The sequence below is a fragment of the Salvia hispanica genome, chromosome 2 (assembly GCF_023119035.1).
Source record: "Salvia hispanica cultivar TCC Black 2014 chromosome 2, UniMelb_Shisp_WGS_1.0, whole genome shotgun sequence".
NCBI lineage: Eukaryota > Viridiplantae > Streptophyta > Magnoliopsida > Lamiales > Lamiaceae > Salvia > Salvia hispanica.
This window is the reverse complement of record NC_062966.1, coordinates 29,118,759-29,186,622: the sequence shown is the minus strand read 5'-3', so window position 1 is coordinate 29,186,622 and position 67,864 is coordinate 29,118,759. Positions and strand designations below refer to the sequence as shown.

General features: G+C 37.6%; 12 protein-coding genes and 1 pseudogene across 19 annotated transcripts; 6 read left to right on the top strand and 7 right to left on the bottom strand.

Moving 5' to 3' along the window:
• Positions 1-9,438: 9,438 nt before the first annotated feature.
• LOC125203989 lies at positions 9,439-12,099 on the bottom strand. Of its 2 annotated transcripts, none has more exons than XM_048102529.1 (2): positions 11,871-12,099; positions 9,439-11,614 (listed from the first exon to the last, which is right to left on the bottom strand). In XM_048102529.1, the coding sequence occupies exon 2, from the start codon at positions 11,462-11,464 to the stop codon at positions 9,569-9,571; it is 1,896 nt and encodes a 631-aa protein (XP_047958486.1). In that variant the 5' UTR covers positions 11,465-11,614; positions 11,871-12,099; the 3' UTR covers positions 9,439-9,568. The 2 variants fall into 2 exon arrangements, with proteins under 2 accessions (XP_047958486.1, XP_047958485.1); XM_048102528.1 differs by having other exon boundaries at positions 9,439-11,567.
• A 7,193-nt stretch (positions 12,100-19,292) lies between these two features.
• Positions 19,293-23,607, top strand: LOC125204352 (receptor protein-tyrosine kinase CEPR2-like). 3 transcript variants are annotated; one of them, XM_048102983.1, is made up of 4 exons: positions 19,293-19,430; positions 19,566-19,665; positions 20,271-22,968; positions 23,053-23,607. In XM_048102983.1, exons 3-4 carry the CDS (start codon positions 20,406-20,408, stop codon positions 23,436-23,438), a joined length of 2,949 nt encoding a protein of 982 aa, XP_047958940.1. In that variant the 5' UTR covers positions 19,293-19,430; positions 19,566-19,665; positions 20,271-20,405; the 3' UTR covers positions 23,439-23,607. The 3 variants fall into 3 exon arrangements, with proteins under 3 accessions (XP_047958940.1, XP_047958939.1, XP_047958941.1); XM_048102984.1 differs by having other exon boundaries at positions 19,362-19,665; positions 20,271-20,495; positions 20,594-22,968; XM_048102982.1 differs by having other exon boundaries at positions 19,360-19,665.
• Positions 23,608-23,719: 112 nt separating this feature from the next.
• LOC125206743 lies at positions 23,720-25,962 on the bottom strand (annotated as a pseudogene).
• A 1,405-nt stretch (positions 25,963-27,367) lies between these two features.
• Positions 27,368-27,823, top strand: LOC125207217 (protein phosphatase 1 regulatory subunit INH3-like). Its single transcript, XM_048106464.1, has one exon. The coding sequence runs from the start codon at positions 27,418-27,420 to the stop codon at positions 27,703-27,705; it is 288 nt and encodes a 95-aa protein (XP_047962421.1). The 5' UTR covers positions 27,368-27,417; the 3' UTR covers positions 27,706-27,823.
• A 1,768-nt stretch (positions 27,824-29,591) lies between these two features.
• Positions 29,592-32,695, top strand: LOC125207215 (eugenol synthase 1-like). Of its 3 annotated transcripts, none has more exons than XM_048106461.1 (5): positions 29,592-29,852; positions 30,075-30,209; positions 31,477-31,711; positions 32,032-32,235; positions 32,319-32,495. In XM_048106461.1, exons 1-5 carry the CDS (start codon positions 29,673-29,675, stop codon positions 32,348-32,350), a joined length of 786 nt encoding a protein of 261 aa, XP_047962418.1. In that variant the 5' UTR covers positions 29,592-29,672; the 3' UTR covers positions 32,351-32,495. The 3 variants fall into 3 exon arrangements, with proteins under 3 accessions (XP_047962418.1, XP_047962416.1, XP_047962417.1); XM_048106459.1 differs by having other exon boundaries at positions 29,600-29,852; positions 32,326-32,695; XM_048106460.1 differs by having other exon boundaries at positions 29,605-29,852; positions 32,335-32,695.
• LOC125207214 (putative F-box protein At5g52610) lies at positions 32,651-41,400 on the bottom strand. The gene is made up of 3 exons (XM_048106458.1): positions 41,285-41,400; positions 34,662-34,804; positions 32,651-34,067 (listed from the first exon to the last, which is right to left on the bottom strand). The coding sequence occupies exon 3, from the start codon at positions 34,058-34,060 to the stop codon at positions 32,795-32,797; it is 1,266 nt and encodes a 421-aa protein (XP_047962415.1). The 5' UTR covers positions 34,061-34,067; positions 34,662-34,804; positions 41,285-41,400; the 3' UTR covers positions 32,651-32,794.
• Positions 39,540-40,799, bottom strand: LOC125206742 (F-box protein At5g49610-like). The gene has a single exon (XM_048105977.1). It carries the CDS (start codon positions 40,797-40,799, stop codon positions 39,540-39,542), a length of 1,260 nt encoding a protein of 419 aa, XP_047961934.1.
• A 316-nt stretch (positions 41,401-41,716) lies between the features above and the next one.
• On the bottom strand, positions 41,717-46,007 carry LOC125207212 (tRNA nucleotidyltransferase cca2). Its single transcript, XM_048106457.1, has 15 exons — positions 45,690-46,007; positions 45,313-45,443; positions 44,899-45,016; positions 44,767-44,819; positions 44,609-44,658; positions 44,250-44,348; positions 44,059-44,168; positions 43,847-43,974; positions 43,481-43,547; positions 43,250-43,333; positions 43,099-43,161; positions 42,874-43,018; positions 42,552-42,719; positions 42,362-42,459; positions 41,717-42,048 (listed from the first exon to the last, which is right to left on the bottom strand). The coding sequence occupies exons 1-15, from the start codon at positions 46,005-46,007 to the stop codon at positions 41,944-41,946; spliced, it is 1,737 nt and encodes a 578-aa protein (XP_047962414.1). The 3' UTR covers positions 41,717-41,943.
• Positions 46,008-46,108: 101 nt separating this feature from the next.
• Positions 46,109-47,812, top strand: LOC125207216. Its single transcript, XM_048106463.1, has 3 exons — positions 46,109-46,244; positions 46,722-46,831; positions 47,434-47,812. Exons 2-3 carry the CDS (start codon positions 46,738-46,740, stop codon positions 47,643-47,645), a joined length of 306 nt encoding a protein of 101 aa, XP_047962420.1. The 5' UTR covers positions 46,109-46,244; positions 46,722-46,737; the 3' UTR covers positions 47,646-47,812.
• A 435-nt stretch (positions 47,813-48,247) lies between these two features.
• On the top strand, positions 48,248-51,549 carry LOC125206043 (protein disulfide isomerase-like 5-2). Its single transcript, XM_048105319.1, has 5 exons — positions 48,248-48,524; positions 49,397-49,500; positions 49,638-50,008; positions 50,438-50,739; positions 50,978-51,549. The coding sequence occupies exons 1-5, from the start codon at positions 48,297-48,299 to the stop codon at positions 51,290-51,292; spliced, it is 1,320 nt and encodes a 439-aa protein (XP_047961276.1). The 5' UTR covers positions 48,248-48,296; the 3' UTR covers positions 51,293-51,549.
• Positions 51,550-51,861: 312 nt separating this feature from the next.
• On the bottom strand, positions 51,862-54,689 carry LOC125206042 (receptor homology region, transmembrane domain- and RING domain-containing protein 2-like). 2 transcript variants are annotated; one of them, XM_048105317.1, is made up of 4 exons: positions 54,310-54,689; positions 53,496-53,726; positions 52,782-53,186; positions 51,862-52,695 (listed from the first exon to the last, which is right to left on the bottom strand). In XM_048105317.1, the coding sequence occupies exons 1-4, from the start codon at positions 54,440-54,442 to the stop codon at positions 52,091-52,093; spliced, it is 1,374 nt and encodes a 457-aa protein (XP_047961274.1). In that variant the 5' UTR covers positions 54,443-54,689; the 3' UTR covers positions 51,862-52,090. The 2 variants fall into 2 exon arrangements, with proteins under 2 accessions (XP_047961274.1, XP_047961275.1); XM_048105318.1 differs by having other exon boundaries at positions 54,422-54,689.
• A 1,878-nt stretch (positions 54,690-56,567) lies between these two features.
• On the bottom strand, positions 56,568-61,971 carry LOC125206041. The gene is made up of 13 exons (XM_048105315.1): positions 61,560-61,971; positions 60,827-60,904; positions 59,961-60,118; positions 59,430-59,505; positions 59,226-59,290; positions 58,575-58,830; positions 58,278-58,376; positions 58,083-58,189; positions 57,945-57,998; positions 57,766-57,849; positions 57,333-57,496; positions 56,969-57,117; positions 56,568-56,820 (listed from the first exon to the last, which is right to left on the bottom strand). The coding sequence occupies exons 1-12, from the start codon at positions 61,852-61,854 to the stop codon at positions 56,970-56,972; spliced, it is 1,584 nt and encodes a 527-aa protein (XP_047961272.1). The 5' UTR covers positions 61,855-61,971; the 3' UTR covers positions 56,568-56,820; position 56,969.
• A 1,017-nt stretch (positions 61,972-62,988) lies between these two features.
• LOC125203793 (probable carboxylesterase 2) lies at positions 62,989-65,183 on the top strand. 2 transcript variants are annotated; one of them, XM_048102244.1, is made up of 2 exons: positions 62,989-63,547; positions 64,641-65,183. In XM_048102244.1, exons 1-2 carry the CDS (start codon positions 63,028-63,030, stop codon positions 65,063-65,065), a joined length of 945 nt encoding a protein of 314 aa, XP_047958201.1. In that variant the 5' UTR covers positions 62,989-63,027; the 3' UTR covers positions 65,066-65,183. The 2 variants fall into 2 exon arrangements, with proteins under 2 accessions (XP_047958201.1, XP_047958200.1); XM_048102243.1 differs by having other exon boundaries at positions 62,990-63,553.
• The last annotated feature ends 2,681 nt before the right edge of the window (positions 65,184-67,864 follow it).

The window sequence follows — 67,864 nt, the reverse complement described above, 5'->3', positions numbered from 1 at the left end:
AGATGATTTCATTTTTCCCGCCGATTTTATTGTGCTTGACATGAAAGTAGACAAGAATGTCCCTCTAATCTTAGGAAGAGATTTTCTCGCTACTTGCAAAGCTTTGATTGATGTAGGTCGTGGCGAGATCACAATTAGCGACAGCCATAGCCAATCCACCTATAAGATCGAAAGCGAGATGCTCAAGTTTGAGGAAGCAAAGCAGACAAAGATGGAACGGCAGTGTAGGGCAATCATGGTCACGGATTTGAACAAACCTCAAGACCCCTTTGAAGTGGAGGATCCTACTACCTCCACTATCTACATTGTCAACGAGGTAAGACGTTCTCCCAAAAAGGACGATACTGACCCCTCGACCTCTATCCCGCAGAAAAAGAAGCAAAAGAGGAAGAAGGCAACCATGGAGGACCCCGAGATTTATGTTATCAAAATAAATAAGGGGAAATACAAGTGGTGGAAGAAGCTAGGGACCAAGTTGCTCCCTATGCCCATTTTCAACACTAGGGTCGCTGATCCGCCCAATTAGTGGGCCACTTCAAGTCGAGCTAACGACTAAAAACAAAACCGCTTGTTGGGAGGCAACCCAATTTTTCGTTGATTTAGTTATTTTCTTTTTTTCTTTTCGTTTCATTTTCGGAAAAAAAAAATTAATCCAACGCGTGGCTGTCGCCGCATTTCACACGGCGGTCGCCACACGTATTTTCACATGTGCAGGATAGGACGGGCTTAGGATAGGCTTAGGGCGGGCCGGATGAACCGCTGAATGGGCCGTGGCGGCCCGCCAGAAATCGCTGTTTTAAAACGCCCGTGCGGCGGCCCGCCGCGCGCAGTCCAGAAGACGGGAATGCAGTTAAAAGGTAAGTTTTCCATTCTTTTTCTCATTCCTTCTCAAAATTCCTTCCTTGCACACAACCCCCACCTTTATAAATCACCAATTTCACACACCCACACCATAATTCTCTCAATTCTCTTCAAGTTTAGAGTTCTTCATTCAATTCTCAATCAACACAAGGTATGCATCCTAACTAAATTTCTGAGTTTTGTTCTACTTCTTCCATGGATTTAAGCATGTTTTGGATGAATTGTTCGGTGAAAACTCTTATTTTATGATGGGGGATGATTGTGTATGCTTATTTGTGGATTTCCATGGTGATATTGTGTTTTGGTGATAGTTGTGAAGCTTTGTGAATAGTGATTCCTTCTTGTTTCTACTTGTTTTTAAGTTGCAATCATGTTCATAGCATTGTGAGGCTATTATTACTTCCATGAATTACAATACTTTAGTATCCTATAGAGATTGTTGATATATATTGAATTATTGTTGATACGTCTCTGCATGGGGGATGAATTCACGTTGGGGGATGGTTTAGTGTTTCCTAGTTGGGAAGTTTATGTTTTACATGTTTCCTTGTTACCATCTAGGAAAATTTCTACACCTAAGCTTGCTTCTACATGTTGATCCGTTGAAATTGATTATAAGAGTGCAAGTTTGGGAGAACCTTTGATTTTCCCATTATTGGTATACTTTCTAATTGTTGTACTTCTCGTTTGTAGAAATATGAGATCAAAGGGAAAGTCCGAGAATGCGAAGAACTATGGTGTTAGCCTTGCTTCGGATGAGCAAAAGGCTATGTGGAAGAAATTGTCGGCACGAGAGACGGCACCTTCGCGGTACCCCCACGATTTCCCTCTTCAAACTTTGGGAATCGCGGAGGACTTTTGGGCATTATGTGATGTAGGTGACGGGAACGGCCTCCGGTACATGTTTGAGAGGAAGTGGCCGTCGTTTAGGAAGTATACTCTCGAGTTCCTAAGCTTGTTGAAGGTCACAAAGGATCGCCGGCAAAACATCCCGCTTAGCATTGATTTCCGCCTAGGCAACCGATGGCACTAGCTCACCATGGAGGAACTTTGTGGAATCTTCCATTGCTTCGACCCCGACCCCGAGACCGATAATGATTACGACTTTGATGAGGATTGGGGTGCGATGACGAATGAGCACGAGAATGCCGCGGGCTACGCCAAGTCTTCCTCAATCCGCAACCCGGTTTTGCAGTACCTCCACCGAGCCCCATGACCCAACTCATGTTTGCTAGGGTCGACGGGGGAAGTGTCTCCCAAACGGAGTTAAATGTAATTTGGTGCCTCCTCAACAAGAAGGGATTTGACTATGGAACCCTTTTTACTATCTATGTGGATCGGATCACGAAGAAGGATGGCGGCGTCATATGTTGTGGTGGTTTGATCACGGCAATCGCCGAGCATTTGGAGGTGTCTTTCGCGGGTTTGACGGAAGATGGCGGGGAGCGCTTCATCACTTATGAGGTGCTATTTTCAGTGGGGCTCTTGAAGACCGATTATTAGGGGCAAGGATTTTTCTTACAAGTGGCGGGAGATCACTTCCCCGTTCCCATCCCGCAGTTGACTAAGGTCGACGTTTGGGCGAACCAAGTAAATTGGAAGCTCAACACCCCGGCGCACCGGAGAGCCATTGAGGCTAACCCCTTCAATGGGAAATTTAGGAAGAGGAACATCCTGGCTCGCATCCCCATCTTTGAGGCCGATGAGGACTCCGCCTTCGATGCTATCGATCACTACACCGAAGAAGGGGAGCACTCGCACGCCCAAGAGAGTCAAGTGTCGCCGCCACCGCCGCCCCAACGCCGCCAAGAAGAAGAAGAAGAGGAGGAAGTCGAGGGACATCGCCGCCGGACTAGAGCAAACCGCCGCCGCGGAAGGCCAAACCCCGATGAGGAGTTTCAAGCAAATACCTCCGCCCGACTAGGAGATATCTACTCCTACATGCAAAACGTGTCCAACACTTGGGACACCCGATTGGCGAAGCAACAAAGAGAGAACGCCTACAACCGCCAAGGATGGACGGCTCAAGGCGATTGGCGCACGGCGGAGCAACAATTTTGGGAGCAACAAAGGCTAGAAGACGTGCATCGCCGTCAACAAATTGAAGAGCTCCAAAGGATGGCCGCCGAGGCTCGACAAGAGCGCCAAACAATGAGTGGCGATATCGCCTATCTTATTGGCGCATTCGACGACCTCAATGCCCGTTTCCCTCCTCCTCCTCAAGATTGAAGAAGTCAAGCTCAATGACTATAAATGAGCATTTGTGTCATTTTTTTGGATGATTTTAAGACAATTTGTTACCTTGTTTTTGAAGATTTTTGTTTTAAGTTAAGTATTTTTGGTTTTAGTTTAATTTTTCTGCGTTGAAAATTTTTCGCAGGTTCTGACCTCTACGCGGCGACCGCCGCATGTGCTGCGGCGGTCCGCCACCTGCTCGCTGGAACATTCTGTTGTTGCGCGGCGACCGCCGGACATGCTGCGGCGGGCCGCCGCCTGGGAGTATTTTTCCAGCGCGATTTTTCCAAAAGTTTTTTTCAACTTTCGCCCGGTCAAGCCTCGACACAAGAATTTTCAAGGTACGATTTTTTTTTGCTCAGTAGTTCACTCACGTCCCTACCAGACTCTGCAAACTTATTTTACACTTTGTTGTAAATAAGTTTGGGGGGATGAAGTGGTGGACCGTGAGTTAGGATTTTTTTTCTTTTTGCTTTAAGTTTTTGTTTCAATAACCCCGTAGGTGAATTTTGTGTTCTAAAAAATGTTTTCTTGAATCCATGTCATGAACTTAACATGAAGAACTTAGAAACACGCATGCTTAGAGACACACTTTAGATTGAGTTGTCGATGATATTGTTAGGTTTGGTATACTGAAAAGCATGTTTCGAGCAAGTTTCGCGCGAATTGAATCTTGCTTGTATACGTAAAACTCTACAATCCACTTTTAACCCGATTCAATATTATTCGAGCAGTCTCGCACGAATAGAATCATTATTATTATTACATTGTGTTTGCTTGTGCATTTATAAGATGTTTTACAAACATTTAAATGCATAAGAAGTAAACAAAGTCTAAGTCTTTTGCTTAGTAGACCGGTTGTGGGCGTCGTCCACTTTAAGGTAACACGGTCAGATCTATGCAATGCTTTGCAAAAGAAAAAGAAGAATTTCACAACCTAGATAGGCTTTGGCTAACTATCGTGAAAGGTTGCAATGTCAGTCCGCATATTTCTAAGCCTTACTGAAATAAGATGACATTGGAATGGTATAGCACTGAATGGATCTAACAGCAAGACGTGTCTTTATGCTATCTACCGAAAGACTAGGTCTTGATAAAATACTATTTCTTAATCTACATATGTTAGCATTGAGCATACGGTATTGATTATGCACTACTTTGACTTATCAAATGGTGCGGGTTTTTCGCAACCCAATAATCCCGATATATTGGGTAGTGGTGATTAATATCTAGTAGTGCTAGGATTGCTATTATGTTGAAACGTGCGCGAGGTGAGTCTCGTTTGATAATGTCCTCAAGAGGAGCTCGAACAAGGTTTTATTATTCGAAAAACTGGCCAGTTGGAGTTTGATTACTCTATGAATAGTAAATAAATGTTTCTTGCTAAGTCCACTCTTGGAATTAATAAGATATTAATTAATTAAGTCTATAGCAGACATTAATTAATTAATGGACATTTATATCTTAAGCGCGGGAAATAAATAATAAACAAAGTGGAAACCCGGATTACTTGTAATTTCGGATTTGGATGGGGAGAGTTCAATATTACTTCTGTAGTGGCTGCTCGTAATATTCCAATATAAGCTTGTATTAAATTGTGGGCTCAATTTAATTAGTAAAAAGCTAATTGGGGGAGCCCATATCCAAAACCTTCCATAGATCCCTGTCTGGGCCCAAAAGGAACATAATATTAATAGGAGAATAAAGGAGGCAGAAATCATTCATTATTATTATTCATAATTTTCGTCCCCCTCTACCTAGAGGAGTTCGAATTTCTCTCCTAATTGGAGAAGGATTTCTTCTGTCTTCTTTATTCGAGTCCTAGTATTTTGATAAGATCAGCCCACCACTGATATCGAGATACAGTTCGGGAACCAGAGAGAAGATCTGTGGTCTAGTATTGAAGACCATCGTGGAGAAGGCGCGAGCAATCGACGATTCTTTGGAGAATCAAATCGGTAACTCTAAACCGTAGAATTCATGTTTAAGATTTATTTTCTTTGAGCATGAATTATTTGCGTTCTAGCATGCAATTATCTGTTTAATATGTGAATTGATGAATCGCATAATCGGTCAAATAGATCCTTATCTCGATTTATTTGTTTTGTACAAGTCTTCCGCTGTGCAAGGGGCTCCAAACCCCAGCAGATATTACATTCCATCTATGTTTAAGTGTGGCTTAACGTTTTGATTTGATGGTTTGGTAAAAATGTGCATAATTAGTGAATTGCTTGTTCGCCTTGAATCATGCTTATACCTTGTGAGGATTTGAGCCAAAAATTTATTCTTGTGTGATTTATCTGCATGCATGTATATGTTTCTAGAACTTGCTCCTAGTCTTGCCTAAGTTTACATAGTGTTTAAGTCGATTTAGGAGGATGATTGGTCATCTTTTCTTAGCCTACTTTTATCTAAAAACCATGACCCTCTAAAAATTTTTATATTCAAAATTTTTCCCTTTGGAGCCAAGTTTGAGCCTTTAAGCCTATTCTTTGGAAGCCAAAATAATGGGGACAATTCCTTGGGTTAGTTAGTTTTTGCTATCTTATTTTGTAAAGGAATTGGAGAGATAAGGGGGAAATATAAAAGTAGTGTGCTTAATATAAAGAAAGTACAAGTTGTGAAATTGAGAAAAATTCCAAATATGTGCTTGATTTTAGAAAAAAAAAAAGAAAGGATGTGTAAGAAAGAAAAAAAAAAGAGGAAAAAAAAAAGAAAGAAAAAAATGTGTGAAAGGTTGTGAAAAGAAAAGAAAACCAAAGGATTGGAAAGTGAGTTGAAGGAGATAAATTAAGTGTTAAAAGTGTCTTGGGTTTAGAAAAGTGGAGTTACATTTACTCTACATGGGATATTTTTATTTTTAGTCACTTTTTAGCCAAATATTACTCACCTAGTCACCTACCAAAGAGCCTACATTATAACCAAAGATAAAGACCTTTCGGACTTTTGAAGCTTAATCACATTTAGTAGAGGAGGGAGTAGACTTTGAGCAAGCCTATGGTAAACTTTGCATGATGTATGATTTGAGTGCTTATGTACACATTATCCTTATACACTTTGGGAGTGAGAGAACACTTCCCATCTTTGGAAGTTTGCCACGTGCGAGGACTTGAATTCAAGGTGTTCCACGAGTTAGTAATGAAAGTGCACTAATAAGCCTTGCTTGATTTGATTGCGTTAATACATGTTTAAACTGTTCTTCCATCTTTTGAGGCAATTATGACATCTAGTCCTTGTGCATTCGTGCGTCTATTCTTGTATCTTTATTGTTTTGTTCGAGGACAAACAAAAACGTAAGTTTGGGGGAGTTGATACGCTCGGATTTTGCACTGTTTTAAGGCCATTATTTGGTCCGTTTTTGATGTCAAAGTCACTCTACACATCCATTATTTGCATATTTTGTCTATTTTGGTATTTTGACGTGTTTTGTGAGAAATGTGCATAAATGAGCCGAAAAAGGGAGCCAAAACGCCAAGTTTGGGAATCTGGAGTCAGACGGCGACCGGCGACCACCGTGGATGTGTGCGGCGACCGCCGGCGCCCGGCGGGCAGATCGATGCAGCGGTCAACCTCGGAAAAATGTGCTTGGAAGAGAAGTCTCGTCCGGCGACTGCCGGGAGATGTGCGGCGGTCCGTCGCCGAGGGAACAGACTCTCTGGACTCCAGCGCGGCGACCGCCGGCCAAGGTGCGGCGGCCCGCCGGAAAAAAGCGGCGAATCCGAGATGCCCTAGATTTGTGCCCAGTTTTACCATATTTTGGAGATTTTTCCTTCTACAACAAGGCATGGCTTTTCCCTATAAATAAGGCCTCAAGCTTCATCAAAGAGAGAGAACTTCTACTTGCAAAATACTTCATAGAGATCAAGACCTAGAGTACATCATTAGTGCAAGGAGTTGGAGAAGGATTTCAAGAACATCAAGAACGACAAGGATTCAACCCACGGGTTTTATTTGCTTTAGTTTTATGTTCAAATTGTCTTCCCTTCAATCTATGTTTTTAGCTTATTCAACTATGTGTAACTAAACTCATAGGATTCTAGGGATGTGTTAGTAACGACTTTGGTTATACAAGTTCCGTTTTCTATTTAATATCCGTTTTGTTTTTACTTTGTTTCTTCCCTAAGTAGTTTTGATGCTGCATGATTGAGTGACACAATCGTTTATGATGTAATATAACTTGCTTCATAACTGTGACAGAGTTTTAGCGAGTTAGATTCACTTAGTAGATAGTACAGTTAACTTCCTTTAAAACGGCACTGTTAATTGAGAGTGAGGACTTTTCAAGGGTTTTAGGAGCTTTTTGGAGTTACGTGTTAGGATTGACAACCCTAATCTTGTAATCAACGTTTGTTTCGCATGAGCATAATCTAGGTGACTCGTTCTATCAAAGTAATAACTGTGCTAGGGTATTGTAGTTGGAATTTTGTATAACCATAACTGTGAACACACATCCCTGGGATTCCCTTATCTCTATTGTCTTTCTTTTGATTTATTTGCTTTTAGTTGATCTATGCTTTCTATTGTTTTTAGTTTTTCAAAAGTTTTCAAAACCCAATTGTTTTTCCAGATAGTATTTGAGTCTTAGTAGAGGATAGACACTTTGTGTTCGTCTTCCCCGTGTTCGATATCCGGTACTAACCTTTAGCTATACTATATATACTCTGTATACTTGCAGGTTTATTTAGTGCTAATAAAAAGTGCATCAACCGCTCCATCTCGCGGTTCATGTAGGCCTCCATAGCCTCGTTCATCTCCGTTCGTACTCCTCAGCATCCCCACCACTACCACCACTACCACCACCCGCGTTACTCATCCCTCGATGTTGCTCTTGTACAGAAATTTAGAGAGAGAGAAAAATCGTTAAAACAAGTGGTGCAAATGAAAATGAAACTAAAATTGCGTATATATAGGTTTTCAAAAAATAAAAAAAAACGAAAATTGGCGCTGGCCGATTGGCACGCCACAATGGCGGCCAGCGCATCGGCCAGCGCCCTCTAATCGGCTAGCCCACGCCGTTTTTTACGCCGATTCTCGGCTGGCCGGTTGCAATGGTTCGGCTAGCCGACCGGCTAGGTACGCGAATCGGCTACCCGGTCGGTTAGCCGCTATTGTGGATGCTCTTATAGTCATTTTTAACTCGGCATGAGTTTTAAGAAATTGTTCGACTTTGTGAAGAAAAATGAGTCAGTGGAATGTAAACTCCACTTTTATAGTATATTGATATTGATTTTATATTTAATATGAGTGTAATGAGTTAGGTGAATGGTCGCGGACATACCAAAATAGCAAAATGAGATACAATATATTATTTCATGGATGGAGGGAGTGAAAAATATACTTCTTCCGTCCCAATTAAGTTGAATCAAAACTTTTAAGCAGAGAAATTAAGAAATTGTGTTGAAAAGCAGTAGAGATGAATAAAGTAAGAAAAATAAAGAGAGTACAAAAGAAATTAAATGTTTTATTTTTTGTTAAAAAGAAAATAACTCAACTTTGTTGGAAAATTCCGGAGAGAGGAGTACCGCTCAACTTGATTATGAGGGATGAAGTACTATTATTTCGCTCAACTTGAATAAGATGGATGAAGTACTATATTATTTCATATTGATATGATTTTTTTTGGTTAGAAAAAGCCGGCATAGTTCAAGAAAAATACTAACAAATCTATCCGTCCTTAGAGCATCTCTAATAGGAGAGGTAAATAGAGAGGTAAACTAATATAACTATTATATTTACCTTTTTTTCATAAAAAATCATTCTCCAAGGGGAGAGGTATTTGAGAAGGTATTATACCTTTTCCCATTTTAGAGAGATATCTTTACCTCCCCATTCATGGAGAGGTAAAATCTTATAACTATTCTTTTCATGAAAAACCCTTTTCCAATGGGAAAGATATTTGAGAAGGTATTACACTTTATATTTTTTTAATGTATTTTGTACTATTATTTTATTTTTTAAAAATAATTTACCTTTCTATATATTTTTTCCCTTTGGAATATGTTACTATTTTTTAGAATGGTATATTTCACTTTTTAAGAAGGTAAATGCATAATATACCTTTTTTATATACCTTCTCCAATTGGAGATGCTCTTAGAATATAGAAACGTGTGAAATAGCATAAATTTTAATACGCAATCGTTAAATTGTTGAATTTATATGAAACCTTAGTTATAATCTTCTCGACTATGGCCAATTATTTATCCGTTTCAGTTTCATCGTTTGCAATTGGATTAATTTATTTTGTTGTTTATTTTTCGTTTTTTAATACCTTCAAATTGCTCGAATCTAAGCTCAGAAATTTAACCTCTAGTACTGACCTCTTGCCCCTCAAACATAGAAAAAAACGAAAGAAAAAACATGTACATTTGTAAAAAGTACATTAATCACAATTATAATTTATAAATCCCAACACAAAATATGCATACAAGAAAAATTAAACAGAGACTAAAAAGAATTTACTGAGACAATGCATCACATCGGCAGCGTGCATTTCTTCTGAGAGTGCCCTAGCATATGGCACCGGCCGCACTGTACGACCCTCTTCGGCCGTTTTAAGCTCTCGAGCCGCAGAACCTTCTTCTTCGGCCTCCCGGGAGGCCTCCTCGTCTTTGGAGGCCGAATGGTGACATCAACTTGCGCTCCTCCGCCATCCGTTCCCTCACCCGGCTCCCTCCATAGACTCTTGTCCGGGATCGGGTGAATCATCTGCGAGTAGGTCTCTCGGTAGCTGTGGACCGTGAGGCACGTCTCGGCGAACAAATGCACGTTCTGGCCGCAAGAGATGAGGGCTGCGGCCGCGTGCGCGCATGGCAAGCCGTACAGCTGCCAGCGGCGGCACGAGCATATCCGGAGCCTTATGTCCACGATGTTTGTCCGCTCGGAGGAAACGATCTCGAACTCGACCTCGTTCGCGCGGAGCACTTTGTAGCAGCTGGCGTCGGAGATGGCTTCCGAGATCCGCTTCTCGGCGGAGGGCACTAGGATCGAGGCGAGCTGCATCCCCACGTGGAGACGCTGATGGAACCACGACGCCATTTGATGGCGAATGTGCTCCATCGTCTCCACGATGGGGAGCTCGTGGCACTCCAGCGCCCAATTGTAGAGGAGCTCGGTGAAGTTCAGCGTGAAATGGCCATAGCGTACGCCTTCGAAGTACGTCACGGCCCACAGCTGAGGGTTGAAATAGTTTAGCCAGGGCACGACGTCTTCCGAGATTTGCGCCATCTCGGAGATTTTGGATTCAAATTCCGTCGTTGTGAGCGCGTAGGCAGCACTCCAGAACATGTTCACCATCTTCGAGTTCTTGAACGTGTCGCGGAAGTTCTCGCTGACGAATCGCATGCAGAAGCCGTGGAACGCGTTGGGGAAATGCGTCTCAAAGGCCTCCACCAGACCCGGTGTTCTCTCGGAGAGTATAGTGAGCCTCGGCATGCTGTCCGTGTTCACCCCAAGAAGCTTACGCAGCTCAGACACAAACCACATCCAGTTCTCGTCACTTTCCACGTCCACGACAGCGATTGCCAACGGAAAGAGTTGATCATCGGCATCAACAGCAGCAGCACAGAGCAATGTACCTATGTACTTCCCTTTGAGATGGACTCTGTCCAGCTCCAGCAATGGGCGGCAAGCATGGACAAATCCGTAAATCGCAGCACGATAAGCAACAAACAATCGTTGGAATGAGTTTTCCTGTCCGGTAGCAACAACAGAAGCAATGCTTCCGGGGTTAGTCTTCCTTATCTGTTCACAATACGCAGGAAGAAGCTTGAAACCTTCCTCGTAAGTCCCGTGCAAAGCAGCCATACTACGCTCCTTCCCACGCCACGCCTGCATATACGAGACAGCAATCCCGTGCTGGTCGCGGATGTCTTGCAAGATCTCCTTCGGCTTATACTTCGGATTATCCCTTATCCGTGCCTCTACAGACCGCGCCACCCAACCCACGGAAGCCTGCTGGTGGTGGAGATTCTGAACCCCTTCACACGTGTGCTCCGAATGGAGCGTCCTAATGGTAAACGTGGGGAGTCCCGGCAGTTTCGCAACATGGACTCGCCACGGACAGCCATCCCTCGAGCACTTAGCTATAAACCTACTCCTATCAGATTTCACTATCCGAATCTCAAAATGCAACGCGATGGCTGTATCTTTCAACGTTCTCCTACAAGTATCGACATCAGCGAACTCCTGCCCTACCACCAATGCCTGATTCGCCAACGACACACTTGCATTCGTGCTAGAAACCGGTGTATAGACATCAACGGGTAAAGCAACATCAGCATTCGCGTTCGACACTACAGATAAGGGCAAAGCAGCATCTGCATTCTCGTTCGGCTCTACGAACAAGCTCTGTTCTGACATTTGCATCATTCATTTAGACAACAACACACATTTTAAAAGCCCTCATTTCCCCTCTTCAAGATCACCATCAAATGCCAAAATTCGAAAACGGATAACCGGTAAAACCCAAATCCTACAAGAAAAATCCACCTTAAATCACTTGAATCTCCAAACAGCTATCTACACATACAAATTCATAAACACAAAGCCCAATAGTCATCAAGATCCATCTTTTGACAAAATGCACTACCTCAGATGAAAATCAAACAAGTTCCCAAATTAGATTACTACTCAATTGGAACACTATTCCACATCTTTTTCTTCTCATACATAAAATTAGAAGCAGAATTTTTCGGAAGGAGAAAGCAATACAGATAATGTCATAATTCTACTGAAAATCCAATCAAAGCTAAATTGAAAAAGTTGAGATAATTACTTCAATGAGTGATTTCAGCTGGAGAGCGCCCCCAATTCGTGTCGGTTTCGATAACTGGAGAGTATGTGTATGTATGTATGAATAAAGATGGAGAAGTATAAAACAACACAATTTTGAACAGAAAACAAATCTCAATTCAAATTGGATTGATGACAGAGATGATGGGGTAAAATCTGGAGGTAGAAAATTGTGAATTTTGATGAGGTTAAAGCAATTTTGCCCTAATTGAACTGGACTTCTATTTTTTATGTTTAACTATATAAATACTAGTAGTAATATAAATGAATACTAGTACTATCAAAATCTGATTAAAAAACGTTTTGATTAATTATTGGCCTATCAAATGAACTGGAGTAATTGTTAATGAATAAGATACAAAAAAAATCGAGTCATTTAGGGTTGAAAATAAATATAGAAAATATAGTACTCATAGAAAATAAAGAGGATTTGTAATGGGCTGAAAATTTGGGCTTTTCAGGTGTGACAAAATATCCGTGTGTTAATAGACTTAAATTTAGTCTGTTTTTTGTCAACAAATATGTGTACAATTATTTTCTCTATTTTATTTGGTTCACTCTTCGATCTTCATTCTACTTTAATCTCTCGTCACTTAACTTTTTAAATATCAATTTTAAATTTCATGCTCAAAAGAAATACTCCCTCCGTTCCATTAAAAGTGACCCACTTTCCTTTTTAGTTTGTCCCAACCAAGATGACTCATTACTTAAAATGGAAACCCTTTTATCTCTACTTTATATCTTCTCTCTTACTTTACTCTATCCATTTAACACACAAAATAAAGTTGCATAAAATCCCGTGCCGCCCAAGAAAGGGGTCATCTTCCTTGGAACGGAGGGAGTATTACGGTTACAACAGGACGAACAAAGTACTATATCCGCACAGGTGGTGGCTGCGAAGGTTTAGTTTAATATCATTATCATTTCGGTCCATACTGCCATTATTTACTTATTTTGTTTTATATAGTATTCCCTCCGTTCCATTCAAGATATCCACGTTTTTGAGTGACACGAATTTTAAGAGGAGTTGTTAGGCGGAGTCAATAAAAAGAAAAAGATAATTGAATATTTTAACAAAAAGAGATAAGAGATGAATTTATTTTCAAATATAGAAAGTGACTATGTTAACTGGGATAAACTAAAAAGGAAAGGTGGAAGACAACTTGAGTGGGATGGAAGAAGTATTTAATAAGGATATAGTAATACAAATATTATTATTTTAACAAATTATACTAGTAAAGTTAAATTCATTACTTTTCTTTATTACTTCTAATAAATGAATAAAATATAAATCAGATTAAATATGTTGGTAATATTTATATATATGATAACTAAATAAAGTATTAAAATAAAGCAAATCACGCTAATGTGAACTAAGTGAGAGATGCTAAATAGACGGTGATCCAAAAGATATACTAGAATAGCATAAATTTCTGAAGTATTAATCATTACAATACTCTTCCGTTCCATATTAGTACTTGAATTAGTATTTCTTTTATGCACTCATTTAACAAAATTAATAGTAATAAATAGTTAAAATAAAGAGAGAATAATATAGACGAGAAATTTCTCATTTAGATTTTCTCTAAGTTTATCCTCCCTCTCCACTTTAATTATTTATATAAATTTTTCCAAACTAAGTGTAACAAAAAGAAGACTAATATAAGTACATAACATTAGTTTAAATACTTACAAAATCTAGTCCAACATATCCATTATGACACTATCTAAAAATATTGTAGTTATATTTAAAAACATTGCACTCGAAGTATAAAGACAAATATGTCCTTTTGGCAGCATTAATATTTTCCCTATCATTATCATCTGCAAAATGGGCTTCATTATCATCAAGTCAGCATACTTTGAACAGAAAAAGGTAAAATAAAATGAAACGGCACTTAAATCATAAATATTTTCGTGGCTCAAAATTACTGGAATTTTTCTTCAGGTTTTCTATGACAAATTGAATTTTAAGTATATTTATGTTTCCAAATTTATATTCATCAAGCTCTTCAATTTGATTGGTAAGAAAAAAAAAATACTAAAATACACTCCATTCTTTTAATAATGTTAGAATTATAATTTGAATAAAATTTTATTCGATTCAACTCAATTCGACTACTCACTTGAGAACCATATACTCTATCTTTTAATAAAATGTTATAATTATAATTTAAATAAAATATTCGATCTCGAGTCTCGACTCAATTAGACTAGACTCACTTAGAACAAATATACTCCATCTTTTAATAAAAAGTTATAATTATAATTTGAATAAAATATTCGATTCAATCTCGACTCAATTCGACTAGACTCGACTCAATTCGACTATTCACTTGGGATCAAATATACTCAGCTCGACTTGACTCAACTCAACTCAACTCAACTCAATTCGATTCACAAACTATGGAGTATTAGTTGAATGGATGGATAGTGATAGGAGAGTGGATCCACACAACAAAAGCAGTCAAAACAATTAAATGAATGTTGGATCTTAACATTATATGGAATGAATTTGTGAAGGCCGACTTATCAGTCAATTTCAGTCAATTTTTGGTCGAACCCACGATATTAATTACTTTTTCTTATTCATTTTATTGTTTGTCTTGCTAAACGTTTATATTGTTTTTTTTAATAGTACCATGGAGTATATCCTAGCAATTAAGATCAAACAAATGTCAATTCTAGAATTGAAAATGATTAGTTGGATTGATGCAATTTTTTGTGGTATAATAGGTTTCACTATCGTATTTAAAATTATTGTTGGGAGCTTCTAGAAAATGAATTATACTATTTTGAATGCAAATATTTAATTGATAAATTAACAAGGAAAGTCGGCACCACGCCGATAGATGGGCCTATGCCAACTTATTTACATATGTAGATGTATACTATTAATTGAATATTTTATCATACATAGAAATTATTGAATATGATAAGACAAAATATATGAATCTTGTGAAAATTTTGTGTATCTATGATGGGACCATGAAAAGTTAAAACATCGAGAGTGACATTTTCTTTTTGGTTGTATAATACAAGCGCGCACACATTTCCCACACTTTAGAAAATAATACTAAATATATAAAAAAAATTTAAAGAGACTCATAAATAATGGATGTGAAATGAATGATGAATTATGAGTGTTATTTCTTAAGTAAAAAATATGCTAAAAAGTGGTATAAGACAGTTAAGGAACGATGAGTTATTGATACTTTGATACAAATATGTATTTACCATGAAAAACGATGTAACATTTTTCTTTCAATTGATAGATTAGTAATTCGAATAGTTATTGTATAGGCATTTTTTTTATATTAAAATAGTAAAGATAATAAGTGGTTATTGAAAAAAGAAGAAGAAAACCAATTTTACAATGGTTAATTGTTCTCATTCTCTTTTATATTAAGACATAAATATGTGTATGTGTGGATGTGGATATGATCTACAATGGAATTATATGATGAAGTAAAATATAAAACTGAAAGTTAACTTGATTGGGACCAGTTGGGAATTAATTCCAAGGGAAAAGAAACACACGTTCAAATATTTTTATTTTGTAGCAATAAACGACAAGGTTAAAAAAGAAAAAAAGATTCTTTCTTGCAACAACAAGATACTTTGACATTGGAGCTTAAAAGAAGTTAAATCCTTATCTTCTAGAAAAATGCTTTACAAAACTCAAACATCAAAGTCTGTCTCAAATCTCAATTAAACCCATTTTGTTATTCTATATGCTTTAGCTATATTGACCAACTAAAAATATAGGAGTATTTATTTTCTGTAATATGAAATCCAAGATTTAAAATACACATTTTTTTCCTATTTATCCCTTATTTAATTTACTCCTTTTTATCCCTTAATTACTCATCCCAATAAGTTTGTTCATTTTAGTTTAAAGTAGTAGTCATGAATTAATAGTAAAAAAAAATGCAAATATACTATCATCGTTATTAATATTTCATATGTTTGAACGATTATTCGAGCTGAACGATCATATCACAAATGAGAGAGAAATAAGTTGAGAGATAGTATTAAAATATACGCAATTGTGATGTAGAAATGTACGTGGTTGTCGTTATAACAAATACTACTATAAGTGGCTAATGTGATAGGATCAAATAATTCAAAAGATAAAAAAGATTATAACAAGACAATAATACTGAATCGCTAGTTGAAAATAGTGTTGGCCCACAATCAGAAAAAGAAAAAAATCCAAAAACTCAATTTTATGCTTTTTAAATTGATCCGTGGCAACAAGGTGTCATTTGAGATAAAAATAAAAATTTAACTCAACTTACTGAAATTTAACGAACATAAAAAAAAATATTTTATTACACTTTAATTTCTTGATATTAATTTTTAAAAAATAAAAATATATAAATGAATTAAAGCTCCTGCATGAAATAAATTCCAAAATCTCAAATTTAACTATTTCAAATAAAATTTAACGTAAAACCACTAAAATAGTTAAGTCCTAAATTAATTAAATACTAGTTGTTCATTAATTTAGACTATTTTCTTAGCTAATGGAGTAGTATTTAGTTGTACTACTACATCCGTCCTCTAAATATTGTCACATTTTGATCTGACACGAATATTAAGAAATGTAATGGATTGTGAGTTAAAAAAATTGATGGTACGTGGGTCCTAGTTTTATAAAAAAAATGTGAATAGTGAAATATAAGGTCCAATACCAAAAATGGTAAAAAATGAAGTGTGATAATTTTTTAGAGACGGAGGTAGTATTACTTCATTGTGATATTTTAACTGTGTTTTTCTGGTTTGAGGTTTATATTTTTGTTTTTAAACCAAGTTTCGATGCAAATTTCTTTGTGTCACACAAAAGAGGTATTCTCTCCTCCCACTCGCGTTGTGGTGTAATTTTGAACGAATCAGATAATAATCGGAAAAAGACAATCAAATATAAGAAATAAGAATAAATCTATCCTATAAATCTCTAACCGTATTCAAACATGGGAGCCAAATGACACCAGAAATATTAATTGTAACCAATGATACTTTTAAATACTAGTATAAGCTATCTTTCCCATGAAATAGTGAACAATGACTGATGTGAAAATAATACTATTGGAAGTCATGAATTGTGTGACTAATAATTGGATTGACCTGGTCAACTACTGTGGTCCACATCAGATTCACATTTTGTGTCATCTCAGTCACATATTATGCCACTATACTCACTAGTTTCAACTTTCAACATGCACAGTGTCATGTACCACATAAATTTTTTGTGATCTATATAATTAGATTAAAACGCATGAATTCTCAACATCGGCATTGTTTTAGCTCATCCCGTCATTCAGTAACTGACGACGGAATGGGTTTGCAGCTCCCGTCTCGCAATTTTGGATTCTCAACATGAATTAACATTCAACTCTTAATAGGGTGAGTCTATGCCAAATAAAAATTTAGTGGTCCGAACATGTTAATACAGAGTATACTAACTAATCACAATCGTAAAAGCATTCAATTTTTTATTTTTTATGCAATTATAATTGACTCAGTGCATCAAATTGCAATGTGTTCGGACCACTAAATTTTACAGACTATAAGATATCACTATCCACTAACCTTTCACATTTTCATGTAATGATCCAATTTATCGCCTATGATATGATCCTCTATTTTCTAATTATATTATATTATAGTTGCAAATTTCACATCAAATACGAATATATTCTCTCTATATATGCTAAGTATTTTATTTACTATTCATTCGGTGCATTCATTGCACATAATTGTTATATTTATCCTTTTTGCTTCCACATGTTTCGTATAGAACTAATACTAATTATTGTACGTTTCTTTCAAATAAATAGGGAGTATATTTTATTAATGTATTAAGATAATATCGAGTCGTTTTTCTATTTTCTAGATATACATATATTTCTTATATTTAGCTCTTATAGTATGTTGTTATTCTTCTGATAATAAAAAACTGCTTTTTCTTTATATTTATCTTTCTCTCCCACTTATATTTCAAATTTATTTAGTGTTTAATAGAAAATAAAATCGTGTCCGAACTCGACAATGTGTACTAGAAATTCGATGGCTTCACACACAATGGATATATCTTTTAGTTAATTAAAAATAAATCAAAATAATATCAATCGTTCATTGTGGCAATGATAGGTCGCTGTTATCTTGAAAGTTTGAACTCAAAATAGTAAAATTAGCTATAAATTCAAGGTGATACTATTATATTATTATTGTACTTATATAGTTTATCTTGGTGGTTTTTCTATTTTTGGCGTCTCTGTGTGTAATCTTTGTGTTAGAAGAGATTGGCAAATATTACTTTGATTTTGTTTTAGTGTACACATCTCATCTTTTTTGCTACAATGATTGTGGATGCACTTTGTTATTTTATTCGATGATTTCGTTATTTTTCGTTGTTAAATCTATTTTGAATTAACTACTGGCCTATATTATTTCCAATGTTTGATACTAGTCTTTTTTAAATAATAAACAATTTACCTCCTTTTTAATTTAATTAATTCTTTAAAATGAAATAGAAACAAATATAAACATAATACAAGCCACCACTAGTGATATCTTAGTACTCAATTGTTGTTATTATTATTAGTTAATCATAAGCTAATTATCAATCAAATGGCATGTCCTCCTCAAGATTATTGCTTTTTAGCTGCTTAAGACGCAACCACAAATAAATCATTGCCTATTTCTGGCTAATTGCAATTTACGTCTGAAATTATCACTATTAAACTAAAAAATACTCTCCCCGTCCCGAGTAAAGTGAGGCGTTTCTTCTTATAGAAACACAGGAAAACTAATTGCAGTTTAGTTATAGTAGTACTAAATTAAGTGAGAGATATTATTATTATTATTATTATTATTATTATTATTATTATTTAAATCCTGCCCTAATTATCAATCAAATGACATGTCCTTCTCAATATACTCGCTTTTTAACTGCTAAATATACGCAATGAACCAATGTCCCCAAAGAAAGCATTGCCTAATCTTTTGGTTAATTGCATTTTAGTCCTTACGCTATGAATAATGGCAAAAAGGATCTTCAAAAGGAGAAAAAGGTCATATTTATCATTTATATCATTTTGATTGCAAGTCACTAGGTTAAATTGGAAAATATGGGGAAATGTCAAATATATTTCAATTAAAAAAATATGGATCTTAAAAGAATGATTTTGTTCCCAATATTTGTTATTGTAATAAAATTGTCCTAACTATATTGTGGAGATTTTGATATACTTACCTATCTTGAGAGACTAAACTGAAAATAGTATCACTAAAACTTTTTGTCATTTCTCCCCACCTTAAAACAGGCTGATCTCAAATATATATGTTGTGTAATTTCTGTTACATACCACTATTCATGTAATAAAAATTCTAGCTTGATGACAAATACCTCCTTATCTTGTGTTTGTTAGCCTTCTCTCTCTTGTCTATTGTATCATCATTTAGCTCCACTTAATTACTTCCATTTTCCATCAAAAACCCCCAAGTAAAGAAGAAAAAAGGAACAGAACAATCCCATGTTAGTGCCTAAAAACTGTTTCTTTTTCCTTGGTGGGAAACTTGTGATTTTTCCAAGAATTTGCAACTCTCTTTCTTCTTTCTTTTCCATCTCTTTTTGTGTAACCCTTTTTTTGTGTTTTTCTTGAAACATCAGAGGAAGGGAAGCTGCTGCATGCTTTTCTTAGACTGAAAAAGATTTGATCTTTACTTGGAGCTCTATTTCTCTCCATGAGAAAATCTTGAAACCTTTGCAGGTTTGTTTACTTTTATGTAGTTTTTTCATGTTTCCTTTGCAAGTGTCTGTGTATGAGAGAGAGAGAGAAGCTGCATATATGTATCATATGTATGATTCTTGGTTGTTGGCCTAATAAAAATTGAGTCTTGATTGTTGGCCTCAAAAAGAGAAGATGATCTCAAGCAAGATGAGGCCTTTATGCATTGAATGAATCAAGAATCATGGATTGAAATATCCCTTTTTGAGTTATATTGATTGAACTTTGATTAATCATTACTATCTGTTAAAGATCTTAGATCCCAGAATAGCTTCTTGATTAGTATTTTAGTTGGTGAAAAACTAAGTTTTTTTTTTTCATTTCCTTCACTTGAGTTGCTTGAAAGGTAGCTTTGCTCTCTCTTTACTTAGTTGTAATCCATAATTAGATTCAAGTTGACATCTTAACACAAATCTCCCTCTCTGGTTTAAGAACATTCTGTATCCAATTATTGCTCTATAAATTAATCACTCTTGTCATATACTAGCACCCTTATAGAATTTAAAAATAATTGCACTTCTTAGAATAGTAATCATTTAGCTAAAAATAAAAATTCAATTTAATCTGACCTCATTTATTTGGTGCAGTGTTGATGTCTGCTTGTGATTGTACTGCTCTGCTCAAGCCCATGTCAACAATAATAGAGATATATACAGACTGGAATCCTTGTCCCTTGATGTGAAAAGACCATCCTGCCCCTCCACAAAAATTCCACTAAAAAAATGACCAAATCCAAATTTTCCCTCCGAATCCTAACTGTTTTCTTGATCTCATTATCTTGTTTGGAGCCTTCCCAATGCCTGAAATCAGAGGTGGAGGCCTTGTTAGAATTCAAGAAATTGATCATTGATCCATTAAAATATTTGGAATCATGGAAAGATTCAGATTCAGATTCAGATTCCCCTTGCAGATTCTATGGAATCCACTGTGATCAAGAAATGGTGACTGGGATCTCTCTGGACAATCTCTCCCTCTCGGGGCAGATATCGCCGTCGCTCTCAGCCCTGCCCGGCCTCACGTCCCTCGTCCTCACGTCTCACTCGCTAACGGGGCCTCTCCCGGCCGAGCTCAGCAAGTGCAAAAGCCTCAAAGTCTTAAACGTCTCTGGCAACTACTTAACTGGTAGTGTTCCTGATCTCTCAATGCTGACGAGCTTGGAAGCGCTCGATATCTCGCTTAACTCGTTCACAGGGCCGTTCCCGAGCTGGGTCGGGAGCCTGACCGGCCTAGTGTCGTTAGTCCTCGGCCAGAACACCTACGACGAGGGTGAGATTCCTCCCACCATTGGCAAACTGAAGAAGTTGCAATGGCTCTTCTTGGCTAACTCGAGTTTAAAAGGCGAGATCCCCGAGTCCATCTTCGAGCTGGAGGCGTTAGGCACGTTGGATATTTGCGTAAACAAGATAACGGGAAGGCTTCCGGCTTCCATTGGCAAGATGAGGAGTTTGTTCAAGATTGAGCTGTATGCGAACTTTCTCACGGGAGAAATCCCGGCTGAGGTGGCTGATCTGGCCGATCTCAAGGAGTTTGATGTGTCAAACAATCAAATGTATGGTGTGATCCCAAAGGAGATTGGGAGGTTGAAGAAACTAACTGTTTTTCACTTGTTCAAGAACAACTTTTCTGGTGAGATTCCCTCTGGTTTCGGAGAAATGCAGCATCTCAAGGCGTTTTCCATCTACAAGAACGCGTTCACAGGCGTTTTCCCGGAGAATCTAGGCCATTTCTCGGTGTTAAACAGCATAGACATATCCGAAAACAGATTCTCCGGTCCGTTTCCTAAGTACTTGTGCCAAGGGAAGAATCTTCAGAACTTGCTTGCGTTGGGGAATGATTTCTCCGGGGAGTTTCCGGATAGTTATGGTGATTGTAGCCCTCTGCAGAGGCTGAGGATCAACCAAAACCGGCTCAATGGATCCATTGCAGACAGGGTGTGGGCGCTTCCGAATGTGCAAGTCATGGACTTTAGTGATAATGGCTTCACGGGGAGGGTGTCACCGAGCATTGGGGCGTCGCTGCAGCTAACAGAGCTAATGCTGTCGAACAACAGATTCTCGGGCGAGCTGCCTCAAGAGCTCGGCCGTCTTGGCCTAATGGAGCGTATCTACTTGGACAACAACAACTTCTCCGGTGTGATACCATCGCAGTTTGGGGCGTTGAAGCAGATCACGTCGTTGCATTTGGAAGAAAACGCCTTGTCCGGATCCGTGCCAGCAGAGTTGGCTAACTGCCCTAGGTTGGTGAGTTTGAATCTTGCTTCGAACCAGCTGAGTGGTGGGATCCCGAGGAGCTTCTCGAACATGGCCTCGTTGAACTCGCTGAACCTCTCGAGGAATCAGCTTAGTGGGAGGATTCCAGAGGACTTCGAGAGGATGAGGCTCTCGTTTGTTGATCTGTCGTACAACCGTTTGTCAGGGAGTGTGGCTCCTTATTTCATGGTCGTGGCCGGTGACAAGGCGCTCGTTGGGAATGCCGGCCTATGCTTAGACGTGGACGAGGAGGGGAAGAAGAGGAAGTTCAAGGACTCTGCCTTGCCTATCTGTGTTCATAAAGGAAATGGCCACAAGAGCTTTACTAGGAGCAAGCTAGCGGTGTCGTGCATCATACTAGTCGCCCTCGTTGCTTTCCTGGCCGGGCTTTTGTTCGTGAGCTATAGGAACTTCAAGAAAGGCGAGCGGATGGGAGACGAGAATGGCGTGCTCGGCCCTTGGAAGCTCGAGAGCTTCCAAAAAGTGGAGTTTGATGTGGATGATATACATGGTGTGGATGAGGAGAACTTGATCGGGAGCGGGAGCACCGGTAAGGTGTATCGCCTCGACTTGAGCAAGGGTTGCGGAACCGTGGCTGTGAAGCAGCTGTGGAGGGGCAATGGGGTGAAGCTCATGGCTGCAGAGATGGAGATTCTTGGGAAGATTAGGCATAGGAATATACTCAAATTGTATGCTTGTTTGATGAAAGAAGGCTCGAATTTCTTGGTTTTCGAGTACATGTCGAACGGGAACTTGTTTCAAGCGTTGCACCGGGAGATCAAGCCCGGGAAGCCGGAGCTGGATTGGTATCAAAGGTACAAGATTGCAGTCGGGGCTGCAAAAGGGATCGCCTACTTGCACCACGACTGCAGCCCGGCTATCGTCCACAGAGACATCAAGTCGACGAACATACTTCTTGATGAGGATTACGAGGCTAAAGTTGCTGATTTTGGCGTTGCGAAGGTAGCTGATCCGTCCTCTCCGAAGGGGTCCGAGTGGAGTAACTTTGCCGGGACACATGGCTACTTTGCACCGGGTAATTATGGCTTGGAGAATGCTTTAAAAAAGGCGTTTTTCGACGTTGGCCTAACTGTTTTTGGTTCTTTTGTTGGCAATGCAGAGATGGCCTATTCGCTCAAGGTGACGGAGAAGTGCGACGTGTACAGCTTCGGGGTCGTGCTGCTGGAGCTCGTGACGGGGAGGAGGCCGGTGGAGGAGGAGTACGGGGACGGGAAGGACTTGGTGTATTGGGTTTCGACTCATCTCGGCAGCAGGGAGGATGTGATCAAGGTTCTTGACCGAAAGGCGGTGCCTGAGCCCGTGCAAGATGACGCGATCAAGGTGTTGAAGGTCGCGACGCTGTGCACGAAAAAGCTCCCGAATCTGCGGCCGAGCATGAAGGAGGTGGTCAAGATGCTGGTGGATGCTGAGCCTGGGGCTGGCTTGAGGTCTCCAGATAATGTGGGGAGGAATGAAGAAAAAGGGGTGTGTTTAGACCATTTTTGAGATAGTTTTTCATTGTGTAGATACAGTTTGTATGGTTGATTTTAGTGTTTTTGAGATTTTAGGGTTGATTGATATCTCAATATAAATATGTTATGTATCATAGTATTGAATATGAATCTCATTTTGTATGATTTGAATAACAATTTTGTGTCTGATTTTCTTTGATAAATTGTTGGAATATTGTATATGGTCTATTTTGAAAAACTTTTATTTTTTTCGTAATGAAAAACAAAACACTTTTATTTTGTTATGAGAGAAATTGAAGTTAGGGACACGGTCTCTAAATACGAGATTCTGGTCCACAAGTGGACATATAAATACGTTCATAGTATCTCATTCCTATCAATCGCACACAAATGATTAGGAAACATCGATGAATGCAGTCTTGAAGAAGTCGACAACGAGCAGCACGTGCTTCAAAGAAAAATGCAGCAACGACACTAACTCGAATAGCTTCATCTATGTTTTTTATTCTTCCCCATCATCCCAAAGCAATGAAACATGATAAATTTAACATATTTCTCTATATGTATGTACCTCCCATTCGCCCGAATCTGGCTCCATTTCCCCCGAGAACCGGTCTTATGCAGCCAGTGAGCCCAAGGAGGCTTCCTTCATCGCAAGAAGCTCTGTCAAAACTCGGTCAATTTGTGAGAACACCTCCTCTTTAGGGAGGGTTCCGTCCACCTGCAATTAAGGAGTAAAACATAAGGTTCTCGGCTAACGGTATGGTTCTGCTCATGCAAGAAACGAAACTCAACAACGAACGCTAGTGATTCTACTCGATCTCGTATCACACCTTGACTATTTGGTCGTTGTATAACGAAAGCACAGACTCCACGTTGCTGTTGTGAGTGAGCAAACGCAGTTTAGCCTAAAAAACGAAGATAAAGCCGTGTCACATTCAGAAGATAAAGGGTTGATCTCGTTCCGTGTCCCCAACTTTCGGCATTTTCCAAAAACTATAATTTACCTAAGAATCCGACAACCTGACTACAACGTAAATCAATTGTTTTGGCAAAGTTTGGGACATTTTTTTAGAAAACGCTGAAAGTTGAAATACAAATGTGTAGTTGCAAACCTTTTCTTCAGTGTCATCGAAGCGTTGAGTGAGTCGTGCAGCGATTTCTTCTGTTTCCGGGGGAGAGTATGTGAGATGGTATATTTTCCCGGTGACCGGATCTAGTCTGCGACCGACAACTCTTTCAACGAGGATATCTTCAGGCACCTGTAAAAAAGCATCGAGGAATAAAGAATTTCGACAAACATACGAAAGTAGGCACTATCAAGACTACAAAGACCAACAGTAGAGCCTCACTTCGAGAAGAATGAAGATATCTGGATCGAAACCGAAATTCTTGAGAGAGTTAGCTTGGGATTCGCTCCTCGGATATCCATCAAGAAGCCAGCCGCTCTCCTGAGAGTCTTGCCTTGACAACCGCTCTGTAACCATCTGCAACCAGCAACGAAGGTGAGTTCGTTTGTGGAAGCGAACAACATATAAACGAAGGCTACCGCATCAACTATCTCGTTTGGAACAAGCTTCCCCATTTCCATGTATTCCTTAGCACGCTCCCCGTTTTCAGTCCCTGCAGCAACTTCAGCCCGGAGAAGATCTCCTGCTGCAACGTGTACCAAATTATACTGCAAAGTAAAAACAAAACGAACATGCTTATGTTACATGAGAAAGAATGTATATAAATCAATACATAACTCACACATCCCATTGGATTAGAGAAAATGATTTTGTCATAACTACTATTATGTTTACATCAACTGTTTGAACTCTTACTTTGTCTTTCACGGTCTTCTAAAAACGAGAACGAATTGACCTTTGTTTCTTCTATGTAATTTATAGAATTAATAACGACGGATATTAGAATCGAAACAAACATACAAACTAATAAAAGAACGACTAGACGAGAACAATGCTCGTCGTCATGAACAGTGCTCACATAAGTAAAACGTAAGTTACGTACAATTAACCAGTATTAAACGAGAATGGTGCTCATTGTTACGACACGAATAGTGCTTGCATAAGTATGTAGCATAACATTCACCTTCATATTTCATATAATCACAATTCTAATTTCCAAAACGCCAATCAAAAAATTAAAAAACATAAAAAATTCAAAACTAAAACAAGAAATACCTTTTTAGTAATGAGTTCACATTGAGTTCCTTTCCCAGAAGCAGGGGCTCCTGATATCATTACCCTCAAAGGCTCCATCTTTCACCAGAAGCAACAACCTGTTTTCATTATTCAGCCACAAAATCACCAAAATTTCACCCAAATCAATTTCATTACAGTAAAAAAAAAAAGAATCTTTACCGGTAAACATGGATCAGCTTTGGATTTCCTGAAATGGGTTTTTGATATATTTTGATTCAAACGAAGAGACAAAGATGGGAGCTTGGAAATAGGGAGGAGGAGGTGACTGGGAGAGGGATCTAAGGGCTTGTTTGGATTGAAAGATGCTGCTTTGAAATTCACCGAGGTGCAGCTGCATGAAGAAGTAGCCATCTATTCTGTACCCTCAAACAGATACTAAATCAAGGGATCACAATATAATGTTGTAGTTTTGATTTATTTGGTTGGATGGTTTAATTTAGCAGTGATAGTATCTACAAATAAAGTAGAGTTGTCGAAATTAATCAAGATTGTTTTATATTTTATTTATTTATTGTTTGAATTGGTGCTATAAATGCTTTTGGTCAATATTGGAGGATTAATTTAGTTCAAAATTTTGGGAAAAGTAGTCCCTCCGTCCATGATTTAAAGAATCATTGTCTTTTTAGTTTATCTACGATTTAACAATTTACTTTATTCCATTTTTAATATACGGATCTCATATCCCACCAATATTTTACACTCACAATCCAATATAAAATTAATACTCCCTCATCCCATAAGAATATGTACTCTTTCCTTTTTAGTCCGTTCCACAAAAATATGCATTTTCTACTTTTGGAAAGTCTTTTCTCTCTAATAAGTGGGACCCGTTCTCCACTAACAATACTTTAATTACTTTTTATCTCTACTTCTCTCTTACTAACCAATTTTACATACATTAAAACCCGTGCCAAACCTAAAGTGTATATTCTATGGTGACGGAATAAGTACTTTAAATGGGTCCTACATTCAACTCACTTTCTCACTTTACTTTTCTTCACAAAATCAAACAATTTCTTAACACTCATGCCAAGTTAAAATGACTCATTAAATGGTGGACGGAGAGAGTACTTAGTAAGTTATGATACAAATGGTAAATAAATTGATGTATATGATTAATGAGTTTAAGATATTTTTTTATAAATAAAAATATTCATATTTTTTTTGGGACATATGAAAATGAAAAGTGTATATATTTTATGAGAGAGGTGTGATCAATTGTTAACTTTCTTAAGTTGCTAACTTGCTAATTCATCAATACAGTGGATTAAAAATGTCAACACGGTGACATCAAAATGTGAACACATAATTTTGTTAAACTTCAATATAATGTTAAACTCCAATATAATGTGTTTGAAATTATGTGTTGACATTTTGATGTTACCGTATTCACATTTTTAACACACTGTATGGATGAGTTAGCAGAGTTAGCAACTTAAATAGATAGCAATATAACGCACCCCTTTGAGATATTCTATGAGAAGGAGAATATGATATTACAATGTGTATGTGTTTTTTTGCTGCTTGCTAGTTGATTTTAGTTTCTACTCTATTTTTTGTTGACAAATTTAATTTACGTAGTGTTAGTGTTTTTGATGGACTTTGCTTGCAATACTGTAAATTAAAATGTATATTGATATGGAATCTTTTTCAATTATATTTGTAATAAAATGAGTATGTGCACATACTATTAATATTGTTATTATACCATCCCTTTTTATTAAAAACATTGATCCATATATAAATGAAATAAACAATATTCTTTTAAGGTGAAATTGGGAACCAAATCAAATACGTAATTCAACAATGGCGCGACCGACCTCCACCGCCCCTTCTACGGCGACCACCACGGCCCTCGAGACGTCCTCCTCCTCCAACCAGCATCCGCAGATTAGGGACTCGCTGGTGCTGAAACTGAAGCTTCCGAAGAAGAAGGTGTCGTGGAAGGAAGGAACCGTAGACAACGAGTTTATGAATAAGAAGAGCTCCAAAAAATGCTGCATCTTCCACAAGGAGAAGCCTTTCGACGAGGACGATTCCGACGCCGAGTGCGATCACGATCACGATCATGAAGAGGCTTCGACGAGTCGGTGATTCATCGATTTAATCGCTCGATGATTCTGTAAGCGGTTATTTTGTGATTGCGATTGTCGGAAATGTTGTAAAATCTACTGGAAATTCGATTGGAATACGAAGATTTGATTTGATTTGATTGCTGATTGCGTCTAATTGGATAATTTGGAGGCGATTGCTCTGTTAATTAGGGTTTTGCTGTTTTGCATTTTGGATGAATTTCAAAGTTTTGTATGATCTCACAGCTCAATTGATGAATTTCTCATATGTTATTTTGCCATTTAATCCCCTCAACGTTGATCTCTACTGCTAAATTGATGAGTTTCAGTGTTTAGGACTTTGTGATTGTTTTAGGATAATGAGAAATTGAAAATGAGCAGTAGTTTGCTGGGGAAAATAGGTTTGAACATAGCTGATGGTTGCTTTTTGAGTTTTTCGACTCCCTATGGTTTCTGCACATGCTCGATTCATATGCTGCCTTTAGAGTTTGATTTTTTATTCTTGAGAAGCTCTGTTCTTGCTTGCCACAGCCACCGGGCCAGATTAATCTCGTGTGATCAAATTGTGTCGAGTATCTTGAGTTAGCATAGGGAATCCGGTATGAGCTTTTGGCCTAATTGTCATTGACTGCTGGTGAAATTTGAAATATAACCTTCTTAGTATGTAAAGTTGGAACTTCAACTGATATGAAGATGATGAACTGATACCCTATAGCATAAGATGATGATGTTTGGGGGTTGTATAAGAAAGCTGAATCTCTGAAACTTGTGTGAGTGAATTTGTGTGAATTGTTTAGTAAGAAAATCATATCACACAAAAAACCATTGCTGATCATAGTGAGTGTTGTTGGTATGTGGATATAAGTTTGGTTTCCCTAAGAAATCAGATTTTTGTTATAAATTGTTGACTCGAATACTAGCACTGTCAAAACATCTGAAATAAACGGTCGTGGTGAATGTTTGAAGTTCGATTAGTATTAGTATGAAGCAACATAAGTGGTGATGATGTAGCTGTAGAAGAATTGAAGTAGCTCGTATGTACTGTGATTTTGGTGGTCTTTCACCATCTGCTGTGAGATAAAGTTGTTGCACGGGAGTATGGTGTTGGGGTGTCGTGAGCCTGTTTATCTTCCTCTCTGCCCTCTCTGCACACCATGTGTTGGTTTTGATTTAAAGTTTGATTTTGATGAATTGTCTCCAAATTTGTTCCTTGTCGGCAAAGCAGCCCCAACAACTTGCCGTTGGCTGTAGGATTAGATGTCGAAGGCGGCTGCATATGGTTAGGGAGACGTCAGGTGGCTGCGTAGGGTTAGGGGGAGAGAGAGGAGTGAAGAAGATGAATATGTTCCAATATTTAGGCTTAGGGTAGGGAGATATTGGTGGCAGCTTGCATAGGGTTAGGGAGAGCAAATGGAGCAACTTGCATAGGGATTGAAGGAGGGGGGAAGATCAGTACGTGACGTGCCATGTTTTCCGTAAAATCAACAAACGACCCCGTTTAGTCTACGTTCGTGCTCCTTATGTATGCGCCATCTCATTATTACTAACTAGAAAATTTTGCTGTTGGACAATTGTGAAAACGGGAACTTCGTGATTTTAAGTTCTAACATAAAAAGTTGTGGGACCGACCAGAAGTCATGGCAACTAATTGATTTAAACGAAAATTTGCCCATAGGAACCATGTTTGATGATTTTGATTTCCTTACCTCTATGATTGATCCTATATTTAGATGAAATCCATGTGATTTTCTTCGCCCTAATTAACATTACAAAACACTAACGAGTTATAGCTATATACTATGTAAATGTTTCAAATTTTATGTGAAGGCTAATTAATGTAACTAACTCTATTGATTGCATGTAATAAGTGGAGCCAAATACATATCCCTTGGCTATAAATACACATGGATTATGCATGTGAAACCACAACTTGCATAAGTCAAGAGCAAAATTCGTGGTGAAGATTGTGGCATAAAATTGCATCCATCAATGGAGAAAAATGAGAGCAAAAACAAAATCCTCATAGTTGGAGGGAGTGGTTATGTAGGGGGTTACATTGTTAGAGCAAGCCTCAAATTAGGGCACCCTACTTATGTTTTCTCAAGACCTAATTCCTCCAAAACAAACCTCCTCAACCACTTCCAATCCTTGGGAGCCATCATTGTCAAGGTCTCTCTCTCCCTCTCTCTCTCTATCGAAACTTAGAATGTGTTTGCAAGTAGTGACGGATTCAGGAACTAGAAAAATCTGTTGGTAAATATAGTTACCGACAGATTACAAGGAGGTGCTAGAGTTGTCCCCTTTACGCACCTCTAATATTCCCCGTTGGAAAAAACTTAATTTTATTAACAGCGTTGAAAATAATTTTGTGCATCCACCTCTTTTTTGCAGGGAATGCTTGACGAGCATGAGAAGCTTGTTTCAGTGATAAAGGAGGTTGATGTTGTGATATCTGCGGTTGCATGTCCTCAAATTCTTGACCAGCTCAAGATTTTGGAGGCTATCAAGGTTGCTGGAAATATTAAGGTATTTTGTGTGTGTGTGTGTTGAAACTCGAGATTATGCTACGATCTATAATCCATCTAAGAATCTGTATACGAACCATAGCATACCTAATGAAAATTTCTACCTTCTATAATTTTTTGAGAGTTCTCTTACTTCCATAATCACTTGAGATCAAAAACATTATTTAATAATCAGATGTGAATGAGGTTGATTTTGGAAGAATTATTTTCTCTTCTTCACAAAATATCTTTATATTTATGTGCGGATAAAGTTTATCGGCCAGCTTGATTTTTCTATTCATGTGGGACTTTTGATAAATAGAGAGAAAAGAAGCGATGTAATTATTGTTGCACTATCTTAATAAATTATGGCTGATATCAGTCGACATGGTCCATGGACTGTCTATAGTGATATGACGGTACATCTATTTTATATACTTAAATTCGTAAAAAATTAATAAAATTTCATATAAAAATCATATACTACAATTTTCAATGGACCCTATAGAGTCAATATTTGAGGCAAGCTTTTATTTTTGAGTAATCGTCAGTACCATGTTTTTGCAATTTTCAATGTTTTAATCACGGTTAAATTAAACTAGACCCTCAATGAATAGTAGTACTTAATTAATTTCATTAAACTAATACTGATAGATAGTTAAAAAAATTAAATTTCTTACTATATGTGAAAAGATAGATAGTGCTAAAATTTAATTATACTTTTCAGATTTTCATGTGACATTTGCGTCATGACATGATGACATTCAATAATCGACAAATGATATAACCATATGGATATTCTTTGCTAAAATTAGATAGGTTACTAGTACTACTTTAATTGCAAAATATCTACTACTCCATATTTCAAGATTTTTTAAAAATATACTCCCCTATTTGTTTTGTGTGCTTATATATAAAAGAGAGTGATCCATACATAAAATCAATTAAAATCATAAATTTACTTAAACGTCATCAAATGAATAACGTTTCTTACATCCTAAGTATTTGAAGATTTAAATCAATAATTCTTTTTGAATAAAAATATGTTCCAACTCCAATATATTGCTTTATTTGTGTTCAGTGCAAAAAAAAAAATAAAAAAAATCATGTATATTAGTACCTTTGTGTAGTCGAGCGATATAAGACTCGTTCATCTTTAATCAAATGATTATCGATCCTAGATACCATTAGTCTAACAATAAAAATTACATATGACACTTATAAATGTATAGCTTTTTGTACTTATTTCATCTCAATTTTACTATACATATTTTTTATTCATTTTGTAGAGATTTTTGCCGTCCGGTTATGGGGTGGATGAAGATAAAGAAATTAGTGTATTGCCACCATTCGAATCAGTTCTTGAGAAGAAGAGGACAATCAGAAGAGCCATTGAAGAAGCAAAAATTCCTTACACTTATGTGTGTGTAAATTGCTGTGGAGCTTACTTCATCAACTATTTGCTCCACCCTTACCATCCCGACAACGAGGAGATCACTGTCTATGGCGACGGCAAAGCTAAATGTAAGAACTCGTGCTGGTTAATCCCGTTTTGCGCCCCACAATTTTGCGAAATTTTTTTATTTATATATGCTTTAACACAATTCAACAATGTTATAGTGAGTCAGCTTGTCAGGTTAGTTTAACAGGGGTAAAAAGAAATTTGGGTTGATCCACCTAACAATATGACAAGTTAACTTATATGTCAAGCAAGATGTAAATAAAACATTTTACAAAGTCTAACAATTTTTTTACGAGACTATATAAGTTCGAGATATTTTTAACTTTGATTTTTTTACATCGAAAGTTGGTGTGTTTTTTCGCACCTTTTTTTGTTGTGTTAGTTGTGATGACCTATGAAGACGACATCGGGCTTTGCACGATCAAAGCTGCGAATGATCCGAGAGCGTGCAACCGCACCTTGATATACAAACCTCCAACTAACATACTAACACAAACGGAATTAATTTCAATGTGGGAGAAGAAATCAGGAAGGAATTTCAAAAAGATTCACATTCATGAAGAAGAAGTCGAGGCCCTTTCACAAAGTAAGTCGATTAATCAATGAATTAATCGTGTTGATTTGTGTTTATAGGCTTAAATTGATCCGTTTTCTCTGTTACATTTTCATGTTACATTTATTACAGAGCTGCCGGACCCTGAGAACATACCGGTGGCCATCCTCCACGGCATCTTCATAAAAGGCACGACGACAAGCCATGATTTTGCAGAGAACGACGTGGAGGCTTCCGTACTATATCCAGACATGAAATTCACTACGATCGATGAGCTTCTCGACATTTTTGTCGAAGGCGATGCGCCCAAGCCGGCCTCAGCTGCATTTTAATGAATGAGAAGGCCACATTTGATTCTTGATTGCCGTTTGTTTGAATAAATTGTTCAATTATTAATTCATGTTATTTTTCTATCAAGAATTTTCATTGTTGTAAATCAAGATTTATGTGTGAAAATTTAGCAACTCGATATTAAAGCTCGTGTTTCACTTCATCAGTACACGTTTACACCCTACTTATTATTCCGTACGCGGTTAAGATCTTTGCAGCCGCTCAGTCATGAGTTCGTCACTCCAATTTTGTTTTCGTCTTGCTAGATCTTCCAAGAGACGAGACTATTCACATGAGGAAAATAGCAGCCGGGCGAAGGGCGCCATTCGTTCTTCGCCTTGATCTTCCTCATAACCCGCGAACCTCTATCATAAGCATATAGATGCTCCCCATGCTCGAAAACCAATTCGCCACCTGTTCCCACGCAATAGCGGGGAACCATATCTCTCGCGCGATTCAACACGACATTGTGCTGCTTCGCCCAACCCTCGCCTCCCAAACTCTTCAAGATCCACACACAAATCCGGATGGCTGACTCACGAGACACGAATCCAAGACTCCCATCTATTTCAAGAACGCGATCGTGAATCCCACCGGTGCTGGGGAGAGGTATCTTGACAAACTCCTCATCCTTCAACGGCATTGACACGATGTGCTCGTTATGATCAACATTGGGAACCCAATGCAGAGCTCCTATGGCGGAAACCGGGGCATATCCTAACCAGCCCATGAATCCATGAGGGGGTCCTTCGACGACTCTCCATGTCCTGCTCCCGATGTGAATAATCTCACACCCGATGCACTGTGAGGCATCCTGAAACAAGTGCACGAGTTTATACCTGCTCAACTCGCGGCAAAATGCCAATCCATACGATTCACGGTGAGGGTCACACATAGTCCCCAAAGGAACTGTTTCCACCTCCCTCGTGACAGGGTTCATCACGATTAGCCCTCTCCCTTTCACAACCTTTTCAAGAACGATCAAGCCATTGCACGTCGCCTTGATGTGGCCGGTGCAAGTCACATTGTACTCCTTTATCGTGCTTTTGGCACCTCCGATCTCCAAATACTTGATCTGAAACCGAGTACGTGGGCTGAAAAGGTGCCAGTGAAGTACAGCAACAGAGTCTAACCCTAGAACCTTGGCATCGGCATTAAACTCGTCTTTTTTCACAGCTGAGGAGCTCCCACCATTAGAAGACGAGGCAGCCCTCGCAGCCGGGGTCAAATATATCAATCCAACGCTTGATCGCTTCAGATGGGAATCAACAAAATCAGGACGATTGACAATCCGGTACCAGGCCTTACAAACAAACCTCGATGATAGTAGCGATTCAAGAGGAAGCCGGACAATGATGTGGAAAATGCAGTCATCAGGGAGATAAGGCACAGCAACCGGACTACTATCCCGTGGCTCCTTGCTTGTCTGCTGCTTTCTCTTCTCTTCTTCGAGCTCCCGTTTCAACTTCATTCTTTCTTCCGCCCACTTCAGCAAGCTAGTCTTTTCGCCCGTGGCGGATTTCTTCATCGTGTCACTTCAATTGACAGAAGAAACTAAACATCACTCTATAAACATAACAATGTAACAATCTAAGAAGCTTAGATTACACTCTACTTTGCTATTTCTTGATTTATGACTTTTTTGATTCAGCCAAAATAAATTTAAAAAATAAATAACGATGAGATCATAGATAAATTTTAAACAATACCAAAATCAAGGTCATAAATAGATTCATTATTCGTAGACAATCAACTAGAACTAGACCACCAAAATAGGCATATTTATGAAGTAGAAGTAGAGTAGTACTCCACTTTCTAAATTCAGCTCAAAATATAGTTAGTTTCTGAATCAAATGAAGAAAAAACGACGCAAAAAAACGTATCTTTGACCGCAGCAGATACATCTGTAACCTAATTTCAGTTCACAATCAGAATTGGGGGAAAAAGAAGGAGGAGACAACTGATGAAAATTCAAGCTAAGTAAAGGAGATCAAGCTTACAAGAAAACATTATATCGGCGTAATCATCGGATAAAACTGAAATGGAAGCAACTGAAGGCCCAATTTCACAAATCGTCTCAGTTAATGGAAAGCAAAAAAAATTCGTAGCCGATTACTGACAAAATTTACCTGTTTACAGTAAATTGGAGTTCAGTGAGTTGTCAAAAACTGTCGATGTAATTCTCTCTCTTCGATCGCACGCCGGTAAGAGTGAAAATCACCGGCTTTGATTTCTCAGAGGCGTAATGGCGATGGCTTGTGAACGAAGATCGCTACAACAGCATTGTTGACTTGAGAGCGTCAATTTTTATGGTCTTATAAAGAGATATCTCCAATTGATTTTTCTTTATTTGGAGGGAAAATAAATTATTTTTTAGGAAAATGGAATCATAATTTTAGATAATACCTGATAATAATATATATTTTAAGTCATTTAACCAGTTGAGAATACAATAATCCAAAATTATGACAGCCTTATCAATGGAAACAATCATACCATTTTTGACACCTCTATGAAAAATACTCCCTCCATCTTTAATAAGATACCATTTTTGACACCTCTATGAAAAATACTCCCTCCATCTTTAATAAGATTAAGAGGATATATTTTTCTTTTTAGATTATCTCAATCAACACTAAAAATAGAAATACTTTTATCTCTGCTTTAGTTTCTATCTCTTACTTTACTCTCTCCTATTAACACATAGAATAAAGTCACGTAAAATTTCATGCCATCTTAAGAAGGGGTATCTTCCGTAGAACGGAGGGAGCAGATTAATAAAATAACATCTCAATTCTTGATACATATTTTGGCAATTAGATGATCATCCTTTGATCACCCCATGATACAAGAGTGTTCCGGTGAGGAATATAAATCTTATTCATCATCGCAAATCATGGCTCCTCCTTGTCCTCATCACCGTCATCGTTATCATCATCATCATAACCGGATGATCCTGAACTTATGAGCCTCGTTTCATCCCTAGCAAAGTCGTAAACACACAATCGCCCCCCTTCGCACTCAAGCACCATCTCACTCCCATCCCTCCGGCTACAAACCGGGACACAGTAGTTTAAATCCCCCCTCAAATCGATCCTACATCTCATGATCCAACATTCCTCACTCAAAATCCATACTTCCAATGCATCAACCTTGGCATGGCTCACGAATCCAAGATCCCCTCCCATCTCAACCAGCGTATCGTTCCATACCCTCTTCACGGGCAAATTCTTGGCGACAACCTTCTCATCACGCACATCCAATGAGACAACATAATCACACCAATCTCCAACTCCTAGCAAGTGCAGTGATCCGCCCACAGACAACATGGTTTGCCCAATCCGAACCGATTCAAGAGACCCCTCGACTCTCCTCCATTTCCTCGTCCCAACGCTCAAAATCTCACAACCAACACTCCAAAACGGCTCAGGAAACAAGTGCACAACTTTGTATGTTTTGGCCTCACTACAAAAGGCTATACCAAATGAGGTCATATAGATGATTGCATGAAACACCTAATGGAAGATCAACATACTCCCCTGTCTGTCATAGGATTGGTGAGCACCAATCTCTTCCTCCTCAAATTAGTTATGACAATCAAGCCATTATAGCTTGCTCGAACGCTACACAACTCATCCATGCTCGACTCCACAAAACTACTCCTTAAACCATCCAAACTCAAGAAATGGAAGTAGGCCTTTGGCTTCTTCCCCACACACCCTTTAGGGCAAAATGCCATCTGCTGAGATATCAAGACTGTGTCCGACTTCTGAGCATGACTTGCCACAAAAATCGAGCTATTGAGTTGACCGAACCACTGCTTGCACACAAACTGCAACCTCAAGACGGATTCGGCAGGGAGCAACATGAAAATCTGGTAGAGCAAGCCATGTGAAAGATTTGCTTGAATCTCAACCTCTGTGTTAGACACGGTCTCTTCTCTAGAGGAAGAGTTTCTCTGGAAAAACTCAGCCAGGAGGCGGCTCTGCTTCCTGGCTAAGGCTTCCCTCCAGGTGGCGCCTATGCGCCACCTGGGGAGAAATTGGCGGACCGTGTCGCCATCCATTGTCGGAGAGAAAGTTCAAGGCTGTGAGTAATTCTTTGATGTATCAAACAACAAATGTATATATATAGATAGAGATAGTGGCAATGGAAACAGAGTTTGTTGTTAGTTTTGGACAAGACAATATAATTGTAGTTGTCCTAAACAATAGCAATCTACCATTTTCGTGAATTTTATTAAAAAATTAATCACGAATCAAGAATAACCATCAAGAATTTTGGATTCTAATGGGAAAAACGGTGGCAACATTCAATATTTTTCCTCCTCTGTTGTGTATGAACAAGAGATATGATTTTCAATTAATAAAGAGTAAAGACCAAATGTGATCCCTAACATATGGTCGTTTTATCAATTTGGTCTTTAACATTATCATTTTGATTATTTGGTCCCTCACAAATAAACTCGGATCCGAATCGGTCCTCACTTTACAGAACCGTCAAAAAATAGATGGTTATTGCAATTTGACTATATTAAATTACTAATGGTAATTAATTATACCTAATTATAATTCTTAATTGCTATTAAATTACAAATTATTCATTTCATTTTGCAACTGATATTATCTTTTCTCCAATTTTGCTAATAGGAAAAGAATTATAATTAGGTATAATTAATTACCATTAGTAATTTAATATAGTCAAATTGCGGTCATCGTCTATTTTTTGACGGTTCTGTTAAGTGAGGACCGATTCGGGTCCGAGTTTATTTGTGAGGGACCAAATAATCAAAAAGATAATGTTAAGGATTAAATTGATAACACGGCCATATGTTAGGGACCACATTTGGCCTTTACTCATTAATAAACCAATATAAATTATATAATCCTCAACTTTGCCAATATTTGATTTATTTATGACTTCATATTTTGGTTCAACCAAAATAAACTAATAATATTCCAACAAGATTATTCCAACTTTAGTTAAATTTTGATTCAACCTCTATGATCCATTCTAACAAGACGAGTGTTTATTTTAAAGTTCCAACACAGGATAACAACACTGATGACTGAAATGCCCTTAGTAAATTTTAAATTTTACAATTATTTCCTATTCTAACACCAAATTTTATGAGGAAGAATTTAGCCGGTTAATTGAATTTGTTTTGATGAGTTAGGTTGGCCAATACTACGACCTCCGTCTAGGGCTGGGAAAAAATACCGAAAAAATGATATATCGCTCGTATCGTATTGAAAAATATCGAAAAATTATCGAATTTTCGATATATCGTAATTTTCGATACGATACGATATGATATCGTATCGTAAGTTTTCAATACGATAACGATATGAATTTCCTTGATATATCGTTTTATATCGAAAATACGATATATATCTATATTTAACTATATATCGAATTTCGGTACGATATATCGAAATATCGATACGATAACGATACAAAATTTTTTTATATCGAAAGTTCGATATATCGAAACTTTCGATACGATAACGATATGAAATTCTTTCATATCGATATTTTCGATACGATACACGATACAACGTTTTCGATACGATATATCGTATCGACCCATCCCTACCTCCATCCCATGCTACACAATTCTTTTTCGGAGTCATTTTAAAAAAATGATAATAGATACATCTGTCCACGAAAAATAGTCTTATTTTGTCATTTTGAAATATCAACAAAACGTAGTCCTATTTCTTAAAATGGAGAGTTTCTCTTTCTTATTTTACTCACTTTTTCTTCTCTCTCATACTTTATCTATTTTTTTCTCATTCTCTTTTACTTTACTAATTCTCATTAAAACTCATGTCGTCCACAAATGAGACTATTTTTTGTGGACGAAGAGATTACCTTTTCTCCACTTTAATTATTATTACTCCCTCCGTCCCATAAAACCATGGGCATATGATATGGCACAAAAATTAAGACAAAATTGAAAAATTAAGAGAAATGGAGAGAAAGATAGTTAAAACAGTGCTAATGGATGAGACCCACCTTATTATATGGTAATAAATTTAGATAACTTTTCATAATGGACGAAAACGGAAAGAGAACATATTTTATGGGACGGAGAGAGTATCATTTTTTCAAATGACTTCGAAAAAGAAATATATCAAGTAGCACGTGACGGAGTGTATCTCACAATTTGAGAACTTCCGGTAATAGATTAGTTTTAAAATGTTGGAGTGTCCCTTAAAATAACCAAATACTAGTAGGACTAAATAATGAAAAAAAAACTAAAGTTAGATCTCATTTTTCGTAAACAATATTTCAGTAACTTTTTTTTATCTCTTTTATTTTACCAATTACACATTATAATCCACGTTCAAAATTGGTCTATTTTCTGTTTATTTCCTCACAACTAGCATGAAAATTTTCACTAGGTGAATTGAGTGATCCAAAATCAGTGATTCATATTTAAGCTTCATCTAAGTACATTTAGTTCAGCAAAAACTAGTTCATATAGTTCAGCACAAAGGTGTTATCACCCTTTGATCACCCACATGATACAAGAGTGTTCGAGTGAGGAATACAAGTCCTACTTATCCTCATCACGCATGGCTTATCATCACCACCACCACCGGATGATCCTGAAGTTATGAGCCTCGTTTCATCCCTACCAAAGTCGTAAACACACAACCCCCCTTGCCCTCGAGCACCATCTCACTCCCATCCCTCCGGCAACAAACCGGGATGCAGTAGCCTAAATCCGCCCTCAAATTGATCCTACATCTCTTGATCCAACTCAATCAGAACCCACACTTCCAACGCATTAACCTCTACACGGTTCTCAAATCCAAGACACTTCCAAATCATTTTTATTGTTATTTAAGTTGCTTCTTTTTATCACGAAACCTTTTTGTCTAAACATAAAAATAACTCAATTATCCTAAAATTTACTAAACTAAAAAAATAACTCGACTAACAAAATATTGATAAAGTATAATCGATTTTGACAATTCTATTGATACACATTTTAACAATTATGTGATCACACTTTGATCACCACATGATACAAGCGTATTCCAATGAGGTAAATAAAGCCTATTTATCTTTCCAAGCCATGGCTCCTCACCATCACCACCATCCGATGATCCCGAACTCGAACTCACGAGCCTCATTTCTTCCCTACCAAAGTCGTAAACACACAAGCGACCTTTCACGCACTCAAGCACCATCTCCTTCCCGTCTCTCCGGCTACAAACCGGGACGCAGTATTGGACAAAATCTACCCTCAAATCGATCCTACACTTCTTGATCCAACATTCCCCTCCCAAATCACTCAGAATCCACACTTCCAACGCATTAACCTCTACACGGCTCACAAATCCAAGACCCCCCGCGATCTCAACCAGTCTATCTCCCCACGCCCTCTTCACGGGCAATTGCTTAGTGACAAACTTCTCATCACACACGTCCAAGGAAATGAAGCAATCACGTGTCCGCCTAGCTCCTAGCCAGTGCAGTGATCCCCCCACAGACACCGGATTTTGCCTAGTCCGAACCAATTCAAGTGGCTCCTCGATTCTCCTCCATTTCCTCGTTTCAACGCTCAAGATCTCACAACCAACACCCCCCAACACCTCACGGAACAAGTGCACGACTTTGTACGTTTTCGCCTCACTACAAAAGGCTATACCAAATGATTCACATAAATGATGACATGAAACACCTAATGGAAGACCAACATACTTCCCGGTTACAGGATTCATAAGCAACAATCTCTTCCTCCTCGAATTAAATCCGAGAATCAAGCCATCATAGCTTGCTCGAACGCTACCTAAATCATCCACACTCGACTCCACAAAACTACTCCTCAAACCATCCAAACTCAAGAAATGGAAGTAGGCCTTTGGCATCCCCACACACCCTCTAGGCCAAAAGGCCATCTGCTGAGATATCAAGACCGTCTCCGACTTCTGAGCATGACTCGACACAAAAATCGAGCTATTGATCAGACCAAACCACTGCTTGCACACAAACTGCAGCCTAAAGAGGGATTCAGCAGGGAGCAACATGAAAATCTGGTAGAGCAAATCATGTGAAAGATTTGCTTGAATCCCAACCTCTATGTTCGGATCCCGAGACGCGGTCTCTCCTCGAGCATCAGCCTGCTTCGAGGAAGAGTTTCTCCGGAGAAACTCAGCCACGAGGCGGCTTTGCTTCCGGGATAAGGCTTCTCTCCATGTGGCGCCTCGTAGGCGCGGCCTGGGGAGCCGTCGGCGCCCCGTGTCAGCATCCATTGCTGAGTTCAAGGCTGTGAGTAATGCTTTGAAGTATCAAACAACACATGTATAGAATATAGATATCTAGAGGTGATGGAAACAGAGTTTCTTGTTGGTGTTTGGACAAGAAAATAAAAGTATATGCTTTTGCAATTGTCCTAAACTCTGTCATCTATGTAATGACAATAGCAATTGACCATTTTGGTGAATTTTATTCAAAATTAATCACAAAATAACCTTCTCTCCAAAACAAACACCCGAATCAAGAATCATCATGAGATATCCATCAACAATTTTGGATTTTAGTGGGCGAATGGTATCAAGATTCAACCTTTTCCCTTTGTTGTGTGTGAACAGGAGAAATGATTCTAAATGGATAAAAGCGATAATCGGCAAATATAATCATGAAGGAAAAACAGTCATTTCTTGATTTACATTCAATTATATGCAATAAAATAGACAGATTACGGCATCCCCGATTTTTGGAAGCTTGTAAATGATACCTGAGAGAAATGTTCTTGAAAAGCAGAACTTCTCGAGCTGGAAATTTGTGAAAGTGTGAATCGAGATGGAGAAAAGGCAAGAAAAAGTAAATTCTGTTGTGATTGTGCCATTTGACAAAAAAATTTGAGTGTTCCATTTGGAATGAAGTAATAAAAATAGGTACTTGGACTTTTATTTAACCTTTTTTATGAGGTTGCTTGGAAGGACATTACATGTTCGATGATATGTCTTAATGTGAAAATGATAGCATATGAAAAATGAAATCACACTTATTATAAAATCATATTATCTCGATAACTATTTCATGGCAACAATATCTCTTTCTCTCTTACTCAATGTAAAGAAAAGGAGAGAAGAAATCTGCAGTATGCCATTTTTACAAAAATATGATGAGAAAAACTTGCATCAATATCACAATTTCTCAGATCATCTCCACATAATACTCAATTTCCAATTTCAATCAAGAATGGAAATAAAATGTCACTTCCAAAATTCCTCTGTTTCATAGGTTCTAATCTAGATTTGTAATATTGATAATTTTATCTAAAACAGTTAGTTACTGTCTTCTTCAGCCAACCTTCTATACATAAACTCTAATACCATCTGCTCCATTTAAAAAAAAACGCATGCTTTCAACGGACGGAAATAGCATAACGAGTTACTCTGTTCTTGCACGCTTTGATTGGGCTTCCTTCATCCAATCCACACATTCTTCTGTGGATCCGGAGGGATGTGCGAGCTGCCACTGTAGCAATTTTTGTTGCTGACGAGAAGGGAACGTGAAAAAAAGTCATTAGCTTGCATAATAAGCCACGAGGAATCGGATCAAATAAAAACCAAATTTAAACTAAACTAGGAAACATTTTCAGTCCTTAGATTGTGAAAGATCATCTTCAATAATGAGTTCACCACTTCGCTGAATGAATTCGTGGTCTTGGGTTCAATATCTCATAGGGGACGAAAACTCCATTTTCTTGAGTTCTATCATTTTCCGTAGTGAAATTCATCATGTTTCACAGTTTGTAGTTTATACTGACTTAACAAATCAAAAAACAGAGGTGCAAAGGCGTTTTTACCCATTCTTTAATGATAGGCCCTCCCGATTTTATCTGCAATATATCCATGATTCGTTTACCATCCACTAGTGGCTTCAGCTCCCAAACTTTGTCGAGTCCTGCATCGAAAGATGCAAAAATTTCAGAATAATTTGAAGGGACGAAACTTTATCTACGAATGGATAAAATAGTTTAGAAGAAAAGAATTTACCCATGTCAAGAATTGCATTCTCTACCCTGCTATATAGTGCCCTTCTATCGTTCAATTCTGCATCCTTGTTTGAAGAATTTTCACTCAAACCGATATCTTGGGGGTGTAAGAGCAACGAAAGCACCAGAGAAGGCCGCCAAAATTCCTTGATCTCGCGAAGTAGCAACCCTATTATGCATCATAAATTTGAACGTGTGATTGAAATCCCAATCCACATAATTAGATGTTTATCCCTCCGTTTGGATTATTTCTAACACATGCACCATGGATACATCTAGAGAATGACAAAATCGGGGCTTGAAAATGAGAGAGATCATCTCACCGGTCAATATCCTGCGTTTTGATGGGAGTGGAACGTCGATAGTAACACTTTTCTTGTCTACTTCAAGAGCTTGTAAATTCTCATCAGATATGATCAACGGGATCAAGGACAAGAAATTTTCTGCTGCGAGATGCATGCTCAAAACCTGCACCGAGACAATTGCTATTCATGTAATGTTAAAAATCTTTAAATGATTCAAAATAATTAGAGAAAATAACACCATACCGTTTCCGCATCACTAGCCTTCAGCTTGAGCGAACTGCGAAAAATGTAGCTAACAACAGGAATCTGTTTAAAAGATGGAAAAATTATTAGAAATACAGCACCCAACCCAATTAATAAACGAGTTATACACACACGAGTTAACTTATTTTACCTTCTTCCCTTTCTTTTCCTCGTAAACAGCCTTTCTCAATGGAAGAAGCAATGCAGCATACAAGCACAGCCGCAAATGGTTGTCCTAAAACATTTTTAAAAAAAGAAAACAAATACACAAGGGAAAAATGATTAATTATTTGACTATCATCCCTCACTTCTTAGAACCTTAGCAGTTCCAACAAATTTTAACAATAATGTAAATTCATCTTCTTATAAATTGAATACTCACATCAATCGAAGAGGGCCCTATTAATTGCAAAAGCCTCCACGCTGAATCCATGTAAGCAACACAAAGCCTAGTCATGTAACATAAACCAATAAATACAAATCCAAGGGATAATAAATCATAAATGAATAATATGTACGATGTCCTGCCAAAAAATTAATAATTTTATAATTTAATTACGATGTAATCAATCATAATTGACACTTATTTGACAAAAGTTGGAATTCTTAAAATTATCCTTGATACAAAATTCAACCAAACAAAACTGAAATTAAAAAAAAAATTAATATATGAAAAAATGAAAGTGGTATAGGAATGTGTGTGACACAAAAAGTGGAGCACTTAGAAGGCTTTGATTAAGGAGATTACCTCTCACATCCTTCTGGGATCGGAGGCTCCGCTTTAAGCGGAAGACTAAATACAGCCCAAAACAGCTGCAGCTCGGAAATATGGAGCATCGCCTTCAGAGGTTCGTTGCCAGACATCATGAGATCAATCTGTGTAATGCGTGAAGAGAGACAATAATGGAGCTTTAGTTCTGGACTTCTAATAAGCAATAAAAGATGCGTGTTAAAGTATACCTCATGGCCAACTCGCTCTCTGCTAATTTTGCCAGCAATGGCAGCTATGACATCATCGTCTGCAGCAGCTTTTTTCAGTTCTTCATCGAGCAAGAATCCAAACCGTGCACCTAAAATCAGGGAAAATCCTAACGTATTAAGTGCTGATTATGTAAGAAAGAGGAGATGAGCAGAAGTTTTCTTTGGCCTACCAAACCGTATAGCTCGGAGAACTCGTAGGGGATCATCTAAAAACGTTTGCTTTGGAGGCAACGGGGTTACTATCTTCCCAGATTTCAAGTGTTCGATGCCTACAAATGGTTAATGAAAGAAACACTTAATCGACGAGACATCAGTGATAGCAGTCATACTAGCAATATCAGGTTCGAAGAATATACTCGTACACCCCAATATAACTTTTGGGCACACATATTAAGAAAATAGTGTTTTGCATGTAAAATAATGGTACACTAGATTTAAGTAACTTTTTTTGTGTGTAACAAAGTTTCCTTTTTAGAATGAGCCATTTTTAGTGGGACGGCGAAAGGGCAAACATAACTTGTAGTGTTACCTTTCTCCGTAAAATCTTCAACCGAACTTGTATTGATGTTGTAGAACAAGCTGTTACATACCAAGTCGGGAAACCAAGAAATCAAGAGGGAAACAGTATACAGATATCATACGAATACACATGAGATGCAATCGAAATGGGAGTGTTTGGACAAGTACCTATTGATCGTTAAATCCCTCCGATAAGCATCCTCTTTAGCAGTGCCAAACCTCTGTAGAAACAATACGATTTATTTACAAATTTCATCTTAGATACTACACTAAACACCTCCCTACAGATAAAGCACGTACCATTGTTGGGATACGGCTATTCCCACTGTAGTCTTCAGCTCTCAAGTTGACAAGGTCGATCCATACATCAAAAAGACGCATCCTTGCTGTTTCCAAATGTTTTGACTGATCAGGATTGCTGCCATTATCGTGGAAATACAACATTAGGTTAACTTGCTCAAAACCAAACTTTTTCATGTGGGGGTTTCGATGTGAAAGAAAAGGAAAAAGGTTTCGAGCCATATGATTGCGTATTCCAAGGATCATATGAACAAATGAGTTCTAAATTAATTATCCAATCAAATTAAATGGCAGATTAGCCTATATTATTTCTATCTATCATGTTAGTCAATGCAGACACTCCATTTATACATAAAATCGAAATTAAGCGGATGTGTGAAGAACTTAGCCAGATAACAAAGCAGAGAAACTCACCATTGAATCACACCAATTCCATGAATCTCTACGCCTTCAGACGACAAGTACTCGTTCACTTTTTCACAAAACTCACGCCCCAGCATATCATCCAATGCAATATCAATATCATAGCAATCTTTCCCCAAGAGCTACAGCATCACAAAAAAAAAACTCATTGAAGCATAATATCAAACATAAAGCGAGCAAAAAAAACCAAAAGTCGCCTTTTCACATTCTTAATGGAAATTATCAGAATCAGAATTGCAGCTGCAATTTCTTTATCACTGACGATCAATCCGCTCATAGGCTAACTAACAAGTAATCACACAAAAATAGGTATGCAGGGAAACAAAAATTAGGAAAAGAAATAAGTGAAATCGAGTGATTGATAGAACCTTATCGCGAACCCAGCCGCCGGCGACGCGGAGCTGGGTTTGTAGTTTGAAGTGGCGGAGGACCTGCAGGAGACGGTCGAATATCTCCCTCTCCTTCGGCGTCAGATCAATTCGGTCCTTCACGTGAACGGACGGCGGCGATGTGCACATTGTTGCTGCTCCCGCGCGGAATTGACTAAAGCGCAGCTGCTGGAGCTGTGGATTAGGGCGCCGGAGCAGGGAGTGGGCGGAGAGAGGCGGGAATTTGAAGCGGTTTAAAGAGAGAGAGAAAAGGGCTGCGGAAGAGGAATTGAGAAAACGAGGGTTTAGCAGTTTCATTGCTTTCGACTAAATATTTAGTCTTTTTATTCTTCTTCACTCAAATAAACACTCTCTTCTCTCTCTCTCAAAAAGGAAAATCTTCATAAATTGATTTATCTCGGATTCGGAATCACAGCTCCAATTTTAAAATTAGATCAAATTAACACCCGGTTAATTTTTGGGATCGATTGAGGTTGAAGAAAAGCGATAAGCAGATTCCAAGGAAGTGCTCAAATTGATTGGATCGAATTGCAGGTGATATCACTATCTCTTTTTCTTGATCATCGTGATTGAATACCCTTAGTGATAGTTGAATCATCTGTTGAATTAGTTAAATTGATGAGGGAAATAATTGAGGCTTTGTTATGCTGTTTTGTTTTGAAGATCATTGTGTTGCGCCCACATGTTTGTGTATTTTCCTCTGTGAGGAGGAAATTGGCTGATTTTGTAATCTTCTTTGGATCTCTCCTTCTGTATTTGACAAACTGCAAAATGCTGAGATTGTGAAGCAAATTAAGCATATACTGTGGAACACCAGATTTGGATTTGCTACTTGAAAATTTGTCAAATTTCTATATAGTTTGTTTGTGCAAATTGTTGTTCAATAGTCTCTACCATCAAACTGAATTATTAGTAAAACTAGCATATCGAACTCAAATTTATAAGCTTTCTGGATCCGCCCAACGTTGTGTGTCGCATATATAACAAAATTGCACTATCATTTTGTCTTAGGTTTGAAGAGGCTATAATGGGAGTAGTGAACAAGTTTGTGATTGCATCCATGTGCATGTTTGCAGCTCCTCTCGCGATTCTATATGGATTCAAACACAATTTCTTACCCGGTAAGGCTCCCTTACTTGCTACTTGTATCATTGTTACATGCTGCAGTTGTTAATTGTTATAGGCCTTAAGTTGTGAATATAATGATATTGGTTACTGGTTAGCGTTTATCTTCTATAGATTCATATTCCTGAAGTTCCAGTTTTACCATGGTTGTAAATTGATGACAACTTGATTTCAAGTTGTAGAAGGAAATAGCATTTGTGCATTCTATATAATTAGGAGTTCGGGCTGCATTGTGCAACTACATTCCTTGCATTAAACGTTTGAACTTTCGTCATATCTTTGAATCTCTAAAGAGAAAGATTGTATGAGACTGTCTCATGGGATCAAGATTAGATTACTTTCTCTGAATTAGGTCACCTAATTGTTCAATTTCATCGTATGTGGTGGATAATCTTATCGTATTATCTTTTATCTACCTAAGCTATACCTTCGAATCCCATCTCGTGTCAAGACATCCCATGCGTGCATCCAAACTACCGTATTGAAAAATGCCTCATATCTCCTTGCAAAATCTGCAGGAGCGAATTTACAAGTAGATGTGTGTTCATTATCACTTTCATGGTTGTTACTGATGCAATCATTTGCACTGTGCACACAGGTTCTACTGAGCTCCCCTCGGAGTCTGTGACTCTGTGGAGTGGAATCCTCGCCGTCTTCTCCGTCAACGTGGTCATAGCATTCTACATCTACATGGCCCTGAAAGAGCCCTCAAGCAAACCCGAGCCAGATCTTAAGTTCGTTGCAGAGGCGGAGGCCAGCATAAAGCAATCGCAACCAAGCGAAGCATCAGATCGTTCCAAACACGAGTAGCCCGTCTTGATCGGGGTTGGCCGCATAGTTTCTAGAAGCTTCCATGTCAATCTTGTTGCTCAGTTTGTAGGTCTTAATTATTGTGAATTTTAGGGTGTTAATTAGATTCACAAAACAAGTTACGGAGTATAAATTTTCAAAAATACTACTCCCTTCGACCCACAAAAGTATGAATTCTTTCTATTTTAGTCCGTTTCACAAGAATATGCATTTTTCAATTTTGGAATGTGACTCATTCTCCAATAAAAATACTTTAAGTACTTTTTCTCTTAGTGCTGAACCCAAAATCATATTCTTTGTGGGAAAAAAAAAAACCAATAACTAAGTACTACGGAGAGTGGACAAGACTTAGATGGACACGGCAGATAAAGTTATATCTTCGTCTTGATAGTTTTATACTACTATAAAATTGAAATGTTATAATATACTACTATAAAATTGAAATGTTATGCGTTCGGTATTGGTAATTAGTTATTATTATAATGCAACCTTCATAAATTAAATATAATTGAAATTATAAATAAGAAATTTAAAAAAATTGGAAAAATAGATAGTGTAAGAGCTTGACTTTGCTTCAGTAGTATTTGTAGTGAAAAAAACCCCTTAAAAAAACCAAAGCTAATCACCATTTCCAAATCATCAAACTCTTGAATGGCTTCTCCTCTAACGATCTACTCTTCTCTCCAACTACTCTCTCTTTTCTCCATAGCTCTACTCTCTCCGTCTATCGGCGGCGCATCGGCAAATCAGTTCAAGTTGGACGGCAAAGTATTGGAGCTCACCGACTCCAATTTCGATGCCGCAATTTCGAATTTCGATTACGTTTTCGTCGATTTCTACGCTCCTTGGTGCGGCCACTGCAAGCGTCTCGCGCCTGAGGTTCTCACTGATTCAATTTTGCTCACTTTTTGCTACTGATTTTTCATGGATCGTATGTGATTTGTTTTATGGTTTCAAATTTTTTGAAAAATAATGACTAGTTTGAGCTGCGAGTATCGATTTTGTGACTGTAGCTCACGGTTATGAACACTAAGACTGGAGTTGATGGAGTAGGGCAAGTTTATTTGCTTGGGGAGAGTGTGATTTTTTGCCTTATTGTATGAATTAAATTTCAATAGCATGGGAAAAAATGTTGCTGAAGCATAAATTTGCATCTTTTTCCCTTTTTAGGAAGTTACAGATAGTTTTCAGATTTAATGATGTGTGTGTTTTTCTTGCATATTCTGGTTTCATTTGGTGTAATGTAAGGATGCATTCAGATTTGTTGCATTCAGCTGATTTTGCTTTCATCCTTGCTTGGTGGTGCATTATGGCTCTTGGAAATTACTCCTATTAAATAGGAATTGGGGAGGATTAGGATCCAAATTTTAAGCTGAAGTATGTGGATTGAGTTGAGGAATAATGAATCTTTTACTGATGGATCTGGAGAGCTGTAGATTAGACACCGGGATAGCAGTGTTTTCCTATGAGTAGAACTTATTGATGTTATTGGCGGTACTAGAGATTTTTTTTAAAAGAAATTATGAATCTTGTTCATATCAGATAGAAGTTTTATAGGACCTTGAATAGTTCTTTTTTCACTTGGGACATCGTCGAGTTGGAGCAAGAAGGCTTTGCAGATTAGAGGGAGTTTCAGAGTAAATATTGGTCGATTCCTACCGTAGCGCTGGCCTCATTCACCATTTATTTAGGACTAATCCTCTATACTCGATATAGTAATTGGACTGACAAATTTGAATGCTGCGTTGCAGTTAGATAAAGCGGCCCCTGTTCTAGCTGGATTGAAGCCTCCCGTGGTTGTAGCAAAGGTAGATGCTGACAAGTACAGAAAGCTTGGATCCAAGCATGACGTTGAGTATGTTGTCTCATTCTCCTGGAATAGTAGTGTTTTGGGCAGTTTAAACATGCTTCTGTTGTTTCCTGTCGATGAGGTGTATATAATACGCATGGTTAGTAAATAGTAACCACTAACCTTTCTTGTTATTGATGCAGTGGATACCCGACTCTAAAGGTTTTCATACATGGAGTTCCTTCCGAATATTTTGGACCACGGAAAGCAGATTTACTTGTTCAACATTTGAAAAAAATTGTTGCTCCTGATGTTGCTTCTCTTAATTCCGACTCTGCCATTAGAGACTTTATTAAGGAAGCAGGCACAAATTTTCCTATATTTGTAGGCTTTGGCTTGAATGAGTCTTCAATATCAGAAATAGCTATCAAGTATAAGAAGAAAGCATGGTTTTCTGTGGCCAAAGACTTCTCAGAGGATATCATGTCCTTGTACGATTTTGATAAGGAGCCTGCTTTGGTTGCGATTCATCCCGCCTACAATGAGCAGAGCAAATTCTATGGACCATTTGAAGGTTAGCTTGTTACTGATTGTCAATCATCTTGTTTACAGTATCTTGTTGTTAACTTGAACGCACACATCGCACATCCACAGAGATGTGTGCACGTGTTTATAGTTTCAAAAGTAGCTAGTGAAGCAGAGCTTACCATCCATGATTATCTAACAGTTCTGTGTTCAGTTGTTTGTCAATCAGCTCAACTATAGTCAGAATCTGTTTTACATGAAGATTTATCAATGCTGATATTCATTTACTTTATTTTGATCTCAATCAAATCTGATTGTGTTAACAGTAACCCAAAGATATTGGGTGTTCGACAAGATATTAGCCTATATATTTATATTTCTGAAAGGAGCTTTCCATCAATCCGAACTGTTAAAATGGTGAACCACTTCTCATTTTCCGTCTTACATATGTTTTCTATTTTATTGCCCTGAACTGCAGATGTTGAAGATTACGTAAAACAAAGTATGATCCCTTTGATATTACCAATAAACCAAGATTCATTGAAGTCGCTCAGAGACGATGATAGGAAAGTTGTTTTAACAATCTTGGAGGATGAAGTAGACGACAAGTCCAAGGAAGTAATAAAAGTTTTAAAGGCTGCTGCTTCTGCTAATCGTGATCTTGTCTTCGGTTACGTTGGGCTGAAGCAGTGGGGGGATTTTGTTGAATCGTTTGAAGTTTACAAGAAAACCCCACTCCCTAAGATGGTCATCTGGGATGGCGACGAGGAGTACTATACTGTAAGTGATGGTTTTACTTTCTCAAAAACTTTTCGACTACTGTTATTGCTCATGTTTAATCTAAAGGTGTCCAATTACATTTACGAGTTAGGATCTTTGTGTAGTATACTAGTATTATTAAGTTCCATTGTTCGATCATCTAGGTAATCCCCTTGCTGACTCCTTATTTTCTCTCTACTTTTATTACTCGTTTATTTCAAATGATGTTCTCCAACGGTGCATCTTTCGTGTTGAACAGGTTGTTGGTTCAGAAAGCTTGGATGACACCAATTTGGGCAACCAAGTCTCGAAATTTCTTGAAGGGTATAGAGAAGGAAGCGTCATACAAAAGAGCATCAACGGTCCATCCTTGGCGGGATTCATAAAATCACAGATTGGAGTCAGACTTTTCCTCATGATATTATTTGTGATTTTGGTAGTGGTGTTGATCTTGATGATGGCCAAAGAAGAACCTCTTACCGTTGGCACCCGAGACCACGCCACTGACGAAAGAAGCTCTGCCTCCCAGCCAGAAACCAGAGAACCACGCCGGGATGCTGTCAAGGAAGATTGATTTCTTGCTCCACTGACTGCAGATTCTACGGAAAACTCATCTCGAATTCGTATTTGACAATGGATAAAAGGTTAGAAGATCTTCGAAACTTATGTACTAGTTTGGGGAAGATGATGTATTCTCAGATTTGAGCAGATTTGTCACGTTTGTCTCAATTGTTGTTTCGCAAAGTAAACTAAGTTAGATGATACACCTATTTATTTTTTGTATAGAATGGTTATGGTGTACTGCAATGAGGGGTCTTTGCTTATCTTACACTTCATATGCTTGATTTTCTGAGCTCGTTATTTCAAATCTCTGAGTTTCGTTCTAGTTTTCGATGTACTACATATCACGTACACAATATATCACGTCTGCGTTCTAGTTTTCGATGTACTTCATATTACGTACACAATATATCACGTCTGCACGTTACATAAAATACGAGATTGAAACACCAGATGGTTCAGTTGAAAGTGAGTTTCTTCGTGATTTGATTTTCTAAGCTCGTTGCGTCAAGTCTCGACTATCGAAGCTCGATCTTTCAAATTTTGATTTCTGTACGTACGAACGTGAAATAAAATACGAGATTGAATATGAAACCAGTTGAACTTACTCTCAAAGTGGAAATAAAACCAACAAACCCGAATATACAAGCCAAGAGCAAAACCCACAAATTAAAAAAAAAAATCGAAATAATTGAAAAAAGGCACAGGCTTTTACAAAATGAAGCACCAAAAACCTTAGCAGGTAAAGATCTTCGACTTAAATAGTTTATCAGTAAAATTTCAAACTTGTGTGGCAAATTTACAAGCTTCACTAACAATCCGGCAGTGACTGCGCCGAGGCGAACGGCGAGAAGCTCGTGGCTGACTCGCTATAGCGCAAAAGGTTAGCTTGACGGCTCGAAGACCCCTCGTGGAAGCTCGCGGTCGACTCGCTATAATGCAGCAGGTTAACTTGACGGCTCGAGGAGCCGACGCCGGGGCTCGGGATGTAAGGGGACATGTATCTTGAGTTGAGAGATGACAAGGAGGGGTAACCTAACGAGTGGGGTGAGACTAAATAAGCTCCGAGAGATCGCTGCGACGACATGTTCCGGAGGTCGGCTGAGCTCCGGCTAGCGTTCAGGTGAGGGGATTGGTTATGGGAGACGAGCGAATGCGGGTTGTAAGGGGTCGAGGAAACGGACTGGGGACGAGAAGAAGGTGGACCTATTTGGATGGCCGATGATGACGCTAGCGACGACCTAAAAGACGACAAGAGCGAGGAGGTGGTGGCGTAGGAACCTGAGGCGGACGAGAGCAATGGCGTGGATTCGTTCGCTGGTGGTTCGCCGTTGATGGTCCTGGCGTCGCGCTTGCATACCGGGCAGAACGTTCTCCACGACGTCAGCCACGCATCGACGCACATCGTGTGGAACTCTGCGATAAGGACACGAAATTCATCAACGAGAGTGCAATTTATACATTAGAATGATTGCTATAAGCCGAAAGAGGGGAACGCTTACTATGTCGACACGGAAGTATCCGTAGCTTCTCGCCCATGGTGTAGTCTTCGAGACATATGGCGCACGTTGCGGAAGTGCAGTTGTCCTCGAGAACGGCCGTGAACACTAGGGATGGCATGGCTTTCACCAGGCGGCTGCTCATCCCGTGGAATTCTCGTACATTAGGAGCTTGAGGCCGTTCTCTTCTAATCCGATGCCTTCGGACGAAGAAGCAGGTGGCCAACACAGCGGACATGGCGAGCAACGAGATGAAGGAGATAGCCATTATAGCCCACACTGAGTCTTCAAAGCTCGGAACTATCCACACCTCCATATCGGTAGCATTGGCATGCTTCTTTAGCGTCTCACCAGTGGCTTTGCTAACGAACACAGCATGAATCTTTATACCCACAGAATTTCCAGACACTGTTTTCATACATCGAAAACTAATGCTCTTTAGCACATAATCAAATCGAGAGACCATTGCCATTTCGAAGCTAAAAATTGCAAATGTGGAGGGACCAAACGAGGCAATACAAATGATCGAGTAATTGAATTAAACGATTACATTATCAAACAAGCTCTAAATTGTTTGATCCATCAAAATACAACTTGTATTAAGGGATGCAGAAATGCTTATATGATCGTTATAGCATTATGCTCGGCCCTAAAGGTAAAACTTTGAGAGCGAACATATTCAGTATACGAAGCTGAGGCAGAGAAAAGAAGACATACTTGCCGTCAAATCACCAACTTTGTTATCATACACAATGGCCGCACTAAACCCTGCAGCCTGCGCTCTTCTGACTTTCTCGTCAAAGCTACACCCTCCTCGGACTATTAACACAAACGGAGACGTGGTGTTACTCACTGCTGTAACGACTTTATTAGTCAGTGGCGAGCAGGCATCCAAAGGCTTGGCCATATACACTATCCCACATATCCCAGGTTCTTTAACAGACGGAGCTGAAATCAGCACAAACTACATCAGTGAGAGACCATCGATAGATATCAACGAAAAAAATGCTAGATTTTTCCAAGCAATTGAGTTTCACAGAATAAACTAGAGGGGGCTTAAGCCCCCACTATTTCCTTTTCTATAGTATTGTCTTTTCGAAATCTCAAACTCGAAATTCAGAAAATTTAGTCCCGAGTTGAGTTTTTTTCTGCGCCTGCCCCGTCTATAAACAGTCTCAATCACAGCTTTACACAAACAAGATAACAACCAATAACCATTGATAATTAGCTAACAAATTAGATTTCAAACACTAAATTGACTCAATCAACTCTACTAACAAATCCATAGCACCAGTTATAGATTCATAAACCTCTGTTTGATGTTTATATTAAAAAAAAGATCAGATTTTTCCACCTAAAAATACTTCAAAACAGGGTCTCAATCACTGCAGAAGCTAAACACCATTCAAGCACTTCATCAAACAGTAAACAAACATAACCCTATTCAAGAATCAATTCCAAAAAGGAAACACAAATTCAATCAAACACAAATCACACAGCCCCAGAAATAAATAAATAAATAAAAGCTCACCAAAACTAGCTCCAATGTCTTCAAACGAGAGAGTAACATTGTTGCCTATCAAAACCACATTGCCATGAGCCACAAAAGGGCCCATTAAACAAAAAAAGCAGCAGATTAATACCCAGAAATCAGACATCTTCATCCAACCGTAAAAATCCAAACTTGATCCGATATCACACAAAACACTCTTCTTGTTTTCTTGCTCAATAAATCTAAAAAAGCGGTTTCAAACTATGGTGAAATCAAGACATCAGCTTCCATGCTGCAGTGGGATTTTGGGATTAATCGAGTTATAATTGAGGTCAAATTTATTTGAGAGAGAGAGATTTGTATCAATCAAAAGTCGATTTGCTATTTTTGGGGGGATTTGTCTCTATTTTGTGGGTGTGCTGTAATAATAATGAATATCTTCTCACAAAATATTAGAAAAAGAGAAAATTAGTTTATCAGGTTATGTTATTTTGTGGTTTTTGTAAGTTGGCCCTCCAAAAAGCAAGTAATTATTATACTCAAATGCATAGTTTGTAGGTTATTTATATGTAATGGTGTTATGAATCAAATATTAAAATATGTTTGTAAATTATTGTAATATTAGTTATTTTGATTTTGCAACCAATCAAGATTTTAATATTGATATAATTTGTTCATTTACTTAGGTGACATCAATCAAAATAACGGCATTGGATAGCGAAATAACACTGTATTATACTAAATGAAATAACTTAATTTGTTGAAAATTAGGATTTATACTAGAATTATATGCAAAATCAAAATTGGACTAAAGTTTTATAACGATTCATGCTTTATCTTGTAGTCCTGATAACTCGAATTTTCAATCTATTGGATCCTCTACTTTCTCAAAAACATTTTGAAATGGGGATATAACATAAATATTCTCTATATATATTTTTGTATAATCTCGAATTATATAACCGACGATTTTTAGTATGTAAGTTGAAGCAATATTCTTAATTTGGAAGCAGATATTCTGCCCAACATTTTGTCAACTATAACGTTTACAAAATTTAAATAAAAAAAAACAGAGTATAATCTAGATAATATCAATGCCTAATAAAACAGAAATAATTCACGTAGTTATAATAATAATAATAATTAATAATAATAATTTTCACCTAGTACACTATTCCTACCGTGATGATGACATGTTACAAGTTACAACATTTGAAGATATTTTGAATTAACAACTAAACAAAAATATAGAGCAAGTTAATTGGATTGATTGAGATATCATACATTATCATCATCCATGAACTCCAAAAGGTAGTAGATTAATCTAATCAATCGAAACAACATGACAATAATTAAATAAGCAATTTTCAAATATTAATAGGACAAGGTGTTCCAAGTGGGGGTGGGTTGGCACAAGATATTCATCGAATTCCAAAAAATTAATTGGGCAAATGGTATTGTCAAAATTCAATGAATTAAAAACTCACAATACAATTAACAATTGTAAGTTGTGCGCTGCTTCTTCTGTAATGAGTGAAACAAGATAGCAACTTCAAACCGTGGGCCCGTCAAGTGTTTAAATTTGGTGTGATCTTGAATTTTTTTGTCCAACAAATGATTTGAGTATGTTTATTCAATAAAGTAATTAGCATTGATGTAACAATCTCGTGTGGACCAATTTCAACCTAATATGTTACTAGTAACTGGAAATGGATTGCAATCTGTATCATTATAACTTAAGTTTTTGAACAAATTCTCAGTCTTTTTTCATTTTGATATTAAGAGAAGAGGGAGGACGGCGGCGGCGTGGTGGAGGAAGAGGAGGCAGCGGCAAGAAGAAAGGTGATGGGCCATGGGGAAGAGGAGGGCACATTCGGGGTTTGACCTATCCAACTGACGGTCGATGAAGGTTGGGGAACTCCATTTTAATTCAGTCATTGATAACGACCACCTTATTCACTATATCTATAAGTTCAATTTTCTGAATTAACCATTTGTGGAATAAGCCCAAAAACACATCTAACGATTTATTTTTATCGGATCTTTGTGAATTTTCATGGCTTTGTCACTGTCTATCAATTGTCCTCTTTAGAATTCTTAAATTATTACTAATAATTCTTTATTATTATATTTATTATATGAAATACTTAAAATTTATACATTGTGATAGATGGTGGTAAGAAAATAAGAGAATCTTGGATCAAGTGTAAAAAAAGGAGATCTGAACCAAGAAAACTTATTACAAAAGCAAGGAATATTTTAAGTATATACTGGAAAGAAAATGCAGCATAACAACAGAAAAAAAATCTAAAATAATATAGTTGCAGAAGGAGACAATGTATAACATTCTGTCGTTTTCAGGTGTGTGAAATTACTACATATATCTAAAAGGGGGCAGCTCAAGAACTCATTTACTCAGGGAGTGAGAAAGCAGAAACATTGGATCAAACATTATATTTTGAGGTCCTTTATGATCTTTTGAAGAACACAAGCGCAGAAGAAAAAACTCAACTATTTCCGATGTTTGAGCGCGGAACAAAAGCATCCCACCTGCAAAATTGTTCGAACGCAGCATTGAGTAAATATTTCAAATAAGGAATACGTGATGCTTATCTAAAATACTCATTTAGCTCAATTTTCACTGATACGAGAGTGTGTGTGTGTGTGTGTGCGCAAGCAATGATCTCCTCTCGTTTACCTCATGTCCGAACCCACAAGGGGTCCAAAGTGACCGTCCTATCGTTTCTGTTTTGCGCTGGTGCTGTTCGTGAGGGAGGTACGTGTACAGTAATTGGAAGAATCCACTCACATTTATCCCTCCCCTCTATCATAAGAGGATGCTCGTACCTAACCATGAATGATGCAAAATTGACCGAGACACCATAAAGTGTGATTAGAAACTTGTCATCAAATGTCAAGGTCGAAGTGAAGACAAATGTTGATTCGTGTCAAACTTAATAATAGGATATGTAAAGTGGTGAAAATAGCAATCCAAGATGATGTTTTCGTTCAACCTGGATATTTCTAGGTCTGATCAACTCTCATCGGTGAAAGAATTGTACCTTGTCAAGTCCACATTCTTAGGATTTGTAAGAAATTCAAATCGCAGAGCCCATTGCACAGAGACATAGCGGGTGGTAAAAGTCATGGGCCCGTCCATTGGAACGGAAAAGAGAAAGCTTGTCTGGACCAAATCAGCCACAACCTCATGGTGATCGCTAAAAACCTGCAGCATAAAAGGTAGAGACAGCGGCTGTCAGTTGTTGCTATTAAACAAGAAACAGTTGTTGCTATTAAACAAGAAATCGTGATTCTTATTTTCATAATCACTGTACTATTGTTTATTATTACTACACCGTGTGTGTCAGATATAATGCCTTTCTGTCGCCACATTTAGAAAATACTGCACTAGAATATTATAAAAAATTTGGGTAGTAATGTAAGATCTCGAAAGAGAACAATGTTATGCAATCAATTAGTAAAATAAGTATGCACCTTGGTTATTGTGGGAGTATGCCTTCGAGAATGATGTACATAATTCCGACTGATAGTTTCTGTCATCTCCAGGGATACTGAGAGCTAAAAGCAGCATAGAAATTCCCAGTCAACTTCATAATCGATAAATATTAACTAAAGGCTGTTTACACTCTATATTACTGAAAATGTACGAATACCTCAAGGCATTTTCTAGCCCCTTCCTCGTGAAAGAAAGTAAGGGTTCCACCGATCTGCACATTACAGAGGGAGACAGTGATGACTAAAGAATGAAGAATGACAATTTGGAGAAGGAAAACAATTCTCTCATGCTTTACCATATCACAGAAGTAGTAAGTTGACTCAGAGTTCTTAGGTGAAAATCTCAGCAGTACTTGATCATCCAGTCTGATATTATACGACCTCCCTCTAACAAAACCTTCTGCTGCAGAAAATGTTAGCAGAAAAATTAGTCTTAAATAATCAAAGTCTTACTCACATATAAGGAAATAGGAATGCTGAGAACAAAATACATGTTCCAGAGGCAGATGGCACGGTTGAGTCATCTTCTGCAGAAAAAGCTTTAAGATGCCTTGGTGGTTGACTGGGATATAAAGTGGTTGGAGACCTGTCTGGCAACAGTATCCAAATTAATCACACCTAAAAGTGAAAACAACACATATAGCTGCCTAGTACTGGGAACTTTCACACAGGTAACAGTTCAGAATTTGTTATAGGTGGCTAAAGTATCAGGTTAAGTATATCCATCAAAATCATTAACATGCACAGTAGTAAGCAATAAAAATACAAATGAGAGAGAGAGCATTTACCAGAAGCTGGATCATTTGAGACCTCAGCTACAGACAGCCTAGGAGGTCCTGCATTTGAGGCTATGCTAGCACGTCCCTCAGCATAGAGAGAACCTCGATTTGAAGACCTCCCAGAAAATGACTGCAGTGATAATGAACTTCCAAAAGTTCTGCTTAAATCTTCCTTCATAGGGTTATAGGAAGAGACGGATAAGACTTCATCCCTTGAACTTTCATATCCCTCTTCAACTCCATCAGAAGACTCGGCCGCTTTAACCTATAAAGAAAGAAGAAAACAATCCATAATCATTACTCCCTCCGTCCCCAATTAAGAGTCACACTTTTCCATTTCGGTCCGTCCCCAATTAAGAGTCACACTTCATTTTTACCATAAATAGTAAGTAGGTCCCACATTCCACTAACACAATTCACTCACATTTTATTATAAAACCAATATAAAAAAATGGATCTCACATTCCACTAACTTTTTCAACCAACTTTTCTTTACATTTCTTAAAACCCGTGCCCGGTCAAAGTGTGACTCCTAATCGGGGACGGAGGGAGTATATCGGAGCTGAAGTTAACAATTGCCTAGTTCTCTGAGGATTACGGAGAACAGATTTAAACAGTTAAGTCATGGAACATATGTGGAAGAGAGGGAGTAGTTTTTACCCACTCATCACCACCAAGTTCTTTCCAGTATACGTCCAAGAGAGCTGGCATTACAGGAACTATTCCTGAAAAAGTTAAACAACGTAAGACAAAACTATTTCATCAAAGGAAAGAGAAATACTATCTGAAGCCAAATGGTATGAGTCGAAGAAAATTTATTTAGTTCAATTACGCACTTAGAATAGGAAATGAGAGAAACCTTACCATCAGTGTGACCTTCGTCACCGACCATGCCATTGGATTTCTGAGTAACCCATATTTGAAGGGGTAGACGTTCCTCCTGAAATTCAAGAAGGTATCAAAACATGACCAAAGTAGTTGCAACAAGAAATGGAAGATATCAGTTAGAAGGAAACAGCATGAAGCAAGACAGAATGGTATTACCATGAGCCCAATGTCAACAAATTAAACCAAGTTTGGTTAATGGAGAAAATGATAAGTACAAAATACATGAACCATAAGACCTTTACACCATTTAAAAGAAGACACGCATTTTGGTTTCTTAATGTGCAGTCTGAGTAAGGGTGAACAAATCAGTTAGTGAGTTAGATGTAGCATACAGGATAAAACAATAAAGGAGGGTCCAATTAACAACATATGTCAAAAAGGACTCATGGCTATATTATGTAAGAACTAACAGCATAAACATCCACCAGAAAATTTGCAGTAAATGCCATTACAATAGAATCAACTAGTGCAGTAGCAAGCATAAATGGTGTGAAATAAGAAACTAACCAGTTCAGGAACTTCTTGTCTTGACTCTACTCGAGAGGTTCCATTTTCAAAAACCAGATATTGACCAGTCAATGAAGCCTTAATGTAGTACAAATAACGTATTGTTGCACCTCTGTATGATGGAGGTATAAGGCTTGGTAGAAGGGTCCGTACCACATCTACGAGTAAAAAAACAAACATTAGCAGCTCTGACAAAGCAAGGCAAGCTATAACTAAGAACTACAATCAGATATGATACCAACAGGAACATAGTACATGATTACACCACAAGCCTTGCAATAAATTTAAAGCATGCATTTAGCTGCTCTGACAAAGTATTGAAAATTAATGTAGATGAAAGTAATTTCTAGATATAATCTTGTAATTGATTTGACAGAAAAATTGTTAAACCAAGGTCAAGCCACAAACAGTAAACCATTGACTAAGTGGTGTTGATGGGTAGTTTTGCACAAACGTGTATATCATGAAGCATAATATCTTGATTTGACAATTGGCATCACCAATGGCTTCGTTAACCGGTTGTCTAATAACCGGAGAAGCACCAAATACATAATTTAACAAGGCCACTGATGTTGCCTAATATGGACAATAGATGATGAGTTTTTTATGTTTATTACAAAACACAGCTAGCATACATGTATTACTGGAAGTCTGAAAGAGTGAAACAATGATATGACTGACAAGTGGCAACAATATCATATAAGTTAACAATACACTGAGAAGCATACATCAATACAAGTGGAGCAGTGTGGAAGCAAATCAAATCCAGTTTACGAATTCTAAATGTGTTGAAGCTCAATTTCTGTGATTCTATCAATGCAAATAAGTAATATACAACATGAACTATCAATTTTAATCAGACTTACAAGTTCTGGTTGCCCCGCTGGATATGATTTGATTTGAAACTATAGTTGGGCTTGAGCTATCCATGAATACATACTCACCTGATGAGAAAAGGATAACAAAGAATTTACATATAAAAGAGAATAAGGCATTGGAAGTGGTCTTCCCCTCTCTCTCCTCTTCTTCTTTGGATTTTTCCGTTTCATTCATGTAAAATTCATTTAGTCTCATCTAATTTTAGAAAGAAGAAATGCAACATTGAGCATTACATATCAAGTTCGGCATGTAACTGAATTAGGCATTCGAGTAAACGTTCTACTTGATGAACAGAATCATATGCAGCTTGTATCCTGATTAAAGCCCCATAACTACGTCCTTTTTTATCCTTTCTCAATGATCACATTTATACTCTTCTCTCCATTCCTCACATTTCTAACTTACTTGCATTTCCCTCATATCTTCTTTGGATTTTCCCCTTTTATTAATGCAAAATCATTCAGCCTCATCTCATTTTAGAAAGAAGAAATGCAACACTCAGCATCATAGCAAGTTCCACGTGTAACTGAATCAGGCATTGAGTAAACATTTCACAAAACAGAATCACTACAATTTTATACTCTTCTCTTCATTCGTCACAATCCTAACTCGCATTTCTCTCTACCAATCCTAATTCTTACGCATCATCGCACCTACATTTCAAAGCTGAAAAAAATCACACACAGATAAATTGAATTTAAAAAAAATGAAAATAATCACCTCGGCGCTGCCTAGAATCAGGAGTAGGCTTCGGAGTGGTGAACCACTGCGTATCCAATTTTTCGATCCCTTTGATTTCAAAGTAGAGCTTCTCGATCAAAAGCGACCAGGAGCTGCTGACATTTGTAATCTCGATATTGACGGTGATCAAATCGCCGGGTCTGTAGACTTCCTTGTCCGCTTCCAACTTCAACTGCGGCGCCTTCACATTCGCGTCGGCGCTGAGGGCGGAGTAGGCGGTGGAATTGAGGCCGAAGAATGAGAATCTACGAGCAGGTTTAGCAGGTGGCGGCATCTCTGGAAGAAATTCGATTTCAGTTCATCAATCTACCGAAGATCGATGGACTTGAGTGCGTGTTTGGAATTGGGAGAGAAAGAGAGAGATCAGATCTCATATTTTTCCAAAGCTTCACAAATAATTATATTCCCTTTTTTATTAGTCTATGGGTTTTAGACTATTAGTTTGGTTAAACATATCAAATTTTTTGATAGGTGTAGTAAATATTACGGTTAAAATAAGTAGTACTCCTACTATAATTTCATTTCATTTCAATTTTACCTTTAATAATATTTGAAATTGTTTTCATCCAGACCAATTTAATTACCCAATTGATCTCAAATATTAAAAAAAATTTATATTCACTTTAAGTATTATTAGGAGAACCTAGATTCATTTTTTGCATTATATATAGTGGATAAAAATAGTTTTAATTTATTTGAGCCTTTGAAGTCAACTAGATACTATTCCATCCGTCCACGAATAAGTGTCTCATTTCTTTTCGGTACGATTTTTAATAGTAAATGTTAAAAAAAGATGAATGGAAAAAAATTAGTGGAATAGAGGTACTTATATATATTAGTTTTAAATGATATATGAATATAATAAATTAGTAGAATGTGAAGATCTCTTTATCATTTCTATTTTATAGTAATTTTGAACCGGGAATTCTATTCTCAAACGGACCAAAATGAAAAAATGAATTCCTATTTGCGGACAGAAGGAGTATAAAATTGAGCAATAAGTAAAATTTTGAAAACATTATTAGAGTAAGTTTGATACTAGACTCTCTCTAGTTTATTGGTGAAACCTATAAGTCTATAACCACGATCATGGCTACGGTTTGGTTAAACTGTCAACTAGCATTCCAAAAATCTAAAGCTCACAACTACCGACTTTTGCATCTCACAAAACAAGGGGAAAAAGTTCAATATTTAAAAAATCACTCTCTCCGACCCAAAATAAGCCGGAGTAATTTATATTCAATGTACTTTTAACAAAAAATGATTTTCATTATATCGCAAAATTTCTTCTCTCCATCACCTAACTATTTGAATATCATTTTCTTCAATCTAATAAAGAGTCTTGATTAACTTATTAATTTCTTTCTCCTAGTAGGAGTATTTTTGATTGAGGGACCATCCAATTATATTTAAACATCATTCTTGGCCATTCCCTTTTCTCTCAAAAATGGAAGCCACAAAATCCAAGATAGTAGTCCACGACGTCCCACCCTACCTCCGCGTCTACCACGACGGCACCGTGGAGCGCCTCCTCGGCACCGCCTTCGCCCCCGCTTCCCTCGACCCCTCCACCGCCGTCTCCTCCAAAGACATCCTCCTCCACCCCGAAACCAACCTCTCCGCCCGCCTCTACCTCCCCCCCACAACCCCCGCCTCCAAACTCCCCCTCGTCCTCTACTTCCACGGCGGCGCCTTCTGCATCTCCTCCTCCGCCGACCCCTTGTACCACTCCATGCTCAACTCCCTCGCCCGCCGCGCCCGCGCGTTGATAGTCTCCGTCGACTACCGCCTCGCCCCCGAGCACCCCCTCCCCGCCGCCTACGACGACTCCTGGTCCGCCCTCCTCTCCCTCTCCTCCTCCTCCCCCGACCCGTGGATCGCCCAGCACGCCGATTTCGATCGAGTGTTTTTGGCCGGGGATAGCGCCGGCGCCAACATCGCCCACCACCTCGCGATCAGGGCCGGTGGTACGGGTATCTTTTCCACCTCATCTAATTTTCTCCCAAATATATTATTTTTATTACTTCATCATCCTTTGAAAATAGAAATTTTATATTTTAGTATAGAGGTGAGACTCATTCTCTACCGTCAATACTTCAATCACTTTACTTTATCAATTATGTACTACGTTCGTTCCTGAAAAATTTGTCACTTATTTCCATTTTCGTCCATCCTTAAATATTTGTCACATTTCACTTTATTCATACTTCCCTCGTTCCATAGTAATAGAGTCATTTTGCTATTTTGGTACGTTCCATAATAATAGAATCGTTTTCCTTTTTAGTAAGAGTCAACACATTTTTCCACACATACTTTACTCTCTCTTATTTTATTCTCTCTTCATCTTTCTACCTTTTTTATTTTTCACTTTACTCTCTCTTTACTTAATTCACTTAACATAATTTTTTTTAATCTTCGTGTCAAAAAGAAACGTCTTCATTACTATGAAACAGGAGTATTTGGTAGTAAACCTCACATTACACTGTCAATATAAAACTATAAAACTAATATATAAAAATGGGATCACATGTCACTAATTTTTTCAACTCATTTTCTATTACATTTCTTAAAATTTGTGTTGAGTCAAATGATGACAAATTATTAAAAATGAAGGGAGTATTAAAACTCACGTCATTTTAAAAATTTCTATTCTTAAATGATGGATGGAATAGTTATTTTAATAGTTGTTATACTATAGGATTATTGGATTAGGTTGGTTGGAATTTGAATTTTTTTTTATATATATTATATTATAGGAGTATTTGATTAGGTTGTTCAAATTTGATTTTTTTATATGATATGTGTCTAGAGCTATGATTAGTTGTTAACTAGCTTAATTTGTTAATTTTTGCTAACTTGTGAACGCTGTATATTAGAAATGTCAGCACGATGGCAATAGTATGTCTAACACAAATTCAGTTAACATAATTAGATTTGTACTGACATATTTAATGTCATCGTGTTGACAATTTTTATAAATAAAGTTGAAAAGCTAGCAAATTAAGCTAGTTAGCAGCGTGACAGAATCCTACGTATTAATTCCCGATCAATATTTATCAGCGGGTCGGGAGCTGGGCTTCGGGATCAGCGGGGCGCTGATGGTGCATCCGTACTTCTGGGGGGAGGAGGCGATCGGGGCGGAGAGGGAGAATCCGGTGTTCAAGGCGGTGGTGGACGGGTGGTGGAGGTTCGTGTGCCAGTCCGACAAAGGGTGTGACGACCCGTTGATCAACCCGTTCGTGGACGGGGCGCCCGGGATGGAGGGGTCAGGCTGCGGGAGGGTGCTAGTGTTCGTGGCGGGGAACGATATTTTGCGGGAGAGAGGGAGGCTTTATTACAAGGTGCTGTGTGAGAGCAAATGGGAGGGGAAGGCAGAGCTGTTTGAGACCGAAGGAGAGGATCATGTGTTTCACATCATCGACCCCACGTCTCAAAATTCGAGAGATTTGTTGCAGAAATGTGCGGATTTCATCAACCAAGAATGACTTTTGACTTTTGTGTTTTTGCTCTTTGTTGTAATGTGAGAGATTGATACAAGTGTGATGGGGTTGACTAAAGCAAAGTGGTTTTAATGATGATATAAGGAAGAAAAAATTGAATATATTCATTGGTTTTATAATAATGTTTTACTGTTAAAAGAAGGTGTTGAGTACAAACCATTCCATACGGGAGTTCAATTTGAGGCCTTTTAGGGATGATCTAAAAATAAATTTGTGCGGGTTTGACCCAAAGCGGACAATATCAAACGTCTGTTGCAGTCGACAATCCGAACAAATGGTATCAGAGCCATGATTGAATGGGGCCCAAGATAACTCAAGTTTGAGTCGGGTCTGTAATGTCTCGATGTGTTAACTGCGTTTGTATGTTCCCGATGTGATCTAGTTTGAGGGGGAGGTTTGTTAAGTATAAATTCATCCTAGATCGGGAGTTTGATGGAAGTTGGAAATAGAAGGTGTGTATAATTCATATCCAACCCCAATCTATTTTAGGCTTTTGGGAATGATTCAAAAACAAATCCTTGAGGGCTTGGACAATATCAAGCATTTGTTAAAATCGATAATCCGAACGGATGGATAATAGTTAGTTACAAGTTGAGATATTAAATCAATTTTTTTCAATTGTTTTATTTATATACTAGTACGTACAAAACGACTCCTTTTGAAATGCTTTAAATTGTGTTGTTTGGTAAAAATTAGATATTTAAAAGAAAAGATATTTATTCTAACGAAAAATGTTGTTTTGACTTTTGAGTTTTGCCGAAAGACATCTAGCAAATGGAGGCTTAAAATGTAAGAAAATGCAAAAATTTGGTTCAAAGGTGCTTTGTGGTCTAAAGTAGCATAAGTGCTTACCTTTTTTTAATATTTTTAATAACATATGTAATGAATAGGAATTACTATTAATATTGTAAAACTTGAAAATTGAAATATAAACAGTGGCATGCTTGTTATGATGGAATGAAATGAAGGTGGAATGAAATGGAGGTTGGAATGGAATGAAGATAGGAATGAAATGTCAATTTCCTTGGATTTGCTTTGCATTTTCATCCATTCACTCGTTCATTCCATCATACCAAGCAAATGAATAGAATAGAAGTAGGAATCACGTTCCATTCCATCATACCAAGAAAGCCCATGAGAACATAGATTATTGAGTTAATAAGAATTGAGAGAAAACAATGGTAGTAGTTCACAGAAATGACACTGCATCAACGCAGGACCAATTTTTTGTCTGCATTTTATTGGATATTGGTCCCAAATTAGTATTTGGCTTTTAATTTATCAAGTGGTCTAATATTTCGTACCAAAATGACAATCATGTAATTGTATGAAAACTCTCCTTTCATAGATTTTGAAACAAACGATATAATTTAGTAAATCTTGAGAAATTGACCCTTTTTTTAGTTTTAAAGGACCCAATTGATTTGTTGATTATTAGTAATATATTCACCTAAGGAGTTGTTTGATTATTAATTTATAGTAATATTATTTGCAGGTCCACGGATTGTAATGTCTGTAGTTTTAAAAGAAAGTGCATTCATCGAGCACGGCTAGATAGCAATAATAATAATAATAATAATAATAATAATAATAATAATAATAATTAATTATTATTATTATTATTATTTATGTATTACACGCATAAATACATGGAACATAATCTTTGAATTAAAAAAAAAAATCAAATACCGGGCTACGGTTAATGGGCCTTAAGTCAATCTTGAACGAGAAATTAAGTAAACCAAAGTCGGCCTGTTTTAAAGAAGTAATTCTACAGGGTCCAGCCCAAATGGATCATCTATATCTTCACTCACAATTATAATAGGAGTATAAAATATTTATCCTTATAAATCAAATTGTTTGTTAATCATATACATAAAATGGGGAAAGTTCTCACGTGAACAAGTCTAAACTTCGTGATGCTTTTAGCTAATTTTCAAATTTGTGAAACTGACCAAAAATTGATCAAACTTCATGATTTTTTCAATAATTTGTTCTAACTTCTAAGTAAATTTATCAATATATAAATGTACTTAATTGTATAAGCATTGCGAAGTTTAGATTATTAGCAAGCATTTGGTTTGAGTGATTCTTCTTTTTTAAAAATATTACACAATTTTAAATGTCCGTGATTTCAATTTAATTATTGTCATGAATAATTAATTTTGACCTTAAATATATAGTTATTAAGTCCCCACCGCTTTGAAGTGCCGCACCAAACAATTAATGAATTATTAAAAGGTTGCTTTCACAGCCAAAAAACAGAAGCAATTAAAAGTCAACAAGAATCTCGAATATAGGTGAGGCATTATATTTTGGAAATGACATTGAAATATTATTTGAATAATATTGCATGTTGTCAATTTCAGACCATTTTTATTATCTCGTCTTATATTTTTTGCTGTATAAAAAACAAAAAGTTATAATAATTCCTTGCACTTACAATAGTTTTAATAGATTAACTTTGTATATGATGCATAAATATCTAGTCCAATTTCTACATATTCATGACTTTTGAAAGATATGTTGGTAGATGCCTCATCCTATATTTATTTGATGTATTTGTCAATTGTAATTAATCTATAAATAGAAATGAAATAGGTGCATGTGCATTATTGATATGTTATGTCTGTTAAATCTATGCATTTGTAAAAAGCTAAATTATTACTATAAATAGTTTGTTGTCTAGGCCTATTCCTATTAATAGTAATAATATCTTTTCTCTTTTTTCTTAGTATAGAGAATAATTAGGTACAGAGACTTTTTACATTTATTCAATTAAAA

What these genes read in the sequence shown, in the direction of transcription:
- LOC125204352 (XM_048102983.1), top strand. Translation starts at nt 20,406, where the DNA reads ATGACCAAATCCAAATTTTCCCTCCGAATCCTAACTGTTTTCTTGATC. An exon ending in ACATGGCTACTTTGCACCGG is followed by an intron (nt 22,969 to 23,052) that starts GTAATTATGGCT and finishes TTGGCAATGCAG; the next exon opens with AGATGGCCTATTCGCTCAAG.
- LOC125206041 (XM_048105315.1), bottom strand. Translation starts at nt 61,854, where the DNA reads ATGCCGCCACCTGCTAAACCTGCTCGTAGATTCTCATTCTTCGGCCTC. An exon ending in CAGCGGGGCAACCAGAACTT is followed by an intron (nt 60,119 to 60,826) that starts GTAAGTCTGATT and finishes TTTTACTCGTAG; the next exon opens with ATGTGGTACGGACCCTTCTA. An exon ending in GACAAGAAGTTCCTGAACTG is followed by an intron (nt 59,506 to 59,960) that starts GTTAGTTTCTTA and finishes CTTGAATTTCAG; the next exon opens with GAGGAACGTCTACCCCTTCA.
- LOC125206043 (XM_048105319.1), top strand. Translation starts at nt 48,297, where the DNA reads ATGGCTTCTCCTCTAACGATCTACTCTTCTCTCCAACTACTCTCTCTT. An exon ending in GGATCCAAGCATGACGTTGA is followed by an intron (nt 49,501 to 49,637) that starts GTATGTTGTCTC and finishes TTATTGATGCAG; the next exon opens with TGGATACCCGACTCTAAAGG. An exon ending in ATTCTATGGACCATTTGAAG is followed by an intron (nt 50,009 to 50,437) that starts GTTAGCTTGTTA and finishes CCTGAACTGCAG; the next exon opens with ATGTTGAAGATTACGTAAAA.
- LOC125207214 (XM_048106458.1), bottom strand. Translation starts at nt 34,060, where the DNA reads ATGAAGAAATCCGCCACGGGCGAAAAGACTAGCTTGCTGAAGTGGGCG.
- LOC125206742 (XM_048105977.1), bottom strand. Translation starts at nt 40,799, where the DNA reads ATGGATGCTGACACGGGGCGCCGACGGCTCCCCAGGCCGCGCCTACGA.
- LOC125207212 (XM_048106457.1), bottom strand. Translation starts at nt 46,007, where the DNA reads ATGAAACTGCTAAACCCTCGTTTTCTCAATTCCTCTTCCGCAGCCCTT. An exon ending in ATAGCCGTATCCCAACAATG is followed by an intron (nt 44,820 to 44,898) that starts GTACGTGCTTTA and finishes TTGTTTCTACAG; the next exon opens with AGGTTTGGCACTGCTAAAGA. An exon ending in TAGGGCCCTCTTCGATTGAT is followed by an intron (nt 43,334 to 43,480) that starts GTGAGTATTCAA and finishes AAAATGTTTTAG; the next exon opens with GACAACCATTTGCGGCTGTG.
- LOC125207217 (XM_048106464.1), top strand. Translation starts at nt 27,418, where the DNA reads ATGGCGCGACCGACCTCCACCGCCCCTTCTACGGCGACCACCACGGCC.
- LOC125206042 (XM_048105317.1), bottom strand. Translation starts at nt 54,442, where the DNA reads ATGAAGATGTCTGATTTCTGGGTATTAATCTGCTGCTTTTTTTGTTTA. An exon ending in AGTTGGTGATTTGACGGCAA is followed by an intron (nt 53,187 to 53,495) that starts GTATGTCTTCTT and finishes GTATGAAAACAG; the next exon opens with TGTCTGGAAATTCTGTGGGT. An exon ending in GATACTTCCGTGTCGACATA is followed by an intron (nt 52,696 to 52,781) that starts GTAAGCGTTCCC and finishes TCCTTATCGCAG; the next exon opens with AGTTCCACACGATGTGCGTC.
- LOC125207215 (XM_048106459.1), top strand. Translation starts at nt 29,673, where the DNA reads ATGGAGAAAAATGAGAGCAAAAACAAAATCCTCATAGTTGGAGGGAGT. An exon ending in TGGCGACGGCAAAGCTAAAT is followed by an intron (nt 31,712 to 32,031) that starts GTAAGAACTCGT and finishes TTGTTGTGTTAG; the next exon opens with TTGTGATGACCTATGAAGAC. An exon ending in AGTCGAGGCCCTTTCACAAA is followed by an intron (nt 32,236 to 32,325) that starts GTAAGTCGATTA and finishes TTCATGTTACAT; the next exon opens with TTATTACAGAGCTGCCGGAC.
- LOC125207216 (XM_048106463.1), top strand. Translation starts at nt 46,738, where the DNA reads ATGGGAGTAGTGAACAAGTTTGTGATTGCATCCATGTGCATGTTTGCA. An exon ending in CAAACACAATTTCTTACCCG is followed by an intron (nt 46,832 to 47,433) that starts GTAAGGCTCCCT and finishes CTGTGCACACAG; the next exon opens with GTTCTACTGAGCTCCCCTCG.
- LOC125203793 (XM_048102243.1), top strand. Translation starts at nt 63,028, where the DNA reads ATGGAAGCCACAAAATCCAAGATAGTAGTCCACGACGTCCCACCCTAC. An exon ending in GATCAGGGCCGGTGGTACGG is followed by an intron (nt 63,554 to 64,640) that starts GTATCTTTTCCA and finishes AATATTTATCAG; the next exon opens with CGGGTCGGGAGCTGGGCTTC.
- LOC125203989 (XM_048102529.1), bottom strand. Translation starts at nt 11,464, where the DNA reads ATGATGCAAATGTCAGAACAGAGCTTGTTCGTAGAGCCGAACGAGAAT.